The sequence below is a fragment of the Podarcis tiliguerta genome (genome assembly GCF_965153285.1).
Source record: "Podarcis tiliguerta genome assembly, chromosome: 5".
NCBI lineage: Eukaryota > Metazoa > Chordata > Lepidosauria > Squamata > Lacertidae > Podarcis > Podarcis tiliguerta.
The window spans coordinates 71834907-71906995 of NC_139538.1; the positions used below are offsets into that span (position 1 = coordinate 71834907).

General features: G+C 42.5%; 1 protein-coding gene across 1 annotated transcript; it reads left to right on the plus strand.

The window, feature by feature from the left end:
* Positions 1-23300: 23300 nt before the first annotated feature.
* Positions 23301-44133, plus strand: TMEM26 (transmembrane protein 26). The gene is made up of 6 exons (XM_083441187.1): positions 23301-23658; positions 29035-29113; positions 36364-36456; positions 39179-39399; positions 41703-41779; positions 42589-44133. Exons 1-6 carry the CDS (start codon positions 23468-23470, stop codon positions 43005-43007), a joined length of 1080 nt encoding a protein of 359 aa, XP_083297313.1. The 5' UTR covers positions 23301-23467; the 3' UTR covers positions 43008-44133.
* The last annotated feature ends 27956 nt before the right edge of the window (positions 44134-72089 follow it).

Below are 72089 nucleotides of genomic sequence, written 5' to 3' on the forward strand. Positions count from 1 at the left end.
CTCTGTCTCAGTCAGAACCATCCCATTGTTCTCCACAGCTCTCATCTGGTAGCCAGTGAGAAATGGACAGAATAACTTCCTCTTTTGGCTTGTCTAAACAGTGCTCAGAGCCCACAGTCTGGCCTGAAAGGAAGTTTACAGAGGGAAGTGTTGGTGACGCATTTGAGGGATGGCAAAAGGGAAAGGGCTGCAGCATCCTGTTCTTCTGCGACCCTCACTCATAGGGATGGAAACATCTCAATTCCAGCTTCTGGTTTTATTGATCCAATGTGAAATTACAATGCCGTTGTAACTTGTGGATTGGCCCAAAGTGAATATTTGAATTTGGGTTTCCCTACTCAGACTCTAGGATTTTACCCAATGCATCTCACTGGCTCTCCTGTCAAATCTAGACAGATTCCAAATCTATTTTGCCCTAATGGTACTATCTCACAAGCACAATGTCACCTTGGAATTTCTCATTATTGTGTTCTTGTCACTTTCTTTTCCTGTTTCTGTACACTGTTTCTTCTAGAACCAATCAGCCCAGCCCAGTGTACTATTTAGATAATGTTGAGCATATGAAGTAGAGAAATTATAATGATTATTGGGCTTAGTAGGTTGATGAAAATGTATCAGTTTCAGTATCTGAGCTTTAAAAGGATTGCTTGATCCAATTCCTTCAGACGTTTGTCATAGATGCAGAAATGCTTCAGTCAGGCTATGTGTTTCACTGTGTTCTCTACATCTTTTGCAGGCATTCCTTTCTTTCTGAAGGAACTTGATGTATCATTTTTTAAAATGCGATACAATACAGACAATCCTGCATCTGAGGGAATGTTTCTACAGGGGACGTGAGCTGAAACTGTGCAAAAATCAACAGCAAGGATTTTTCTTGCTCAGGGATACATATTCTAGCTCTACCGTTATGTTGGTGGGTGATAAATTAATCATATTCACAAAGAAAAAAGAGGTCAGACCTTTTCCTGTTAGAAAGAGTCCCAAGCTAGTTCGCTGTAAAAAGGAAAGATAAAAAATGTACCTCTGTGATGCTGCAGGCTGTGTGATATTCTCTCTTTTTAAAAAGTGGTCCATGTTTTTTAATTTTACCCTATGAAATGAGGAATGGTGACCAGACACAGCTGGTTTTGTTATTACTGTTATTAATGGTTTATTGTGCAAAAACAATTCTTTCCCTGCACCCTTTCTTTGGCTCACATAACTGACACTTAGCTTAACACAATAAATATCAACTTAAGAAAAGGGGTTTCAAAGCAAATCCACTAGCGATGAGTTTGGTGATCTGAAACAGCCATGTATTAATTAATTTGGGAGGAGGGGAAGGGGACCAGATTAGCCAAGGCCAAAGGAATCATAACTGATTTAATGAGCCATTTGGAGTTTCGCTGTAATGTTTGTGTATATTTAGATACGCATGACTAAATATTTGAGACAAACATATGCTGCTGGCAGAATCAACCAGGTAGGAGGCACTAAGAGATTACCTAAGATGATGGCTGCAAGATGTTCAAAATACCATCTCTTTGCGGATCTGCTGAACATTTGTAGCAGCACCTAGGCTTGCCAATGATGACCTAAGAAAAGCCTCCTGGACCAGGCCAGCATCCAGTTCAGCATCCTGTTCTCACAGTGGCCAACCAGATGCCTATAGGGAGCCTGAAGGCAGGATCTGGGGGGAAGAGCTCTCTTCCTGACCTGCAATTCCCAGCATTGGACATTCAGAGACATACAGCCTCTGACAGTGGAAGCAGAACCTAGACATATGGTGGCCAGTAGCCACTGATAGCATCTACCCCAATTAATTTCCCTAATCCTCTTTAAAAGCCATCCGAGCTGGTGGCAAACACTTTCTCTTGCGTGAGCGAACATCATAGCTTACCTATGTCCTGTGTGAAGACATACTCCCCCCCTTTTTTCTTTTTGGCAAAAAGTACATAACTATAGGAAGTGAGAGATTTTACTTTCTTGGGCTCCATGATCACTGCAGATGGTGACAGCAGCCACGGATTAAAAGATGCCTGCTTCTTGGGAGAAAAGCAATGACAAACCTAAGGCAAAGGTAAAGGTACCCCTGCCCGTACGGGCCAGTCTTGACAGACTCTGGGGTTGTGTGCCCATCTCACTCAAAGAGGCCGGGGGCCAGCGCTGTCCGAAGACACTTCCGGGTCACGTGGCCAGCGTGAAAACACTGCTCTGGCGAGCCAGAACCGCACATGGAAACGCCGTTTACCTTCCCGCTAGTAAGCGGTCCCTATTTATCTACTTGCACCCGAGAGTGCTTTCAAACTGCTAGGTTGGCAGACGCTGGGACCGAACAACGGGAGCGCACCCCGCCGCGGGGATTTGAACCGCCGACCTTTCGATCAGCAAGCCCTAGGTGCTGAGGCTTTAACCCACAGCGCCACCCGCGTCCCTAGACAAACCTAGACAGCATCTTAAAAAGCAAAGACATCACCTTGCTGACAAAGGTCCGTATAGTTAAAGCTATGGTTTTCCGAGTAGTGTTGTATGGAAGTGAGAGCTGGACCATAAAGAAGGCTGATCGCCAAAGAATTGGTGCTTTTGAATTCTGGTGCTGGAGGAGACTCTTGAGAGTCCCATGGACAGCAAGAAGATCAAACCTATCCATTCTTAAGGAAATCAGCCCTGAGTGCTCACTGGAAGGACAGATCGTGAAGCCGAGGCTCCAATGCTTTGGCCACCTCATGAGAAGAGAAGACTCCCTGGGAAAGACCCTGATGTTGGGAAAGATGGAGGGCACAAGGAGAAGGGGACGACAGAGGACAAGATGGTTCGACAGTGTTCCCGAAGCTACCAGCATGAGTTTGACCAAACTGCGAGAGGCAGTGGAAGACAGGAGTGCCTGGCGTGCTCTGGTCCATGGGGTCACAAAGAGTCAGACATGACTAAATGACTAAACAACAACACATAACTATATTCATACCAAACATGGTAAGATGCATACAAAAAAGAGAAAGAGAAAAAGAGAAACACAACCCGTGCAGAAGGGAAAACAAAGGAGGGAGGGGGAAAACCCCAAACTGTATATTTTACAAGGTTGTTATTGTATTTCACCATACCTTAAAAGCCACCCGAGCTTTTTTACAGTATTTGAAAGAATGGATTCCAAATATCATTGAAATTGTCCATGGCAAGTCTGCATTTATATGCAAGTTGTCCATATGTTGCGAGTTTGTATAAATCTTCAATCCAATCGTAGAAGGGAGCCACATTATTATTTTTCCAATTCATCAGTATCAGTCTTTTTGCTGTGGTAAAGGCACTCATATTGTCCTTTCTGTACGGTTCCATGTGCTGAGTATATAATAAAAGAGGATATTGTGCTCTGTAAATGTCAGGTTGTTCCATACAGTTCTATTGATGGTTTCAGTTACCTTCTGCCAAAAATCTTTCAATATAGAACAATGAAAAAACATATGTTTTAGAGAAGCATTATCCCTATTGCATCTCCAACAGTTAGATGCCTTAGATAGCCCTTTTTTAAAACAAACACAATGGGGTCCAGTATATTCTACTTTCTTTTATTCTAAACATGCCAACATTCAGCTTCATCAGAAACCCTCAGGTTCCAGTGTTATTGAGAGGGAGAAAAATGTTTCTCTATCAACCTTCTACACATAATGCCTAATTTTATACACTCCTGCCATGTCTCATTTTACTTTCTTTTTCTTCAAACGAAAAATCCCCAAATGTTGTCACCTGTCCTCATAGGGGACTTGCTCCACCCCCTGATCATTTACGGTTGTTGTTTTCTGAACCTTTTCCAGCTCTAAAATAACCTTGCTGAAGTGAGGTGACAAAGAACTGTACACGTCCAGTTGTATCATAGATTTGTGTCCTGGCCTTTTGAAGTCTGTAGTTTTATTTTCCAATTCCTTACCACAGGGTGGAATGCAGGCCAATGGAGGTGGCAAGGAGAGAGAGAAAATTGATTTTAGGCCTGTTAAGAATTATTTTATATTTCTAAGAAGAAGATGCTGAGCCTATGCTTTGACAAGCATATGTCTTATGGAACCATTTGGATGTATTGAGTTTTTGTTTTCGTACCTGTTTTGAAGAAGTTCTGATTACTAAACTTTGGATAATATTTATAGGAGCTGGGGGCACTGTCATACAGTAGTTCTGCTCCTTCCTCCTGGGCCGTGTTCAGAAGGTAGTGGTGGGGGATGAGTGTTCAGACCCCTGGGCTCTCACTTGTGGGGTGCTTCAGGGTTCTGTCCTCTCCCCCATGCTTTTCAACATCTACATGCAGCCGCTGGGAGAGATCATCAGGGGGGTTGGGCTGGGTGTTCATCAGTGTGCGGATGATACCCAGCTCTATCTCTCTTTCAAATCAGAACCAGTGAAGGCGGTGAAGGTCCTGTGTGAGTGTCTGGAGGCGGTTGGAGGATGGATGGCGGCTAACAGATTGAGGTTGAATCCTGACAAGACAGAAGTACTGTTTTTGGGGGACAGGAAGCGGGCAGGTGTGGAGGATTCCGTGGTCCTGAATGGGGTAACTGTGCCCCTGAAGGACCAGCTGCACAGCCTGGGAGTCATTTTGGACTCACAGCTGTCCATGGAGGCACAGGTCAAATCTGTGTCCAGGGCAGCTGTTTACCAACTCCATCTGGTACATAGGCTGAGATCCTATCTGCCTGCGGACTGCCTCGCCAGAGTGGTGCATGCTCTGGTTATCTGCCGCTTGGAGTACTGGAATGCGCTCTACATGTTGGCTACCTTTGAAGGTGACCCGGAAACTACAACTAATCCAGAACGCGGCAGCTAGACTGGTGACTGGGAGCGGCCACCGAGACCATATAACACCGGTCTTGAAAGACCTACATTGGCTCCCAGTACGTTTCCGAGCACAATTCAAAGTGTTGGTGCTGACCTTTAAAGCCCTAAACGGCCTCGGTCCAGTATATCTGAAGGAGCGTCTCCACCCCCATCATTCTACCCGGACACTGAGGTCCAGCACCGATGGCCTTCTGGCAGTTCCCACACTGCGAGAAGCCAAGTTACAGGAAACCAGGCAGAGGGCCTTCTCAGTAGTGGTGCCCTCCCTGTGGAACGCCCTCCCACCAGATGTCAGAGAACAACAACTACCAGACTTTTAGAAGACATCTTAAAGCAGCCCTGTTTAGGGAATCTTTTAATGTTTGATGCATTACAGTATTTTAATATTTTTTTGGAAGCCGCCCAGAGTGGCTGGGGAAGCCCAGCCACATGGGTGGGGTATAAATAATAAATATTTATTATTATTATTATCATCATCATCATCATCATCATCATCATCATCATCATGGGTCTGGACAATGTTTTATTCCAAGACGAGTAAGTTTTTATGCATCCAACTGCGTCAAACTGCACAATACCTGCAATATAACTACCCTAAACTATTTTGTATGATCAGCAAACTTGATAAGAACACACTTAGGGTGAACTCTGAGGCCTTCCCCACCACCATTCCTACTTGTGGTAGGGGAGGCACCAGACACAGTCTCTTCAATGCTGCAAAGGATGGGTGCAGGAGGTGTCTAGGACTCAAGTGCCAAGGAAGAGCAAGGGCTGCTGGGTCAGCTGTAGTAGCTCATCCAAGCAAGGAAGCAAGCAAAAGAAAACCAACCAACAACAGAAGAAGAGCCTGGACCTGAATGGATATGCACACCTCCTGATTCACCCCATTGTTGTGGCATTGTCAAACCGACCTCTTTCTGCCTCCCTTCCCTCTGCACCCCCTTTCCTCCTTGTAAGTTTGGTCTTTGTAACTTGTAAGCCTGAGGACAGGACCCCTCTCTTTCTTAAAAAGAGAGAAAAGAAGAAAAAATCTCTCTGATGGGAGATTTTGGAAACAACATTTGTCTGAAAGGATGGATTAAAACCCTTAAAAAAAATCACCCACCACCCTCATATCTCTTCTTTATATAAAAGGTTTTGATCGTATTGAATTCATCGCTCCCAGGTCTTTGCTACCGTGCAATATACTTCACAGAAAATGGAGAGTTCCATTCTGTGAGGGAAGGCCTTGGGCACTGTGATAAAGTGGATCGAAGATGACAGGTAAACAATTTCCTTTTTATATATATATAAAACTTTTGTTAATGAAGGGCCTGCTTCATTCCCTATTTCAGTTAACAGGATGGTGGTTGTATTCAGCAGAGAATTATATCAGACATTTAATGAAAGGCTCCAATACAGCAGGGCTGTTTTGCACTAAAGAAAGCAATATGATAAAGTTCTGTGGGAACACCTGGGGGGTGACTCGGTTTGAAACTCTCCTTTGTGTTCGGGGAATTGGTCCCAGGGCACATATGTGAGTGTTCTTGACACAGCAGTGACCCTTGACCAATTGCCAGAACTGCTTGTGCCAAAGTTAGAAATTTGGACACTTGGTGCATCTTTCGAAACGAGATGTTGTTGGATTCCAACTTCCATCAACCCAAGCCAGCAAGGACAATTGCCAAGGATGAGGGAAGAGGGAGTTTAGCAATATTTGAAGGACCACAGGGTTTCCCACCCTTATTAGAAAGTATGAGCAGATGTTGGTGTAGGAGAGAGACTGTGTGTGTGAGAGAGAAACCACCAGTTTGAGGCCAGGTACAAAGGAATGAGGGAGTGCAGAGCATCTCTCAGTATACCATTTCACATTCTGAGTGCAGCACCTAAGTGTGTCGTTCCTCTGTAGTTTGGCCACACAGGCTCTGTAGAGTTTGTAGCTAAGCTCCAGAAGGAAAAGGGAAATGGTGGGAGCAGAGCAAGCTGCTTTCCTACAGAACAGTCCAAACTTTTTAGAATAGGATCTCAAGAGCCAGTTCACTCCCCAAATGCCATTCCCATGTCCACAAAGGCCTTATCAAGATGAACTCTGTATATACCTGGCCCCCAGCCATGCATTTCAGTGGTTAGCTGCTTATAGAATGCAGCAGTTCATTAGCCTGGTCAGGAGCCAGTGATATGCATTAGTCATCCAGAAACATCTGCTCAGCTTTGCAGATGTCTCTAAAACATGTTGCAAGGAGCATCACAACCTCAGTTTTGAGCTCTTGCTTAGCCTAAGGCCGAGGACCGAAGCAAGCAAATTTGTTCAGTGCATCAGACCATATTTTAGTGAGCCTTCTAGATTTCTCAGTGTCTGTGTCTGCCACCACTATGAATGAAAGGATGCCCTTTCTCTTGTTTCCGATGTTTCTGAGCACAATTCAAAGTGTTGGTGCTGACCTTTAAAGCCCTAAACAGCCTCAGTCCACTATATCTGAAGGAGCGTCTCCACCCCCATCATTCTACCCAGACACTGAGGTCCAGCGCTGAGGGCCTTCTGGAGGTTCCCTCGCTGTGAGAAGCCAAGTTACAGGGAACCAGGCAGAGGGCCTTCTCAGTAGTGGCACCCGCCCTGTGGAACGCCCTCCAACCAGATGTCAAAGAGAACAACAACTACCAGACTTTTAGAAGACATCTGAAGGCAGCCCTGTTTAGGGAAGCTTTTAATGTTTGATGCATTACTGTACAGTGGTACCTCGGGTTACATACGCTTCAGGTTACATACGCTTCAGGTTACAGACTCAGTTAACCCAGAAATAGTACCTCGGGTTAAGAACTTTGCTTCAGGATGAGAACAGAAATCGTGTGGCAGTGGCGCGGCAGCAGCAGGAGGCCCCACTAGCTAAAGTGGTGCTTCAGGTTAAGAATAGTTTCAGGTTAAGAACGGACCTCCAGAACGAATTAAGCACGTAACCAGAGGTACCACTGTATTTTAATATTTTGTTGGAAGCAGCCCAGAGTGGCTGGGGAAGCCCAGCCAGATGGGTGGGGTATAAATAATAAATTGTTGTTGTTGTTTGGATGAAAATGGTCCTCAACACATCAAGCTCCACCCTTCCCTAGCTCTATACCCAGCTCCATCAAGCAGACCTTACAAAAAACCTGAGGGAAAAAGGCCCACATGCCCCTCCCCCCCACTGTAAAACATGCAACAATAGTACATTAAATAAGTAGAAACTTGCTGCCATTTCATAACCCCCCAAAACCAGCTGCCTGTGGTGGCTGCCTCAATTTGCCTAATGTTATGGCCCGGCCGTAAGGAGATGGAGCATTAGACTATTCCAAGAAACAAAGCAGCTAAGAGAACAGTCCCAAGTTTCAAGTGTACTAATGCTTAGCATTTATATATACTACACTTAACAGTGTTCAGAGCACTTTGTGGGGGGGAAACCTCAAAACGTGGCTTTACAGAGTTGTTGAGCTTGTATTATTCTCATGTTTGAATCAGGGAATGAATCTTTAGGCCTCTTTGTGAAGTGCAAATGTGAAAGTCGTAAAATAATTTCTGTCGCGGTTTGCTGAAAGTACACATTTCTTCGCTTTATCAAATCCTCTGATTCACATTCCATTTCATTAAGCAGACATTCTGTACTTGATGTGTTACTTGAGGAAGCTATTAATGGCTCTCTCACTGCTTGGTGTTACACAAGTTACCTCTTCTTTAAAGATTGCTGAGCATCTCCCGGTCCTAAGCATTAACTGGTCCATGCATCATTCGTATGAGGTTCACCTGCTTCCAGTCTAAGCTTCTGATGAAATAATATAATTTCAATGAAACGTCTTGTAATTGTCTTATGTGCTGTAATTTGAAGGCATGTATACTGTAATGGAAAAAGCCATGTGTTGTATGCTAGTGTTACATAAGCACTCAATGAATCATTTGAAGAATCAATTTTGTGTGTGTGTGTGTAGGAAGAAACTCTTTAGCACGGTGGCTACCCTCTGAGGTATTTTCAGACACTGAAGTGCATCACGGATGGCAATAACATGTCTGTTTTTATATCACACCATAATAGAAGAACAGAACTGAGGAAGTAGGTTAGGCAGAAATAATGTTATCCGTGGGAACAGGTTTAGTTCAAGCTTTCGTTTGGCTCACATGGGGTTAAGTTAAAAGCTGGGATTCTTGTGCAAATGAGATTAAATAAAAATAGCTGCAGTTTGTGAAAATCATCCCCTTCCTTTGTGGGTGTGAGTAAGTTTGAAACAGGGGTGAAAACGTCCACACATTCTGAGAGGGCAGAAAGCAAAATGAAATGAAATAAATTGACACAGTTTAGCCATGGTGAAATGGGAACACCCTCAAACTTAGTGTGGGGACAGGGTTAAGCAGGAGGGGAATTTGATATAGGTAGGCCAACGACAATGTGAAAGGCAAAGCATGTGAGTTTGGTTGGAATTCGCTGTTGACGCCGCTTTCAGTCCACTAATGAAACATAATTGATTATTCCCTCCATATTTGCATTATGGTTTCTTTGCCCTGGAATGAATGGAGTGGAATACTGTGGTGACAACCTAACTGACGTAATAATTACATAAATTGCATAAGATACATAATTTCACCACAAGACGAATAACACAGTTTTTGGTGTAAGATGAACTGTAGTGGAATAGAAGTGGTGCTGCGTGCAAAGAGAAAATGGCAGAACAGAAAACGATGCCTTCCTACATTCCTCCTCAGAAGTATCATTTATTGTATATATGTTGCATACAACATATTCAGCGTTTCCCTTGGTTCGAAAAGAAATTGCAAATTTTAAAGTTCTTACGGTAATGCACTAGGGGTATTAGTTTCGATATAATAACTTTTCCAAACAATGACATCATTGGTAACTTTTCCAGAAAGTACGGAGACACCTGGCCTCCTGTCTCCGCCTTTCACGGCAGTTTTCAAGCTTCCCCCTCTTTTGTTATGTTGCCTCAGAAACATTCATTTTTCTTGGGTAAATTGCCGTCATTCCATATGTGTTTGTTTCTGGAGTGAATAGCTGAGAGAGAGAGAGAGAGAGAGAGAGAGAGAGAGAGTGCTGAAGAAATTTGACTTCCTGATGGAGTCCACGTTTTGAAGGACCACTGCTATTCTGGTGAATCCTTTGGGGGAAGCCTAAGGCTGTGAAGCTGCACTCAGAGGCACACTTATTTGAGAGCTGAGCGTTTAGTTCAGGTGGGGCTTGCTTGCAAGTACATGAGGGAGAGGTTGGTGCTATGGAGGTGGGGGCTCCAGATCATAGCTGTCAACTTTTCCCTTTTCTTGCGAGGAATCCTATTCGGAATAAGGGAATTTCCCTTTAAAAAAAGGGAAACGTTGACAACTATGCTCCAGATAGGCTGCTCTGAGATTGCTGCAGAAATGTGGACAACCACATTTGAGATTGGAAGAACGAGAACCTGAGAAAAAGGAAACAAACTGATCCATCTGCATCGCTTGACAGTATGAACTGCTTTGCAGTGGGGTAGATTGCCAAAACCACCGGTGGTTGGTTTTTAAGCTGGTTCAAAGGGCTCACACTGCACATCACTGCCAACTTGGCTGCACTGATGCAAAGACCAAAAGCAAATAAGCAGATTTTTTGGGGGTGTGTGTTTTTTAACATCTTCGTAAAATAATATTCACTTCTGACTAGTTCATACATTGTCTGGATTCCTACGTAACTGAAGTCTGAAGAAAGGAATCCTTGAACAGGGAATAAGAGCCATCGACAGCCAGTGCATTAGTATAATTTATGCATTCATAAAAACTTATAATAGACACTTATTTCTAAAAAGTAATGGTAATAATGGAGCAAGTCAGCTCTTTGTCACTCCTAATAAATCACTCTTCTCAGATTCACAACATTCAATTTTTGTTCTGGCTATTTGAGGCATAGTGATTCTTTGGCAGAAGTTTCACAAGTCCACTAATCACGGCCATCTCCTAATTGCAAAGTCCTAGAAATCATTCTATCTCCACTACTTTATGGTAATTTGTAAAGCATTAGTCATAATGCTTCGATTTTATTTCTAAAAGCTACTACCACGATCTAATTAAGAATTTTAACTAGAGATGAAGAATGCCAGGAAGCTGCTAATTTGGTACTCTAAGGTTGAGAATCATATTACCACTTCCCAGGAAGTTCTGTTGGACTCAATTACTTGCTTCTGAGTAGACATGTATAAGACTGCACTGTGACAGTGCAATCCTACTTAGAAGCCTCTTTCTTCTAATGGGCTAAGGCTGCAATCCTAGACACACATACCTAAAGAATGAGCCCATTTGGACTCAATGGGACTTACTTCTGAGTAGATGTGCACTGAGCTAAAATGTTATTTTCTAATATTTGTGTTTAGGATTGCATAATCCTTTGCAATCCTTCTTTGCATAGAGGTTTCCCCCCCTCCCCTTAATGGCATTTAAAAGCACATTTGAGCTCATTAAAAGTATCCATCTCATATGGATGGCTTGTTAACTGATTCTGGGTATATCACTACGACAGACGCAGATTATTGCCTTGAAGAATTATAAAAGCTTCATTGGTTCTCAGGCCCATTCCACTAATACTGTATCTCCTCCAGCTATTTCTTGTAACTATTAAGCTTTCATTTACAATTAAACAGTAAGCTCATGCCTAATTTTAGGACATTCTCCAAATAGTACAGAGATGAGGATCAACATTGTAGGCCGAATCAATGAGAACACATTGTTTTCATGCTCTTTTCCTCAGTTTGTGGTCTCTGGAGCCTCTCCACTCCATGCATCCTTTGCAGCGCATGAAATTAGCTGAAGCTGAGTCCCTGTCGTGAAAGAAGGCTAATGGAGAAATCTTGTCTGCCAATTAGAACTGGCAAAGAAGATGCACATTATGGAATCTGAACCATTTAAAAGGAAGCGCTACCAAATGTCATTGGTTTAATTTGTTCAATTAATCAATTTAAGCTTAGTTTAGTTCTGCTGCAAGGGGAGGCAATTTTAATCAGTGAGGATGAGAGCTAAAGGCATGCTTATTTATTTTGGGGGACCCTTTTGTCCTGGTGGGTGGGTGTCACAGGGACAAACTACACACTGCACTTTTATTTTGAAGATGGGCCCCATATTCAGAACATGCTCCCAATCCTGGTTGGGACTCCGTGCTGGTTTTCAGCTGAAGAGTGCCCTTTGCTGGCTCCTGTTTGGCCCTCAATGTGTGTTTCTACAATTAGAGGGCAAATGGAAGACAGGAGGGGGGCTATTTTCAGCAGAAAGCAGGCACAAGCTCCTGCTAGAGAAGGGAAGTATATTTCTGATCAGGGCTCCAAGACTGTTTTTTTCTTGGGAATAAAAGCAGCCAAGCTAAGCATGCTTTTTAAGAAGCCACATATAGTTGGACATACTAAAAAATAAAAATTGGTATTTCATTTGAACAGTCGAAACTGGCAAAGCCCTCTGCAGGTATGCTCAGAAGACCAATGTGTTCAATGGGGCCTCTAATACGTATTGCGGTCCAACAGAGCACCACTAAGGGAGGCTGCAGAGGAGCTGAGTGGTGAATCCACTGCAGTATCTCAAGCCCTGTTTGGCCAGGGCAGAAGAGGAGGTGGGTTATGAGCCCCTTCCACTATGCCAACTATAAGCTGGTATAACAGAGGACTCTGAGGATCAAGATCCATGGAGGATCTGCTGGGCTTTGGAACCAGTGGGTCTGAACCCTCCAGCACCCCATCTCAACAACACCTTCTTTGGGTTTCCCCCCATCTGCTACTGCCTAGGAGGAGTTGGGGTCTCTCTGGCGTGGTGGAGACCCCTTAATGGCACTGCTTCCCTCTGCCACTGGGGGCACCAAAACACCATCAGAACCTCCAAAAGTCATCAAAATTGGGTGGGTGTTGTGCCCCATGTTACCTTGTTTTTAAACATTTTTAGCAAAAAGGCACAGCGAGGTTTTCGTAATACATATATAAAATCAGTAGCATAGTGGGTCACAGGTTTGAGGCAGGACACCTCTGGTTTAAATGTCACCCGAAGCCTCTATCTCTGACGTGGCAATAATAATGTTGAGCTACCCTTACTACGGTAATTTCAGAGATAATATGATCCCAGCACTTGGAACATTTAAAAACCTGCTACATTCTAAGTCCTAAGCATTGTTGTTGTTATAAGAATAGCAATGGCTCGAGGGAGGAATTGTGGGGAGGAGAGACACCTAAACTGAGTCTCTGGTTGAAGACGTTTGCCAATGCTGCAGCTATTTTCTCCCTGTCCTAGAGGATGGAGATAAGGGCTATTGTGCATACAATTGCAGGAAGAAGGCTCAAACATTAAGCACGTCGTGTTTGGATTATTTATCATGACCTTTCTGGCTATGAATCCTGACTAGCCTCCTTCCAGCCTCTTTGATTTGTACGCCTTTCACTGACATTTAGAAAGTGGTGTCAGATAAGACCCAAAACACTGTGTACCCCAAAACAGTGCTTTGCATCCCACACTTCCCTGAGCAGGGAGATATAACAGGGGAAGTGTGAGCTGGGTTTGGTTTCCTTTTCAGGAGGGAGAGCACTGGAGCACTTGCCATGTTTTTTTGGAACATGTGCTCTGTGTACACATATATAAGTCAAATCTAAGATGTGTGCCTCTCAGGCAGTAGATCTGCTGCCCAACATTAGATCCTCAGCCCCACTGCCACAAGGTCCTCCAGCCTCTCTCAGGCTCAGCATTTATTACACCCATAAGGTGGTGTAGTGGTTAAGAGCGGTAGTCTCGTAATCTGGGGAACCGGGTTCGCGTCTCCGCTCCTCCACATGCAGCTGCTGGGTGACCTTGGGCTAGTCACACTTCTTTGAAGTCTCTCAGCCCCACTCACCTCACAGAGTGTTTGTTGTGGGGGAGGAAGGGAAAGGAGAATGTTAGCCGCTTTGAGACTCCTGAAGGGGAGTGAAAGGCGGGATATCAAATCCAAACTCTTCCAGGGTGGGTTGCAACAATGTCAAAATTTGTCTCTGTTAGCATCTGTCTGTCTCAAGAGACAATGGAGTATGCCTCTGGGCATGAAGTCAAACTGCTGGAGAATCACACCTGCCCCCACCCCATGTTGTTTTTTCTGCATTAGCAGCCCTGAAGTGACCTCTCTGGGGGGCAAGCCAGGGCAGTGGGTAACACAAATCACAAAACCTCCCCAGAGATCCAGCAGCTAAGTAAGCCATATTTCAGATTCTGTTAGAGGACAAAGTGGACTCCACAAGAAACAGGGCCTTCTTAGTTGCTGCCCCAGATCTGTGCAATGCCTGTTTCTTTGGCTGGCCATACTTCTTTGCAAGAGAGGAAGGCCATTTAATAAGGATTTTACTAGCCTGTAACCACTGTGCTTTCTGTAATTATTTTTTACAAATAGCTCTGTCACTAATGAAACTTCCCCATAATGCAGTAATAACGTATAATTTTACAGACTGAAAGACATTTGTGAAATGTGCTAATACGTCACTCCAAAATCTGTGCTCATTTATTGTATCTATCCACCAGCAAAGCAGAAAGCCCATCAACTGTGGAAATGCCAGCATAATCTTTAACTCTGACATATAAATGGAGCAACATAAACAAATGATAAATAATAGATAAATGTTATAATCGCTTATAATACAGTTTCTTTCAGTTCCCTCACTCTAATCATTGCCGTTCTGGGAAGCTGGCAGGTTTTATACTCTGCCCTTTCATTTTGTACATGACATCTACCGAATTACTATTTTATCTCAGGCAAAATACGTAGAAGACAAATAAAGGCAGGAGGAAAGGTTACAGGGAATCAAGGCAAGATTGAAATACATGGGCAAACAAGCTACAGAGATACAGATCAGATTCAAAAACTGTTTCCCTGACACCATCCACCAAAACAGCAATAGCAATATGTCAAAGTTTTTTTGGTGGTTTTTTTTGGTACCCGATATTTCTCACAGTATCAAATTTGTTTTGTTTGGTAAGTTAGATGCCGGTTTCATTTCTCTTTCTTTCACACCTAGTCCTTTCTATGGCATTGATTTATATCTCCAGTTCCTTAAAGTGTTCATTCTGCACTCAAAAATAGGCAACTAATATTTCTAGCATTATGCATATGCAGGACTGATATTGGAGGAAAAACTCTTGCCCACTGGGACATAGCATTTCGTTTTATTGATATGCACGCTGTGTCTCCCTATCATATTATTTTTAAAGGGACACACCTCTCTCAATGAATTTGAAGTTCTAAATTGGAAATTATGCAGCAAAATGAATTTATTTCTCTCTTCCTCCTCTCTTTCCCCGTAACTGATTTATCTCCTTGGTAACAAAGCAAATATTCTTGTAGTAAACGTTCTTTGGGTTGTTGTTGTTTTTTGTAAAAAAAAAACCCCAACCCATGGAAGTAATTTTGATGTTATCATTCCATCAAATTCTAGTCTTCGTCTGTCTCAGAGGAAATTGGATGCTTCCTGAAATGACACATAATTCAATAATGGTAATTAGGCACCTCTTTCCTTACCTCAGAATTAGCAATCACTTTAGATAATTAATTGTTTCATGATCTGCTTTACCTTATGCCTCTTTTTATGCCTCCCTCCCTTCCTTCTCTCCCCCTCCCCTTTTATGAAGATTACCCGCTCTGGGATCCCGCAGCTAATTCTCCCCTGGTCTCCTCGCTGGCCCAAATAGGACTAATTTAGCCAGCTAGCCCTGGTGATCATCTAATGTTTATTGGATGGATTCCCCCCCCCCACACACACACATTGATTTTTGAATTCTGAATTTATTGTTATTCACGTTTTACACTGTATTTTATGCTGATTTTTGTTGCATCAATTAAGTGTTTTAAATTTGTTGTTAGCCGCCCTGAGCCGGGTTTTCTGAACTGGGAAGGGCGGGGTATAAATAAAAATGTATTATTATTATTATTACCCACCATCGAGGAAGCACAATTTATACGCTCATCACAAGAATATTTGGATCCCACTCTTCCCTCAAGGAGCTTAGGGATTGTTGAAGGACAAAGGAAGGTCCCATCAGTCTTCACTTGGCGTCCCCTCAAAAGGAAAAGCTGAATGTGAGACTGAAACAATATATAAACTGGAACACAGAAAACATTCAAAATTTGCACTTGTCTCGAATTTTACAATGCAAAAACTGAAATTGACTGATTCACCCATCCCTATGCTACCGATAGTGGGAGGCGGTGATGTCATATGATCCGGCATTTATTTATTTATTTATGCAAACTAACTAACTAACTAACTTTCCCCACATATAAAGAGCAAGCATGTTATTGGAAAGGTTAAACTGGAATCCTTCTCCCCAATATGGTAGTTTTCTACACTGAGGGAAAATTGCTTGTATGGGTGAGCTTTCACCTATAATAGTCCCACCTGGTGCAGTCCAGAAACAGGTTTGTCACCGTATCTTTGTGTGTATGAATGAGGCTATAATCATGACTAACCTTGTCTGGTTTGCTCCCATGATATTTAAGAGTACAGTGGTACCTCGGGTTAAGTACTTAATTCGTTCCGGAGGTCCGTTCTTATCCTGAAACTGTTCTTAACCTGAGGTACCACTTTAGCTAATGGGGCCTCCCACTGTTGCCACACCGCCAGCATGCGATTTCTGTTCTCATCCTGAAGCAAAGTTCTTAACCCGAGGTACTATTTCTGGGTTAGTGGAGTCTGTAACCTGAAGCGTATGTAACCCGAGGTACGACTGTACAGCATCCAAAGGTGTTTTTCTCCTTAATGTGCTATATAACTGCCAGTAACAGGGGAAAACTAGTGTACCACATTAATACATTTGTTGAAATATTTTCAATATGCTGGTTGTTGGGGCTGCCTTTTTTTAAAAAAATGCACACAGTTATTTCCATTGTATTCAGTCACTGGAAGCAAAGTGAACCAAAGGTCAGTTCCAAGCAGTATCCTGTATCCCAGATCTCCTGTGTGAGGAAGTGCATAGGATACAGGATTTGTGGGCTGTTGGTGTTGCAGCTGATAATTTACAGCTCACAGTGGAGATTTCAAAAGTAATCAGCATATATAATGGTCTTGGACTGACTCATAGCAATTGTGGCATCTGCGATCAGCATGGATAAGAGACGCGGCCTTATCAGTACTGATCAAACTGAGCTCATAGTGAACCAATTCGACATTGTATCTCTACGTGAGCAGCAAAAAGCTGCAGAATTATGCAGTTGTCTTTTGCCACAACTACATTTGCTTGTCCTTGACTCTTAGAATCACAGGACCCTGAGGATCATGGAGCCCAACCCCATGCAATGCAGGAATATGCAGCTGTCCCATAAGGGGATTGAATCTGCAGCCTTGCGTGTCGAGGTCCCCCAAGCCACCCGTAAATAATTCACAATTCACACATAATTTTTGTTTAATGTTTTTGGCATAATTGTGGCCACAACTTTATTAAAATACATAAATGTGAGTGGTTGCTTAGGCATTGGTTATGGCTATCTGTCCCCCACGCCCAGGGACAGAACTGACTTCCAGATCCCAGCGAAATCCAGTAAGGGAAAACAATATTGAGGAGAGCATGGAGCTGGGCACCAGACCCTCATCCCCCCCCCATGCTCCCGGGGGCTTGTGCGTCCCTAAGCCCCATTCAGGGGTACGGACGAAAGAATGGCAAGCCCCTGGATTCCTTTAACGGAATTCCCTTTCCGCAGCAGCACTGGAGGGGCAGGCACCACCAATCCTTACCCCTCCACCAACCAATTCCCAAACCAATGCCTAACCGTAACCTTACAAGTTGTGACGATTTGCTACGCAGTAGGCAAAAACCAAATGGCACCAGCCAATCAGCCAAATCGACAAAATTCTTACCAGGCCCCTGCCCCCAAAGCAGGCGACCCCATGACAGGCATAGCAAGGTCAACGCAATAGCCCTAGATTAGGGAGGGTGGGCGGGTGAGCCGATGCATGCAGCAAAAGAGTCCAGTCAGTGCTGCGTGACTTGATTTTATAACCTTTGGTCCGTCCCCCTAAATGGCAACACCAAAATTTGCCCAGTAACCCAACCGCCCAATCACTGCGGATGGTCATCCATACTAACCTGCCCAGCAACAGAGGGGTGGCCTGTCAGACCCCACTGCAACATGTGCTCTCTATGAAAGAGAACACGCTTTATCAGCACCACACTCTAACCAACTGAGCTATCCAGGCTGTCATGCTCACTGTTGGTTTTCATGTAAGACCGCAAGGGGCAGGCTGGTGGCTGCAGGTGCCACTGAGAGGCCTAAGTGGCAGTGTGTGCTGTGGATGAGGCTGTGTCAAGATTTGGGTTCTGCTGTCTATCTGACCCATTTCCACGTGGCCTGGGAGAGAAGGACTGCCACTGTCGTTGACTTCAGCTACTCCTGCTGCTTCAAGCTTTCAGAATCTATTTCCTATGTAGCGTTAGTACGAGTGCTTTTGTTTCTCTAAAATACTATGGGTGGGATTCAACTGAGTTGCTGCATGTGCAGAATGAGGTTTGCTCATGCAGCAAGATTCTCCCCCCCCCCCGCCCCTTCCACCACCCTCAAGAGGTGTCTATCCAGATTTCATGGGAAGCCGGTTTAAAGGCTCCTCATCAAATTGCATTTGCAACCATGTGTGCTGTAGGTTTATGAATTCAATCACATTCTGATGTGAGTTGCACTTTGAGAGAAAGCATCTTAGCACCATCAGGTTACATGCTGTGCACCCCTCCCCCCTCTAAAAAAAGCGCTATTGGCCTTTTAAAAACATGATGGCAGTAGCTATGAGCCACAAAGTTCTCCTAATAATTGAATCCAAACTCCTAATTTTAAGCATTAACATCACATCTCGACAAATCTTTGCAAAGAGCTATTCAACAGTTACTTTCAAAAGATACACACACACACACACTGCTCTTGGTATGAGCCATATGACCAGGGTTTATGCATCTAGTGTTAAATCAGGCACCTTTCTGTCCAGCCCAAGCTGGCAGATATAGATAGACAGGGATCTGTTAAGCACAGAGGTAATCTGGCATAGTTTGAGGGCTGCCCTCAGAGACGAGTTCCCCAGAGTACAGGGGTCCAGCAGATCCAAAAGCTTTATAGTAGGCAGTGATAAAGGGGATGTCTTTTCACTGTTGCCTGATTCACAGTGTGGGGATTTTGCAATGTGGTGTTGGCATCCTGTAATAGCTGCCCTGGTGGAAATAAGGGTCTTAACTAGAAATGGGCCATGCAAGTTTCATATGTGTTTCATGTGCTATTTCTGGTGGCCCGTGTCAGTTCAGGTCCCAGTCAGGTTAACACGAACTCATTGATAAATCCATCACATTCCTGTGATTTAAAGGCATGGGGCTGAGGGAGAAACATGTACATTCATATTAAAATATGCAGCCAAATACACATTTCTGAACGTATTTTCTCACATCCTGTATATTTCTAAATACATTTTCTCATAAATTGTTGTTGTTGTTTAGTCGTTTAGTCATGTCTGACTCTTCGTGTCCTCATGGACCAGAGCATGCCAGGCACTCCTGTCTTCCCCTGCCTCCCGCAGTTTGGTCAAACTCATGCTGGTAGCTTTGAGAACACTATCCAACCATCTCATCCTCTGTCGTCCCCTTCCCCTTGTGCCCTCCATCTTTCCCAACATCAGGGTCTTTTCCAGGGAGTCTTCTCTTCTCATGAGGTGGCCAAAGTATTGGAGCCTGCTTCAGGATCTGTCCTTCCAGTGAGCACTCAGGGCTGATTTCCTTCAGAAGGGATAGGTTTGATCTTCTTGCAGTCCATGGGACTCTCAAGAGTCTCCTCCAGCACCATAACTCAAAAGCATCAATTCTTAAGCGATCAGCCTTCTTTATGGTCCAGCTCTCACTTCCATACATCACTACTGGGAAAAACATGGCTTTAACTATACGGACTTTTGTTGGCAAGGTGATGTCTCTCTTTTTAAGATGCTGTCTAGGTTTGTCATTGCTTTTCTCCCAAGAAGCAGGTGCCTTTTCATTTCGTGATCTGCAGTGATCATGGAGCCCAAGAAAGTAAAATCTCTCACTGCCTCCATTTCTTCCCCTTCTATTTGCCAGGAGGTGATGGGACCAGTGGCCATGATCTTCATTTTTTTGATGTTGAGCTTCAAACCATATTTTGCACTCTCCTCTTTCACCCTCATTAAAAGGTTCTTTAATTCCTCCTCACTTTCTACCATCAAGGTTGTGTCATCTGCATATCTGAGGTTGTTGATATTTCTTCCGGCAATCTTAATTCCGGCTAGGGATTCATTCAGCCCAGCCTTTCGCATGATGAATTCTTAACCACTTATAATTTATTTTATCCTAAATAAACATCCGTATATGCATTTTGGTACTTTGTATTGCTTTGTTTCTCGCAAACCACATTGCGCGAAACCCAAAGGACAGCTGCATTCTTATCTGTACATTAGCCGAGGATCTGTGGATTAGGTCAGCTCAAAAATCAGCAAAGATCTGGTACCTCAAGCATCCCCGCTCTTGGCACTTTCTGATTCTGGTGAGCATCCGCTGGAAAAAGGGCCAGCCAGCTGGAAGCTCAGCGGTGGCCCTTGCTGTTCCTAACTCACCTGAGGACTGTTGAAATGCCCAGAACAAGCCAAACAAATATATATTAATGTTTGTTCCACTTGCATTCTATGGGGAAGAAATCTGAGAGTGAAAAAGAAAAAGAAGTTAGCAGACTGACAAACGAACAGCGTGTTCTAGCGGTCACGGAAAACGAGGCCACAATTAAAGGAGATTAGAGGCGAAGGAAACAGAGCAGCAGCGTCTTATTGCAATAAGTGTTTGCTGCAAAATTCCTCTCAAGTGGCTTATGACATATTGAGCATTGGGAATGGGAACAGCCCCCCGACCTAGAATGCTGAGCCTCCTTCATCAGATAGTTCATGTTGAGCCAATCGAGTTGATGAACGTGCCTCTCAAACTAGCAAATATAAATGACTTATGGGGATAATATTTCAATATGTAATGACACAATTACTGTGAGGATTCTTTGAAGAACCAGCTTATTAAATATTAAATATCAAAGCTGTAAATTATTGTAGCAGCTTTATATAACTAAATTAAATTCAAACAAAACCTAATTTTCTTAATCGTTGACTGTAATCCTCCAGGAACATATGTTATTAACTCGGCTGCAAATGGCAGAGAAACGGTAGGACTTCAAACAAGTTATTTGATATTAAAATTTAATCCTCAGGAAAAAACTTCCAACACTGATGTCCCCCTCCACCACCTGCAGTGGGTACTTAAGACAGCGTTTCCCAGACTTTATACAGCCATGGTACACACCCCAAAATTAAATCTAGAGGCACATGGGAGAGGTTTGTTTTGGAGTCTGAAAGAGGAAGAATTCTCTGTCCTCAGAGGAGCCCACATCCTGTGTTTCTGTATGAATCCCTCCCAAGGATGGCCCCAAATAATTTGTGGCAAGGGCACTCCCTTTCCATGCACAGACCATTTCATACACAAAAGCTTATCAGTCTGGCAGCTGAATCTGACTGGAGCTGTGGCAGCAAAACAGCATCCTGAATGCGGCAGCTAGACTGGTGACTGGGAGTGACTGCCGAGACCATATAACACCTGTCCTGAAAGACCTACATTGAATTCTGAGCAGAATTCAAAGCTTTTCTTTTAGGAATTGTAGGTACCAGCATTACAAAGGAGCAGAAAAGACTTTTCGTGTATATGGTAATAGCCACACAGATGCTATTAGCCCAAAGATGGAAAGAAGACAAAGTCCCCACAAGAGACAAATGTCAAATTAAGCTGCTAGAATATGCCGAAATGGCAAAACTGACTAGAAAGCTCAGGAACCAAGAAAACAACAACTTCAAGAAAGAATGAGGAAAAATTATAATGTATTTAGGAGACCACTGTAAGCAGATGAAAACATTAGGAGGATTTTAGCAACACTTGTAATGTAACAAATGCAATGGATAACATGGAAAGATATAAAATATGGATTAGGTAATGATATGCAGGTGAAAATGCTGACAACAAGACCCATGGATGGGAAGGCGGGAAGTCGAAGGATTCGGAGAAATCTCTACATGTGGTTATGTATTTGGTAATGTGATAACTTGTAAAATCAAATAAAATTTATTTCAAAAAAGAAAAAGAAAAAAGATTAAGCTATCAAGGATAGATCCAAGCTTAAACCACAGTAATGGTAAAGAAAAAACCACTCCAGTTGCCCAAGAAATAAAATTGCTCATCTTCAGTTCAAAGGTTCTAATGCTCCAGAATTGTCAGCAACCAGCTCTAATCACTTGCCATTGCCATGCTTTTGATCGTGCTGGCCCTATACTATCGTCTGGTTTCCACAGATATGCACAGATCACATGGTTTCTCCTGAGAACCCATAGATTAATCTGTGAAGTGACTCCACTGGAAAGCAGTGTATTTGAGGCAATTGGAAAGATTCATGGGATCCATCACACACCTACAGTAAATCCCGCCACCTGATGCAGTGGCTATAAAGTAATGGGCAGGCATGTGTGAATTGGCCCAAAGTAGTGTACTGCCTAGAATGGTAGCCTTGGCTATGTGAAAAATTGCTTAGAAGTTACACAGCACCTTGAAGACTGACACATTTGTTACGGCAGCAGCTTTCATGGACCAGAATCCATCTGAGATGTGTAGAATGCTCTCCTAAGATGCCCCAAGAGTCTTTGTTGCACACCCATATGTACTGGCAAACATAGGATAATATTCCATGCAGGTGATGAATTGGACTCTAGTTTACAAAAGTTTTTGCGGTAATCATTTGTTAGTCTTTAAGAAGCCCCAATACTTTGTTCTCTTTGCTGACACAGAGTAATACAGTTATCCTTCTGGAAATTGTTAGCCGTAGAGGTGACTGCATTGAGCAAGGCAACACCCTACCTCTTATCCCAAAATCTATCTCATAGGCTTGTTGTGAGAATAAAATTCCTCTCCGAGGATTGCGTTTAGCTAAATCTTACTCAGAGAAGACCCACTGAAGTTAATGGACCAAAGTTAGTCATGTCCATTAACTTCAGTGGTCTTACTCTGAAGTGGGATATGACCCTGAGATACTTGGGGCGAAAGGGAGAATGCAAATATAAGAGATACATTTGTTATCAATAAATGAATGAAATCCTGCATCTACAAGTAGGGCTGGCAAGTAGGCTCCTCCATTAAGATCTATTAAGATCCATTAAGAGGACCAGTCTTTTAAAATAAGACCTCCTGGGTAACGGATAGGCAATTTTTCTCGCTTCTTCTCTCTGTTGAACTCAAGAGCAATTGGCAAAATGTGGTCCTGCTATAAAGGCAGCAGAAAAGATAGCCCATTTATAAATTAAAAAATGCACATTTGTGGCCAGGTTCCTGGTGAAGTTAGCCAGCCACAGTTCCTGAGAGGTCCGTCTCTCCGGGTCCTGCATTAACACTGCAAATCTTGCCGTCTGGTTTTGATTCCCTCCCCCCCCCCTTCTCTCAGAGAGTTTTCAGGAAGTCTGGGGGAGGGACAAGGCTGTTTCTTTTTGTTATAATGGGCCCCTTTGTGGAGATGGAACAAGAGGAAAGTTCTGCCCGTCACATAGAGCATCCAGTGTGACTCTCCCCCTTTTGCTACTCCCAGGCACCAAGGTCCCTTTTGGTGCTGGAGGAGAGGAGGAGGAGGCGGGGAAAGAGAGGGAAGCTCAACTCAGGATGGAACTGCTGGTGCTGCTCAATGCCCTGGCGACTCGGCTGCTTTTTGCCTTGCACTCCCTGCTTGGAGTCTGGAGAGTGACCAAAGTTATGAAGGAGCCCAAATACTGGCTGCTGGCATTGCTCAATCTCCCGCTCTGCATAGAAACAGTGCTCACACTCAAGTTTAAGCAAGGCAGAGGCTACAAATGGTAAGCAATTCTCTCCTGGTCTCTCTCTGCCTGCCTGCCTGTTTCTTTACATCTGCTTCCTATCAGCATCTATGAACCGGGCTCTTATTAGAGCTTACAGCCTTTGTCTTTTGCAACAGTTTATCGTCCCCTCCCCCAGACTCCATCCCCAGCCCTCCAGCTTGTCCCATTCTAGTTCAGTAGAGTTTCCTTCCTTCCTTCTTTCCTTCTGTTCTCTTTCTCTCTTTCTCTTCTTTTGAATAAGGTTTTTCTGAATCAAACTTTCTCCTGGAAATGCAACGGAAATGCTGCAGCACTTTCTGACTCAGGTTCAGAAGCACTTGCTTGTCTTTATTGCTGGTTGGGAAGGCTAAGCAACTAAGGGGACACCGCAGCTATTTGCATTTCGCCACAGGGAGCAAGAAGGGTGGCAGATCAGGATGACACAAAGCGTGAGGCAGAGGAGAAGCACCAATGCCTGTGCTGCAGGGGGATGGGGGGGGGGCTTGCAGAAGAAGCAACAAGTCCAGCAAAAAAAAAAAAGTGTGTGCAGACAGAAGGCTTGAGTTCATTTCAGCAATAGCTTATCAGGTGGCAAGTTTATATGGGGGGGTCAAAATTTTAGCAACACAGTGGATTTGTAGAATTCAGTATAAATCAGACTGTGGCTAAAATGATCCCCTCCTCCTGCTGTGACATATGACTGGTATTGATCCACAGTTCCCATAGGAGTTGATTTCTTTATGTATTATAAGACACTGTGCCCCGTTGCAACAAAGGCAAGTGAGAGCCAACGGGGAAATGTAGAGTCAGCAAAATCAAGAAACGTACGGATTGCCTCCCCAGCCTTCTGTGCAACTCCAGACTTTTTCAACCAAGACACTTCCCTTGCTTTGGAAACCGTGAAGTGATTAAACTGAAGCGTCGCCTTAGTGTACAATTTTGCTTGGAGCACTGTGGAGGATCCAGTGCAATTGCACCGAGCATCCTCTGTTCATTTCACAACTCAGAAAATGCAAGGAAGGCGGTCTTTTCAGAGAAGCAATTATTTGGCAATGCTGCGTAGTCTAGAGAAATGGTTACATGCATTACGACATGTATGGAATGCAACTTCCAGCAGCAGATCCTTTCAGGCAGTTTAATGAACGATGGCATGGTTAAAAGAGAAAAAGGCAGTAAGATTTACTAACAAATCTTGGCTCAGCCAAACCACACACCTAAAGCTAGCTTGTGCCAAACTGCTAACAGTGTAGCAGCCTACCTTTGTGAAGGCTGGTTCTTCTTTCTTACCATGGTGAAAAGTATGGCATCTTTGCTCTCCTCTGACTTCACTGGATTTCATCTAGCAGGTCATAAGCCACAACAAGCACCAATCTGACCTAAGGGGGAATCACACAATCACCAGTTGCTTTGTTTAAGGAAATAAGCAAAAGACGGAGAGGGGCCCATTTCACACAAGCTTCCTCATCTCTTGATTTCTCAACAACTAACTATGTGAACTGGCTCATTTAAACATCTCCCTGATTTCTTGAGGCAAGCCAATATGAGAATACTACCTTTGGGTAGGGTTGCAAGAGAAATCTGGTTCACATTTACAACCAAATCTATCAAATTTCTACTTTCTGAAAGAAGGTGAGAACTGAAACATAGCCATCCTTAAAAATTTACAATCATCTGTATTTTGTGATGCAGCTCTACAATGTTTCACAAAGTGTGCCTATTAGTGGGAAATGTGCTTTAAAAGGAACATATTAATGAACACAGTATACAAACATGCATTGTTATTATTGGAATTCGCTTGTAAAAATGTTCATGTTAGTTAAAACAGCCCACAAAATGTTTTTATTAGTAGAAATTCGCAATATAGTACTGAAGAACTTTGTAAGGAGTTCATGCAGAAATATGGAGAACTGAATTTCAGACTGGGAAAAAATGAGAAATGGATAGAACTACAATGGACAGATTCTTCCATCCCTACTTGGAGGTTTTCTTTTTTGACTATGTGATTCCTAGTCCAGTTTGCTTTTTTCCTAAGCAAAGTTTTTTGTTTTCTCATTCACGCCAAAGGGGGAAACCTAGAGCTTGTGAGCCCATTAAACTGTCCTTTTCCAAGCCACAGTGAAATGTGTACAGAAGTACTTGCCAGTGATGCATATGTCATGTCATCAGCTGATGCTTTGGCTCTCTGACTTCATTCCCCAAAAATGAAAAGAGTTTCCTATTACTTGGGTGTATCTTTGGAAACTAGCCCTGTGTTGGTTTATCAAATCCGCATGACATACAATTGTTTGTCTGATAGAAGATGCAGATCTCTCTGTCCACTTCTGTGCACCCACGATATGGTCCTGTGATGAATTTAAGCAGAGGTGAGGAGCTGGACTGCTACTTGTGATGAGGCAGTCCCAGCCGTGAAGGCTTCACCTTGGAACTTCATAGGTCTTCTGCAGACCCTTCTCAGGATCCAAGGAGGAAACTCCTATGGGGAAGGGGAAGTTTCTGCAGCGTCTTTATTATGCCAAGTTACCATTCCTATGAGCTGGGTATGCAATCGAAGGCACAAATCTCTTTGCTCACAAAAGAAAAAGGGAGACTTTCCAGTGCTATAATTTATGCTCATTAGTGTACAGATTTTCTGCAGTTTAATCTTGAAAATATTCAGGGGTGGCTTTGAGAATCTTCATCTACCACACAACTCAGAAAAAATCTGGAATGGCACTGCAGGACGATATCAAGGAGCTGCCTGAGCTCCTGGCAAAGGTGGGCAGGATTTGGAAGAGAACATGACCCCCAAACAGAGAAAGAGAGCAGAGTCAGTCTTGGGGAGAAGGGTATGTGCTTCATTACCTATGAACCCCAAAATCTGGGATCCCCTTGAAACTGGTGCCAAAGTTTTGTAATTGTTTTGTAGCAAAAACCCCGCTATTTGTAGCACCCCACATACGTTTTACCTTTACCATACCATAGACATGCAGGCCAACTGGAGCCCACGAAACTGTCCTTCTTCAAGCCAGTTGACCTGTATGTCTATGGTATGGTAAAGGTAAAGGTAAAGCCAATTGGCCTAAGCCAACAAGAGGCTTACGACCATCACCTCTTTCCTAGTGAGCCCCACCTGGGATGTTGGTTCTTGCCTGCCTTAGCTTCCTAGAGCATACCTCCCACTGCTCCCTCTGCCTCAGAGCCCAACTTATTCTGGCCTGAAACCAGTGGCTGTCAGTCCTGGTATACCACAGCTACAACGTCCTGAAAAAGAAAGCTTTGAGGAAGACCCTGCTGTCTCTAAGAAACTGGAGAACAAAAGACAACAGATGGGTGTAACCCTCAATCCAACAGTCTTTCTTTGAATGCCTTTTAAAGAATCTGCCATATAAATGAATGGGTACCATTCACTCATATGGGGGGGAAATAACATGCTGCACTTCAGGTACTATTTTGCTAGCAACAAAACCAGCCTGTTACAACCGAAAAGGATGCAGTATCCCTCTTTACTCTGGGTCTTCCCTCTGACATATGGGCCCCCTCTTCACCTCCACATGCAGCATCATGACTGACCTTTTGCTAATTGCAAATAAAGATATATGCCTTTCTTATTACTTAACGAAAAAGCTGGAGAGATGGTGATGAATTAGTTCTTAATGACAGACACTGGGAGGAAAGAATATAGTGCGGCTGGCCAAGAATGTTTTCTCAAGATGTCTTCTTTTGAAGAGATAGCTTGAGCCAAAGTCAGTTGGCTGAAGACAACTTCATTAGATCAGCATCAGTCCCTGGCCAGCTGGAAGAATTTTTCATACACTGACCTAGTGGGGAAGCCGTCATCCAGTGCAGAGTGAGTTCCCCGCCACAATCGCTTCTCAGCTTGGACACCTGCTTTATATTGCTGCAATCAGATGGAAACAAGTTGCATGGCTTCCTTATTGAAAGGCTGGAGAGAAAATCCATTCGTAGGAACAATGATATAGTAAGTGATCAAAAAGAAAGAAAGAACAGGAATGTTACAGCAATTTGGAAGTTTAAAAAAAGAGCAACAGCCTTGATCATGATAGCAAACACAGTACAGTGGTACCTAGATTTACAACCATAATCCATTCCGGAGGTCTGTTTGTAATAAAAAAGGGTTGTAATCCAAAAAAAGGTTGCAAACCGGGACACGCACTTCTGGGTTTGACGTGTTTGTAATCCAAAACGTATGCAAACCAAGATGTATGCAAACCAAGGTACCACTGTATTTTATTATTTAAGCTACCTATATACTGCTGAATTACTGTAGTTTCTATGCAGTGGTAGAGAAGTAGCATAAAGAACTTACAGTGTTGGCAATTCCGTTTGACTGGGACTTTTCCTTTGTGTATGCTAAATTGAAGATATTTTGCACGTGCTGATTCAAGACTATTTATTATGCTTCCAAAATTTGGCTGAAAAGGTTTAGCGAGGGCTGGGGTGGTGACAGAGGGCATTGACAATGGAGGTAATATGGAGGTAATATGGAGGTAATATACCACAGAGAGCGGGTCTGGCTGACTTGTGGGAGCAAGGGCTAGTTCATTCATTCATAAACTGTTTTCTAAAAGACTGCGTACATCCAAACATTCAAATTGCATGGCTTCCCCAGAGAATCTTGGGAACTGTAATTTACCCATCACAATTTCCAGCACCCTTAACAAACTACAGTTCCCATATGTCCGGGGGACAGGACGGGGGGGGGGGGAGAGTCGTGTGCTTTAAATGTACAGTCAGTACATAGCCTAAGACCAGGGCAGCTCATATAGTAAATGTAAATCGAACTTGGAAAAGCATTGGGTAAACCATCAGTGCTAAAGATTACATCAGAGCAGTTAAACCCAAAATAAAACCACATCCCAAGAAAAGATTGAACCAGAAGTGCATACCAGAATTATTGTCACAGGTTTCCTGTCATATTTCTGTGTGTCAGATGATCAGTGTGGGTTGCTCTGTGGCAATACCAGTGATCCCTTTCCAATGAAAAAGAAACTCAAGTTGGTTCTGTATTCCTGGAACTCCTCACTGCTCAGAAAAGTGGGGGTAAGCAGAGCAATAATGTGTTGTTGTTGTTGTTGTTGTTGTTGTTTTATGAGCCTCAGAATTTCTGCTGTTGTTGTTGTCTGAAGATGCAGCCCCAGCCACCACTTCAAAAAGTAGGGGAGTATTCGGCATGCAAAACCCTCCTGAAAATCAGAGTTTCAACAAATATTTAGGGGGGGGGGGTAATATCATTGAGTATTGTTCAAAACAGAATCCCCGTGTTTCTTTTTATTCCATATGGTGTCACATAATATTTATCCAACCCATCTCTTCATTGTTTTGACAGAAGAAAATGATAGACTGTGCAATTCTGGCTAAGCTTGGTAAATCCAGTTTCTTTTTATTCCTTCCCAGGTTTTCCCCAGCAATATTCATCTACCTGATTAGCATAGTGCCTTCACTGTGGCTTCTGGAGCTTCATTTTGGGAGTCAGGTATTGTTCTTTCCTACAGCATATGATGGTGATGGGTGGGTGTACAGGTGGTGAGCCAAGCTGCTTCAGGCAGCTAAATTTCGGGACCATTAAAGGGTGTGATTTGGATTTTCTACCTGAGGTATTGAAACGTCAGCCCCCAACACAGAACACTTGTATTTATATATTTAAATACCCAACAAATAGCTGCGCTCGACAAGAGAGGGCGTCATGCAGATACCATCTTACCAGGAAGTCCATTCTGTATGATTTTGGGATCAGGCCTTTACTGTGGTGGCCCCTGTTGTTTCCAATTGCCTCCCATCACATATCAGACTCAGACCACCTCTGTTGTCATTTCTGGCATCTCTTGAAGACTTTCCTCATTCAACAAGCCTTGTAGGAAGCAATTAATAAGTGAAGCGAATAATTTATTGATACACCATTAAGAAACCCCATAATAAATCATGGAAATAATTAAGCTTGGATTCAGTAATACAGCCAAATAAGACTCAACAATCCTATATGCCATTGATGGGGATCCCATAATCCAGAAGTCAGAGTCTGCATCTGCCGGGCAACAGGCTGCCCACTTACCTGGAAGTAAGTCCCATTGATCTGCATAGGGATTACTTTGACTGAGCAGACATCCACAGAATTGCACTGTAAGTGATGCAAAGTAAGAGAAATTGTGCAAACTGGCTCATGTTGCATTTCTTACACAGGCAACAAAAGCCAGCTTTTATTAGTTTCGTTACAGAATCTGGATTACAGAATTTTTCATTTTCCATCTGTTATACGCAATCAAAGTTATAAGATGGAGCTATACGTGTAGCAAAGGGGAAATTGGAAATATTTGCTAGTGTTATAGGCAGTGCATGAGAAGAAATAACTTCAGTCCCTGGTTGCAGGAGTTAACCTCCTGCTGCATGTGGAATTAATTAAGAGGGTTACCAACCCAAAAAGACATCTGTGCATAAGTGTTATGATGTCACTGAAATCACAGTCCATCTCTTGGTAGTATGTTAGACATCGCTGAGAGATTTTCATGCACTATCACGACTTAGAATCCCATTAAACATTGCAATTTGTGCTCCATTTACATTTCTCCTTTTCTTGCTTTATTACACATGACCAACTACGATTATATTAATGTCATTTTCCTTGCTCATTGCCACGGCTCATTTACACTTGACATTCAGTACTTCAGTAAATCGCAGTATACACAGTTGCGTGGCATTATATCAGTGATCAGACCAGTACATCAAGGTCACACAAACAGGAAAATTCAAGCACAACCCAACAACTGTGGATTCAGAAATAAGCTCCACCGTGTTGAATGAGGCTTATCCCTAGGCATGTGTGCACAGAATTGCAGTCTAAGACAACAAACTTATGCACACTTACTGGGGAGCAAGCTCTACAGAACTCAGTGGGACTTATGTCCAGGTTGTGTACACACAATGCCTTTAAAACACATTTCAAGCCCATGGCTCCTTCCAAAGAATCCTTACAACAGTAGTTTACTCTTTGCAAAGCTACAATTCCCAGCAGTCTCAAGAAACTGCAGATCCCAGTTTTCTTTGGAGGAAGTCGCATGCTTTAAATGTATGGTGTTTACATAGCCATTCTTCTGTATAAATATCCATCGGGTTATGCTGTAAGTCATGCATGACTGAATGATATATTATAAAGCACTATTTTAGCATATACAGTGGTACCTCGGGTTACATATGCTTCAGGTTACATACGCTTCAGGTTACAGACTCCGCTAACCCAGAAAAACGTGCTTCAGGTTAAGAACTTTGCTTCAGGATGAGAACAGAAATCGTGCTCCGGTGGCACGGCAGCAGCAGGGGGCCCCATTAGCTAAAGTGGTGCTTCAGGTGAAGAACAGTTTCAGGTTAAGTACGGACCTCCAGAACAAATTAAGTACTTAACCCGATGTACCACTTTATTATATATTACAGTTTGTCCAGAGACCCGAAGAACACAAGTAGAGAGTTGTTCAACTCTGTCCACAGGAGATCTACAGCAGAGGCAGATTTAGGGAAGTGTGGCCTAGGGGGTGCTGCAGGGCGTTGCAACTATGACGTAATAAATTGAACAGAAAGGAAGAGGTGGGAGAGGGAGCCACCGACTTTGGGCCTCGCACGGGGAGCTGCTGAAATTTGAAATACCGAAGTCGGCCCCTGTCTACAGTCATATCACAGGCATGGTTCCTTTGAAACCTGTCCCCATGCATTCAACGGCATTTAGTTCCAAATAAGCTTGCTTAGAATCGCAGACCTAGCTATATAATATATTTCTTTATGGAATGTTTTCAAGTTCAGCTAGTCTTCTCTTTTGGAAATTGTTCAGGAACCTAACATGATTAAGAAACTTGAGGAATTAAGAAATATGTTAATTCAGCAAACCTGAAGTGCATGCATCAACTGACTTCTACGAATATGTGATGTAATGAATAGGTTGAACAGAAGAAAACAGCCAGCTATCAAAGGCATCTGAGCAAGCATCTTGTGGTCCAAGGGTGGGGGCAGGCCAGATGTGCCTGCAGCTAGATTTCATCCAGCCCTTTGGGTGACCTCCATCGATCAGCTGTTCAGTGGGGAGTGCCAAGGTCCAGCGATCTACTCTTTAGATGCATGGTTAATTTACCCAAGCCTGTTCTGAATGAAATTCTGAATTATTGTCCAGTATCTCTTATACTTAATTTTAATTTCCTGTACACCCCTCTGATATGTTATAAAGACACAGGATGCTGCAGATTTTTAAAAAAGTTTTTTACAAACTTGTTTTTTTCTGGAGAAAATGGAAGGTGAAACTTGAGTGGAGGTACTAAGAATTAAACTTATGCCTCTGTTTCCATGGGAAACAGCTTTGTTTTTGTGATTTTATATGGGTATGTGATTGTGTATGAGTCTGTGTACATCTTAAGGATGTAGGATTGTGAATAGGTCTGCTGACCCCTGAAAGCTGTCCCACCATGACAATGCAGTTGTTGACCTGAAAAGAGTTACCCACCACTGTTCTAGACATTAGTGCCCAGCCTTCACAAATGTGTGACCTCCAAGATCCCACTGATCAAAATCAGGATGCTTGTTTTTTGATCCTGAGGTCTCACAGGAGCTAACTGACTCGTGTGAGAACACAAGCCCAAAAGATGAGCATCTTCTGGTCAGTTGTCACGAGCCAGCTGTCTTATGCCAGAACACTGGACTACAAAATGGGACATTCCAGGATCCAATCAGAAGCTGGGATGGCTTCTTTAATTCCAGGATGTGCTGCTCAATTTAGGACAATTGAGGGGTATGCAACTGGGCTGCTTTTAGTACCTATGGGCCACCAGTTATCAAAGTCAATAGAGCAAGCATCTTCTAAGACATCATGCACCTATTGAGTAACATCTTTGGAAATCAAGGCAAAAATACAGTATTGTAATAGCATGCAATATTGCATGGTTGTTATTCTTGGACACTTTTCATGCTACTTTCCCCTACAAAGCCTTCTGGAAATGTATGCAGTAGAGGGGCCAAAATTGGCCAGAAAATGCTACACCTGTTGGAAAGGAAAAACAGAATTCTGTACAACACATATTAGCGGAAGCTTATATATATATATATATATATAAATATATATATATCCAGATTCTGAAAGTCTCCAGTGATGCCAGATGTTAGAAACAGGCTAAAATGGTCTTCATTTGTTTTTGATAAGGGATTGGTTTTTCATGCATTACTGCAGGTGAGGGGGGAGTTTGGTTTATTGTAAAAATTGTGGTTTGGGATATTTCCATTGTGCATGCAAAGTCCATTTATTGTACGTTTAAAAATTCATCTGTCATATTATTAATAATAAAAAAGAAAAGGCCACGTTTTTATAACCTCATGAATGAATCAAGTCGACTGCATAACTGGGAGAGAGAACAAGAGAGATGAATAATAAGCATCTCATTTCAATAAAATAAAGCAGTTACTTTAAGTTCTCTTAAAGTATGGAAGGCTCTCCCATGTTGGAGTGGGTCTGTGCTGGCGAGGCTGCAGGTTTGAGCTAGCCCCATGCCACACACAACTCTTCTTGTACATAGAGGTTTCTCTTCAGATGTTCCCACTCAGCACAGGAACTTCCTGGGGCAGGCTAACTTGGCAGCACAACCTCACTCCTTCTATCTACGAGAATTCTCCTCCCTGAGTAACATCTGAAGAGGGCCAAACAGTTCAGTATTATCTTGCAGTGCACTTTGTTAAGGGTAGCCAGGCTTGCACACCACACTAACCCAAACCATGGTTTAACATCAACATGTGAGTGTGCGGACTCCGAAAGATGAATCTGCAACCTCTTTGGTCCTTTTTTTGCTGCCACGTTGCGCTGAGCAAAGCCATGGTTTTGCAGGCTATCCAAATGGGACTTGTGGTTAAGCTCTCTCCTCAGCAGCAGTTGGCAGGGCTGAGCAGGATGGTTAGTAAGGCGAGAGCTTAACCATATCTTCAGATGACACAGTGAGGCAAAAATTGGCTTAGCTCAGTGCGACACAGCAGTCAAAAGGCCAGAGAGGAGCAAAGTGGTTGCAAACGTCTCCCAGAGCCCACATGCTTACACATTCTCTATAAGCTGAGATTCACTTAGGGTGATGTGCAAACCAGGCCATTATGTACACAGCTGCGATAGATATATATATTCTCACATTGTAAAACATGTTCCAAGAGGTAACTAGCAATTATAGGACTGCTTTGTTTCTGGTAAAGCAATTGCAGTCTTGACTTCATTCCAAGTGTTTCGTTGCATAGCTATGGGAGAACTGCATGGCATTAAATGTGTGTGTATCTGTGCAAGTAAGATGCAGGTTTTTTAAACAGCCAGATTGCATCAATAGGTTTTTAAGAATGCAAATCCTCACCAATGGGGAATTTTCTTCCAAGGTGAACACTAGCTTTAAAGGAAGAATTTTCCTCACGACTGTAACAGGAGATGAATTGGTTAATTTCTTTCTTCATGTTCTGATACTGTTAATTGTCAGTTTTTTTCCTTTTTAAAAATGTACTTAAAATGCAAAGACACATTTAATGCCATAACTAGTTTGAGGTCCGCAATGACTACAACTTTTCTTATTTGTGGCTAAAACAAAAGGCAGTTCCAGGGAACCGGAGACTCGTTATCTCTGGAGTTTACAAGCAAAGCAAATATAAAACATGTATTGCAATTCCCTCTTGACATGAGAATGTGCACTGAAATTGCAGCTTACCTTTGACCCTGTCGTAGCAGAAAATCTCAGTCTGCTGGCAGCAGTTCTAAATATATAAGGAAATAAAGGGGAGATTAAATTAAACGTTGCTTTGTTAAAAAACTAACAATGGCACATTTTTGAGGATACAAGGAGAGACAGACCTTCATGCCTCAAAATGCCTGTTTTGACTTGAAAACGAAGTCTGAGTGCAGAGAGAGAGAGAGAAATCAAATAATCTTCTTCCTGAAGCAAGATCAAAATGTCTATATATGGTCAGGTGTACTTTCACAAACCTGTTTGAAGCTGACCAGCAGATGCTGGTCTCAAAGTATTTGAGAATCACAGAATTACATTCATTCAGAGATGATAGATAGATAGATAGATAGATAGATAGATAGATAGATATAGATGATAGATGATAGATAGATGAGAGAGAGAGAGGCAGGCAGGCAAGCAGAGAGACAGACAGGCAGATAGGAGAGTACATTTGCTCAACCCAAGGCGGTATAGCAGGTGTCATGCCTGCCCAATCCTAGTCCCTGGCTCCCCTTAAAGCTCTGACTGTTATCAGGAGTACCAATTTGAATAAAATATTGTGTGGTGGGGAGGTAAGCCATGCCCCACATAATCAATCACAAGACATGGCACATGCACACCATTTAAATAGCAATGTCCATCAACTTTTGGGGAGGGGCCCCTCAAATATTTTATGGGGGTGGGGCTGAAGGGACCTCAGCCCCTGGAGTTGGCTCCTATGTCTGAGAGGATTCACAGTCTTTTAATATACAAAATATGGGGCCCCCAGTGCCCTAACTTCACTCATCCATTGCGTTCAGTTTACAATCTAATCTGTGTTTACTAAAGTGGTGTGATGTACGCCTATGAGTAGCTGAATGAAATTTCAGGTTTCCAGCTGAAAGCCAACGGATACTTTGGTGAAATAAAACAACTCAGTATGCAGCATTCAGAGAGTTCATAATGCTGTGCATATATTACATCATTAATCTTTACAACCACCTTGTAAATTTGATCAGTATTTATTATCCCGTTATTGCAAATGAGGAGTAGAGACTGAGGCTTGCTTAAGGTTATCCTAATGACAGAAGGGAGATCTGAACCGGAAACTTCTTGGTCACAGCTTAACAGCCCAAAGTTCTGCACGTTTAATCAGAAGCAAAGGCCTCCAATACTCAATGGGCCTTACTTCTAGAAAAGTGTGCATAGGATTGCAGCCTCGGTCTCTCAGTTTTTGACATCTGCCTTACTTCCGAAGCATACTGCATGCAAATGTGAAAGGGTGAGAGAGATAAGAGACATACATCTGCTCTTCCTTGGAAGAAATGTGAGAGGAACAAAATATTCTGTTGCTTGCAACTCAGTCAAAAATTCCAGAATGAGCTTCTTATTGGTCTGAAATGAGAGATTGTTAGGAAGATAGGTTATAATAATAATAATTTATTATTTCTACCCCGCCCATCTGGCTTGGTTTCTCCAGCCACTCTTTAAAAAACCTCATCCAGTTTTCCACTTTAGATGTTTTTAATGGTCTCCTCCAGTTAAATAATGAACAAGTCAATGAGAGTCAAATTCAGTTTTCAACCACACATCCTTTTTTTTTGGTGCAGAAGGATTGCTGCCCTGCATTCAAATGATTTTTAAGGTTTACCTCCCTTGCCTTTCCTCACAATCTTTATGCAGTAAAAAATATTGTTTGTCAGTTGCTGTTCTGAAGATATTCACAGGGGCCCTTCTTACATCATGTGTGTGCCAAATGAACTCCTTCCTGCCTGTAATCTGAGAAGCCTGGAGGGAGGAGGAGCCTATGCTGTTGCTCCTCCCACCCCAGTGTGGATCATTTCGAAACTGGGACAATGCTGCCATTTGGACTCTTTCCACATGTTCCACATGTTCTGGGGTTTCTCATGTTACCTGAACAGTGTAGGAGGGTCCACACATTACAGCAGTGTTAAGCAATATAGGTTATTTTAATTAATGTCTATACAGAATTAGAGACTGATTTATCTCCTGAATTGAATTTTTATTGCAGGCTTGCCATAATGAATCGGATATGCGGCCATTCACTCCAAAATATGAACCCGCTTATCAAAGCAAGGCCATAGATGGTCCCATAATAGGAACGGTAAGCAGGGTCTCATGAAATGACAGCATCTACTTAATTCTTGAAATGTTGGTGTCTGAACTATCTTGAATTCTACTACTGCGAACTGTGTTGTATTATCAGTTGTGAGGTCTTCTAAGACACCTACTTTTAAAAGAGTGTCCTTAAGTTGTGCAATGACGCTGTGGCAGATAATGTCACACAAATGCAATATCTCAAGGGTTTAGTATTACAAGAATGAGCCAAACCTCCCCTTGAAGTCACATGCTCATCCTCTGGTACAACCCTAAAGAGACCATGCTTCCACTTCTTTTTAGATTAATCACAGTTTATTCAACTATGGTTAATCTTAACTCCGGTTAGTGAAAACAAGCCAGCTTCATAAACAATGGTTTGAAGTACTGTATGCTTGTTTCCACTAATTATTGTCCAGATGTTTTGGGACTACAATTCCCATCATCCCTGACCACTGGTCCTGTTAGCTAGGGATGATGGGAGTTGTAGTCCCAAAACATCTGGAGGGCTAAGTTTGGCCATGGCTGGTCTAGGGTTTTCCCCCTTCAACATTTGTGGCAATAACAATACAGCTTCCTCTCATTATTAATCCATTTCTATGTTTAGCAAATTACTTCCTTGGCATTATCAAGGCACTATCTATAATATGTATTATAAAATGGAATAAAGTGTGTATCAAAGTTGGCTAGGCCGGGTCTTATATCTGTCCTTATATCCCTCTTTAGCCAAGATGATTGTAATTAGAAATGCTGTTGGCTTCTTTGCCCCCCCCTTCCCCCAGCATGAAGAAGTAAATTCTTTACTTTGTGGCGAGGTGAAAGCAAATATCTCTTTCCATTCAAGCCATATTACGCCGAAAGCATTTGGTCCAGAAAACTGGGTCATTTCAAGGATCTGTGAACCACAAACCTCTGGCACCAAGTCAAGAAGTGCTGCCAGGATGCATATCCCTTTATAGCCCTCAAATGTCCACAAATGCAGTGAATGAGCCAAAAGTGGCTAGGAGCAGATTCTGCCCCTGCACACTAAAAAGCATGTTTCCTATGCGTATCTTCCTTTGTGTATCTTCCTATCTGGGAGCGGCCACTGAACTGGAAGCGGCTGTCAAGAACACATAACACCGGTCTTGAAAGACCTACATTGGCTCCCAGTACGTTTCCGAGCACAATTCAAAGTGTTGGTGCTGACCTTTAAAGCCCTAAAGGGCCTCGGTCCAGTATACCGGTCCAGGATACCTGAAGTATACCTCCATCTTTCTGCCCAGACACTGAGATCCAGCGCCGAGGGCATTCTGGTGGTTTCCTCGCTGCGAGAAGCCAAGTTACAGAGAACCAGGCAGAGGGCCTTCTCAGTAGTGTCACCCGCCCTGTGGAACGCCCTCCCACCAGATGTCAAAGAGAAAAGCAACTACCAGACTTTTAGAAGACATCTGAAGGCAGCCCTGTTTAGGGAAGCTTTTAATGTTTAACAGATTATTGTATTTTAATATTTTGTTGGAAGCTGCCCAGAGTGGCTGGGGAAACCCAGCCAGATGGACAGGGTCTAAATAATAATAATAATAATAATAATAATAATAATAATAATAATAATAATTTAGGCAGAGCTCCACACGATCAGGAACCCTGAAAAAGCAGGATTAGGAATATAGGAAGCTGCTTTGTACTAAGGCAGGTCACTGGTCCTTGGGAAGATAGGAGCTGTAGTCCTAAAATTTCTGGAGGGCTACTCTTAGTGATGGAGCAAATGTCAAGTTCTATTCCTGGGATTTCAGCATCACTGAGAAAGACCCCCAAACTGAGACCTTAAGCAGCCATTCTTGGTCAGAGCAGATGATACTGGGGTAGCTGGGCCTATGGACTCAGTACAAGGCACCTTCGTGCACTGTCAGGCTTCATGCAACTGTCAAAAGCCAATCCATCTTACATTCAGATTGTCATGAGGCCAGGGCGACATGAACTGACCTCATCTTCCACACCTACCATGCACTGAACAGTCATGTGAATTGGCCTCTAGTGGCAGAAGACCACCAAGCTTCCTTTGGGTAGCTTTTGCTGAATGTTCAGATGAGTCCAACATACTGGGTTTTTTAGAAGTGCTGAAAACCATCTGTCCTGCTTCAGGTATAGGGATGAGGAAGAAATCTGATCCAGTTCACATTTAAAGGCAAACCTACCTAATTGGCACAATATTGGAAATGAAACACAGCCGTCCTTCAAAATTTGCACTTCATCGAATTTTGCAAGTTCCTGAGCCAAGTAATTTGCACATACTCCCCAAGGAACCCAGGGTGGCAAAAAGACTCACAATTTACAAACAGAAATATTCTAAATGAGTTAAAACTTTCTAAAAGCAATTACGGTTGAAAACATTCTTGAAGCAGTTACAACCAAAAACCTTGTTCCATCCAGTGATATCAGGGTTAGTTGTGCATCTAAATGCATCTATGAATAAAAATAGCATATTAAAGGCATCATTATTTGGGGAAATTTCTTTACAAAAATGTATATTTTAGGCAAAATTGCATACAAAAGTATGTATTCACACTAAAATACTAGTATTTGGGGGGAGGATTTAAAATGTGGAGATGTGGAGAATTGTAATTAAGATTGGACTAATGAGAAATGGAGAGAGACAGGATTTGACCGAATCACGCATCCCTACTCCTGTATCTGTTCATATTCCCCACAGTTCCTATGTTGATTCTTGTTTTTATGGCTCTTTGCAACAGGCCATAGAATTTGTCAACACAATCTCCGCTGTGTGTGAGTCAGTTTGGATGCTTGGTCTCCACCAGACCTTTCTACTGCTGCTTATCATTGGGAGATGGCTTCTTCCCATTGGGGGTGAAATCACCCGGGACCAGTTGTCGCAGCTCCTTCTTATGTTTGTGGGTACTGCAGCAGACATACTTGAATTCACTAGTGAGACCATGGAAATTGAGAACGTAAGGTAGGTAATTTGCTAGAACACCCATTATTTTGGAGGCCTTGGTCATGTCAGTCCCTGAAGAACTTCACCAGAAAAGTCTAGATGTTCTTCGGATAAATAGGAAGATGCAATTTTTGCCCAAGTAGGATTGTGAATTTAAGAACTGCAGTGTTCGGTATCACTTTGCAAATGAAAGGCATCCAGCTAAATAACAATAAAAGAAAGTTAGGCATTCCTGAGTTCTACTGAACAGCAGTGCTACAAAAGCTAATCTCAACTGACTTGTTCCTTTGCTTTCCATGGGATTTAGCTGTAGCTCATTTATTGCGGTGTGAGATTTCAGAGGCAATGCCTACATTACTAGGTGCATGGAGTGATAACGCAGATAGTGTATTTCTCTATCTCGCTGCCCATTTACCTATGTTAGACTAATGCAACATCTGCATTACATAGAGATTCAGTCATTAGCTTCTGATCAGTACCTGCAGACAGCAGAAGTGGGAACAGGTGAATATTGTAGCACACAAAAATGACATCTGCAAAGGGTAATGGAACAAACTTGTTTCCTGTTGATTATATATGAAAGGCTCCTAGACTTCTGCCTTTTTCAGCAGTACTGCTTCTAAGCAAAATGTCTCATTCCAGAATTGCTGAATTACAATGGTTTACAGCATTCTGGATTCAGCAAATATCTGAAATTATGCAAATGAAAACGTTCACATGTGAATGCTGTCAATCCCAGAGAAATGTTACAAAAATAAGGAATCTCAGGGGTGCCCCCGTCATAGACAGGGAATGTTGATAGCCACCTATTGTCAGCACTCACTCACGGATTTCCCAAAGCAGGAATCAATTTTTAGGCATACACAAAACATATTTGGATTTGGCAATATTTGCATGCAGTAATTCTCCTGATTTTGAACATTCACTGTAACATGCATAATAGCACTTCCAAGCAATAATCAGCTGCTACATCATTGTCTAATGTGTAGGCTGGCTCAAAGACATATTCAAGACAGGGAGAGTTTGGGGCACTAGTTAAAAACACTATTTCACAGTTGGGTATTTGATACTACGTATTTGAAACTGCTGCTAGTATCTATCTAAGATAGCTACTGAACTAATTCAATGGCTGTTATATCATTGTTTCATTTGTTATTTGATTGTTGTCTCTATTGTCCTTTCGGTTTTGCACTTCATTGCATTTTTGTTGCTTGATAAAAGGGGAGGGGTGCAAATATTTTAATAAATTGCAACAGACACTACATGTGCCTCTAGGACTGAGATGTCCCAGTGTAAGGGGAAATGCAAAACAGAGCAGCTCCCAAGAGTTGCTGATAGCTCAATCCTACGCAAGTCTATTCAGAAGCAAGCCCTGTTTAATTCAACGAAACTTACTTCTGAGCAGACATGCATAGGAGTCTGCTATAAGAGACCATTAGGGGAATTATACCTTTGTTCAGGAATCCCAGGCCCTGACCTATATAGAACATCATTTGTCCCCTGCACATGCCACTGACTGCCTTATCACCACCTCATAAGTTCCCCATATCTAATTAGTTTCTGAGCTATATTTTCACATTGCACTAGGCAGGAGGATACACGTCAGAAGCTGGATGCTGCACATAGGATATTATTTGGTCACTCCTCATCCTGAGATTCTGAGCACAAGTGTCTGGGAGACAGTACTGTAACCATGCCAGAATGCCAGAATAAATTCACAAATGCCAATCAAACTCTTGGGCTGCCGTTTTGCTAATGGGTCCTGCCAACACACACGGAAGCTTGGATTTATTTATTTTTTTAAAAACCCTTAATTGGATATCTTGTTTTCAGGCTGGATTGTTTTATAGTATGTTTTGGTTAATAACTGGGAAAATTGGGTCTTTGGTCTTGTAAAATATCCTTAACATTATTTCTATACCTGGATTGGATTCCATGAATTTTCTCACTACAGTGGTAGCTCGGGTTACAGACTCTTCAGGTTACAGTCGCTTCAGGTTACAGACTCTGCTAACCCAGAAATAGTGCCTCAGGTTAAGAACTTTGCTTCAGGATGAGAACAGAAATCATGCTCCGACAGCGTGGCAGCAACAGGAGGCCCCATTAGCTAAAGTGGTGCCTCAGGTTAAGAACAGTTTCAGGTTAAGAATGGACCTCCAGAACAAATTAAGTTCTTAACCCGAGGTACCACTGTATTGAGGGGTCCTAAGAAGTTCCCAGCCCCATGAGCTGGACTTGGTTGCATTTTAATATGATGGCATTCCATATGCTTTGGAGGGATTGCTTTTTAAATATATGTCATTCATTTTTGTTAATTTTAGGACCAACCGCGCTGTCGTGTATGCAATCCTAGCCGTATGGACTTGGAGCATGCTGCAGTTCCCCCTAGATCTTGCAGGTGAGGGACAGTAACAAATTCCAAGGATTTAACTCAAGAGTTTAAGGAGGGGGTTATCCTACACACCACCAAATAAAGAAAAAACCCTCTCCATTGAAACCTTGATTAGCAAGGACTAACTTCCCCCACCAGAAGCTTATGCCACTCTGACTGCCTTAAAAGTAACATAAGCCAATGGGAACAACTGCCTTCTTGTCTCGTGAAAAGTGCTGGGTTGCTGGCATCTGTCTAAAGCCCTTTACAAGAAGCAGTCACTTAGCTGATATGGCAAAGTTCACATGTGACACTAAAGTGGATTTCTGCAGATCCCAGAAGTAGTCTCTACACTGGCATTCACATGTGAAATGTAACATGGGAGTGAAAGCATGCCTGTAGTTCTACACTGTAGATAGCAAATTACGGAAGTTGCCACACCTGAGATCATAAACTGCTGGCTCATGTAATCTCACTTCTGTGAATGAAAGCTTTGGATGCAGGAGAAAGTCAATTCAGTTCTCATTTAAAGGTGAACCAACCTAATTCACACTTCCAAAACAATACACTAGTTGTAACTCTGCCACCCTTAAAAATTCACACTTCTCTGAATTTTCCAATCAGTTCTCCAGTTTTGAAAAATAATAACAATATATTAGTGAAAACAAAATACTAAAAATCATTTTAGCTTTGCAAAAATGTGTATATTAAGCAAAATTGCATGCAAGCTTAGTCAGAAAATTTGCATGAAAATGCCGGTGAATGTTCATGAGGACTTCATATGATGCTTCACTTGATGTTACTGTAATAATAACAATGGTCTTCCTTGTTTGTAGTGCAACATGTTGGCTGCGGTCGCCCAGGCTCATCAAAGAGGGTCTTCAGTTTGCTTCTTTGCAGACACAGTGCAGACCTATGGAACATTGGGATCAGCTTGTTCATACAAGACGGCCCTTTCCTCGTGGTGCGCTTGATACTGATGGGCTATTTCCAAGTCATTAACCAGATGCTGGTCTTTTTCACAGCTAAGAATATCTTAATTGTGATGCTACAACTATACCGTCTAATAGTGTTATCATTAGACTTCCACGCCTCCCTTCGGAATCGGCCCAACAGCCGGAAAGGAGGAGTTGGCTGTTGCCCATGTGAGCCCAACACTATCAGCCTTCCACCCAGCAACTGTGATACCGATGAAAGGGAGCGTCCTTCAGCTGCTCTGGAGGATTCTTCATCAGTCACTGTTGACGGCCTGTGAGCTCAGATCTCTTTTTCATGATGTTCAGTCATTTCCTCCCTTGGCTACATAGAAAGGGGACTGGCATATCAGAGGCAGTCTGATATATTTCCTGTCCGCTTCAAGATGAATATTTGATTCTAGGAAGCAAGAGGAAGTGTTGGAGCAGCAAACTTGCTTAAATGGAAATGTTGCAATCCTACTGATTTAAGTAGGCAGGCACTAAATCCACAGTATATTTATTTAATGGGATTTAAATAGAGGTAGTTTTTCAGAACTTAAAAAAATGTGATGCGTTGGAGTACTTCGCTATTGACTCTTAAAGACACTGAGCTATCAGAATATTTGCCTATAGTATGGTAGAGAAACTTTTTACCTCTCTGGGGAATCACTTCAACTGTGACAACGGCATGCAAGTGTTTATGAATGAAATAACACATTCCTTCCGCTCATCTGATGTAAGAACATTATACAGTCAATGAATACAAGAACTGCTTTAGTATTAAGCCTCTCTTGACTAGATCGATAATAATGGTGGTGTTTACCCCATGTAGGAATGTGAAAAGAGCATGCAGTTCTTTCTTTCAGATACAGCCAAGCAAGACATTTTCCCCAAAATCTTGCTCAGCATTTCATCAACATTATGCCTGGTTTAACCCCACAGCAAATTCACTTCCTTGAAGGATTTTATAGCAGTTGTTTTATACAAAGGTACTGGTATTTGTCCTTTTCACAATATCAGGTCATTTTAGGAGACCACCAATCTGTGATAGCTTTTACCTTCTCAATGTGGTTCCAACTGCTGGGGAATCAATAAGAGTCAATTATTTTTTTATGGACAGTCTGCATGAAAACTGATGATAGAAATGCCAGATGTTAAAGTTATCTAGCGCATATCTGGTTCTCTGTGAGCATTGTGTGAATTTCCCTCAGGATCTGGTCAACAAATGAAACTGTGAAAAGTTGTTTTCACATATCCTCAGACTTTGAAAAGAAATGCTGAATTAGCAAATGGATTATATGAATGAAGTGGGGTGGAATATTCAGTACTGTAATCACTGTTGTAAAGGTTGCATGCTTACATATTTTTATTTTTTTGACAAATGTTTGCAAAGAAAAAAATAAATAAATGTCCAGATAACACAGACATTTCCCCCTGCTCAAGGTACTCCCACATCCACATTTGTCTAGATATTGTGAAGTGGGGGAGGGGGGCTTGCAAAGGGTCATCAGCTGATAGAAGGGAGTGGTGTTTCGCTTCACCCATGCTGCGTTATTGTTTTTTGCAAAGCCCCTTCCACAGCTGAGTTTGCTTCTGGTTTGGTGCCACAGGTTCCCCATCTCTGCTATACAGGATGGTTGTAAAAAATGAAATTTTGTGCTGAGTCATGTTAGGCTTATTTGAGTGAGATTCTGGAATTGCTTCCTTCCAGTTAGCCGCCTCAGAGGGAAGGTAGCTCTGTGGTGTCTCTGGAATTATTAACAACAGCAATTTTGAGGGTTGCATTTCCTCCAGTCACTGGATAATGCTATCCCATTTGGCTTGAATTGACTTCTTTACCTAGTACACGACCTAAAATTATACCTCCAGCTTTGCTCATATAAAAACGCCAGTGTTTGTCATTACTTCTGCTCTTTACCTAACAAGGACCCTGTGTTTTTCACTTAAGGAAAGGCTGGAGACAGAGTAACTGCTGGATTTTTACATTTACAAAAATGGGGGGGGGGGTGTCAGCCACTGAGTGCTTCTTGGAGCCTAAAAGTAAACCCTTTGTGGTTTAAAAGCAGACCAGCTTCCGTGTTAAGTTAGAAAAATAAAGAACAACACTATTGCAAAGGTTTGCTGAGATGATTGTTTAAAACACTTTGAACATTCAAATAGAAAAGGTTATTAAAACACGTTTATCCTGATTTTCACCATGTTGGTATCAGTGGCTTACAACAATAAAGTAGACAATATGCAAAATTTAAAACATAAATTAAACCCCCATAATTTAAAACCTCAAGACTTTTTAACTTTTTTTTTTTAAAAAAGTGAAACATCTGAGAAGCATTTGGAGTGCAATGGCCTCCTGAAATAAATAAGTTTTGACCAGGTGTTTGAAACTCTGTGGGGACTAAGTATATACAATGATTCCTACATGCACAGGAAAAAACCATGCTGCTGTTTCTTCACAGTCATGAAGGCAATGGTCATGAGATGGTTAATGCTTGGGCATTCTCATTTTCAATATACTTTGGAGCCAAGAGGAACCTGGGGGACTTTAAAGGGCTAGCATGCAATGAACACAATGAAGTGTCTGCTTCTGATATTTTATCCTCTGGCTCAAAAAAGACAGAGCTCTTAAGCCTTTAAATTTTTTGACTATGGTATAATGCCTGCTTTTTAGCTCTTTTTTGTTTGTTAAGAATTCCATAGAGCTAGTATGCAGAAGAGATTTGGCAATAATTTTTAACACTTTCCCACAGATCTTTTGCGAATAAGGCACAGATACTTCTGTTTACTACCCTACAAACCACATTATTAGCCCATTTCATAGACAGGTCCACACAATAAGTAGCACATGGCCAGAACTGGACTTGGGGCATTCTAGTGCAAATATAAAATAATTGCCTTTAAGTCAATATTTTTGTTTAAACACAGGACAAATTTGGACTGTAAATTTGCTCTACAGAAATGAATGTGGAAAGATTTCATGTTCATCAAATACTGAGGACTCAAGAGAAACTGCATAAAATGGTCTGGAATGCAAAAAATGAACTCTGGGACCTGGGGCTAACTGGCCTAGGCCAACTGGTAAGGTAAAGGAACCCCTGACCATTGCGGCCGACTCTGGGGTTGTGAGCTCATCTCGCTCTATAGGCCGAGGGAGCTGGCATTTGTCCACAGACAGCTTCCCGGTCATGTGGCCAGCAGGACTAAGCCACTTCTGGTGAACAAGAGCAGTGCACGGAAACGCCGTTTACCTTCCCGCCGGAGAAGTATCTATTTATCTACTTGCACTTTGACGTGCTTTCGAACTGCTAGGTTGGCAGGAGCAGGGACCGAGCAATGGGAGCTCACCCCGCCGCGGGGATTTGAACCACTGGCTTCTGATCGGCAAGCCCTAGGCTCTGTGGTTTAGACCACAGCGCCACCCATGTCCCTTAGGCCAACTGGTAGGACGTCCCTATTTTCATCGGATAAATGTTGGAGGGTATGGAATTATGTGACCCCCAAGCCAAGAAGTTAAGTAATTATACAGCCTTTAGAAGATATCTGAAGGCAGCCCTGTATAGGGAAGTTTTAAAACGTTCAGTGTTTTATTATATTTTTATCTGTGTTAAAAGCCACCCAGTGCAGCTGGGGCAACCCATTGGGATGGGTGGGGTATAATAATAATAATAATAATAATAATAATAATAATAGAATAGTATGTCCCTATTTTCATTGGAGAAATGTTGGAGGATATGGGAGTGTACTGACATCTCAGAGCCCTCTATAGTCACATAAAGCACCACATGCGAGTAATGCTAGACCCTTGCATTTCACAGGCTGGTATCCTTAAACCTTTTACTCCTTACATAACCAACTTCTGCCAAAAGTAACACTTTGAAAACTGAGGGGATTGAGGTGGGATTAAGCTGTCCTTTTCCTTGAACATGCACACTTGGTATTCCTGCATGCACACACCCAACATGACCTTTCCTTTGGGACTATTTCATAACACTCTGCCAAGGGCTTTAAAGTAATATTTCAATGGAAAGCACAAGAATCAATAAAGCCTTTGGTTTTGCCTCACTTAAAAATAGTCTTGATGGAGGAAGCATGTATGAAAGGTTGCAGTTAAGGGGGTGATTGTCTTCCAAGCTGCCTTTTTCTGACACGGCTGTAAGATTAGCTGCTGCGTCTCTGCAGATCTGCTCAGAGATAGCTTGTGTTTTTACAGCACAGTTTGTACAAAAGAAGACCCAATGCATGCTGCAAGCTGCAGCTTCAGAAAGGACAGACAGAACCACAGGCGCAAGTAAATATGCTGCGACTCAATGGAAAATCCTAAACATCTCATATTTAATTGAGAAAAGTTACTGGAAGGGGAAAGGTGGTAGGGAGGTTGGCGTGGAGCAAATGCACCAGCGGACCCAATCCCGCACTCCTGTTAGTGCATTTGCACCACACCTGCCTGCCCACCACCTTGCCCCTCCTAGTAAGCAGCACTCAATGGACAGAAAGGCAAGATTTATTAATAAATACACCAAGCAGCTTGAAGACTTCCTTTTCTGTTTCATCAGCCATTCAAGTGCAAAATTAGGAGGCAATACACTCAACAAGCCCACACACATATTGGGAAAGGGAGAGGGGGAGGCTGCCGGGAGTAAAAGGTGCCATGGGCTAGCCTGTAGCTATATGCCAGAATGTTACTGTGTATGTATGTTGTGTGGATTTTTATCCCCCTAGTCAACATGAAATGAGCCGTTACTATGGCAATTTTTGACATTATAAGGTGGTTGTGTTACAGTGCAGTACATCCATAAAAGAAAGCTATGCTCCCAGTCCTGTCAAGTTATCCTCTGCAGCTAAGGTGCTACATGGTCTTAGAAAAAAGCAAGGTGTTGGTATAGGAATTTGTGCGGTCATAAAGGCAGGCTGGGTAAAGCAAAGGTGCTGTGGCTTCCACAGGTCACAATTTAATCAAAGAGCTGTTTCAATGTCACACTGTTAATATGTCAACTTGTGATTTTGAAAAGCATATTTACATTTCGCCAGTTGCTCCAGACAGGCCCCCTTCAGCTATTGCAGCTTCCCCAGTGTTTGATGTGGGGTGGATACCGCCACAGAATTAGCCTCATTTCACATTTTCTCGGGGGAACTGAATAGCTCACTATCCAGTCAAACCAGAGTAGTTGGGTTCAAGTCACTTTAATTGGGATTGTTTTTGATGAATCAATAAGCAAGTTGCAACTTGACACTGGCCCTGGATCTCACAACATTGTGTGGCTACTGTGGCATCTATACTATACATATCAACTGGTTCAACAGCATTTCCTCTTTCTAGGGAACTCTGGAAATTGTAGATCCACTATGAGAATTCTCTGTTATCTTTGCCAGACCACGATTCTTTCAGAGGAGGCCTGAAGGCAAATGAGCTTCCATATGAAACCAAATAATTTCATCAAGTAGATAAACTGCAGGTGCAGAATATATTGCTTTCCAATAGTTATTGATTGGATTACAACTCCCATTGTCACTGACCATTGGCCATACTGGCTGGGGCTAATAAGAGCTGGAATCCAACAACATTTGAAGGCCACAGGTTCCTCATCCCTGAAATAAAGACTTTCAGTAACCTAATCAAATTACGTTTTGACAGAAAAGTCCAATTCTTTCTTTGTTAAATGTTGGTGTGTGTGTTATCTGTAGGCTTGCCACTTTCAGTCAGATGCTGTGGCAGTAGCATCTTCATTTGCAGGTAGTAATTTTTTGCCTCTGTGCTGTAAAAAGCTTGACTTTCTGATTTTTTGTAGATCAATCTGCAGTTAAAGGCACAAGAACAGGCTCAACTGTGGTGTTTTTTTCTGGTCAGTTGGCAATCCTGGTTATCTGTGAGATATATTCTTCCTAAAAAACATGCTGTGAAGAAAATGTTTTTCGGAGAGGAAAGCTCTGTGAGGTAGCAAGTCCAGACAGTAATAAAATTATATTTCCTAAAACTCAGGGGGAAGGTGGATCCTTTGAAATGATAACAAAGAAAATAACTACGCTCGAGTTCAAAAGGATTCTTTGAAATAGACCCAATGGCTTTGAAATACTCACAGAACTAGAGGTTAAAAAGGGTAGAAATAGGTATCAAAAGGAAATTGATGTAGTCAAATATTTTGGTGGACTGGGAAATAAAGCAGTAATTGTGCAGCTTGGTTAAAAAGAACAAGCATACAATAACTAAACATGCAACATCTAAAGCTGTGGAAAGCAAGGATTTGAAAAGCATGCAGTTACATTGACAAAGGTTACTGACATACCGTACTAAGTTAACAAAACAGCTACAAAGAAAGAGTTTTGGATGATCAGGGAATTCTGGGAACTCAAACTGTGAGAATTTATACCTGAGATTTTATTTTATTTTTTAAAAAAATGTTCCATAAATTAATTTAGCAGTTTTAGTCCTTTCCATCTTTGATGTGCTAGACTGAGGGAAGCCATTTTTATTGTAGTTTAGTGTATATTTTAGCTTTAATATGGTGTTCACCACTTGGGGGGCCTTTGAGCCAAACGGGGATATCACCACCATCTGGAACAACAAAGCACTTTCTACAGAAGTCCTTGTTCAAGGGCTTGCAGTCATGAAAAATGTAGAGGACACACCTGCCAGGGAACTAGACCATAACTTTAGTTCTCTTAAGTAAGAATAGAAGACGCTCAGGAAACTCCTGACTCTGCCCAGGCGCAACTAAGCCCACTGCCGTCTAGTGGCTAATCTATATAATGACACTATCCACATACTAAGTAAGCAGAAGACACAAGAGATGGGGAGCCTGTGGCCCTCCCAAGATTGTGGACAACCACTTCCTGACCACCTGCTGTGCTGACTGGGAGGGCCACAGGTCCCTCTTGAATCTCTAATTTGACCCAAATAGAAATAGTTAAAATTACTTTATTTACTGCTCTTGTTAGTCGCTTGTTACCCAAACGTCTTCAAGTTACATACAACACTTTTAAAAACATAAAGACAAATACATCATACCATTTTTAAAAAATTTACAAAACACCTATCATTTATATATAAATATACTAGGGGCTGCCACCTATTAACTCCACCAACCCCTTTGCCAACCTCCCTTTCTTCACATCCATTCCCTCACAGATCCCCTCACAGCTCACCCAAACCTGCCGCCTCTCCTCACAGCTTACCCCAGACCCCTCCCCTCACAGCTCAACTGAAGCCCCACCTGCATTTCAAGGAGGGGGATACATGTCAGAGAGCAGTTTGGCAAACCGTTCTCTGAAGTGCCCCCCCCTTAAGCAGCTTGCTTGGGCCACCTGCCCCCCCCCCGTTTACTTGCTTGCCTGCATTTCTGTCATCGCACTGTAGTTGGTGTGGCCTCCTATTGGCAGCCACATGAACTACAGCATGATGATAGCCTTACATTTTTTATAATATAGGAAGATATTATTCAGGTTGCATAATTAAAGCTGATGTGGAAGTGTTGAACAACAAACACACTTCCCCCTAAGAGTGGACTATTTGAAGAACAGCTTTTTGAAGAAGTGATGGGGAAATTGTAAGTGCAATTTATCACACAACTGCTCAATGCAGCAGCATCTAACCTCTCCACTAACAAATCAGATAGCATTGTCTAATCTCCCTGCAAAAAAAAGTCAGGATGAGTGCTCAATAAACAGGTCATCTGGAAGCAACATTTGGCTACAGTCCTGTAAGTACTGACCTAGAAGTAGGTGTCACTAAACTGAACAGGACTTATTTCTGAGTGGACAAGTGTAGCGTTACATTGCTGTGGTGCAATTCTATGCGTTTTTACTCAGATGTGGGGCCTACTTTGTTCAACAGTGTTCACTCCCAGGTTATTGTGCACAGGCTTGCAGCTTTACAATGAATATGCAATAAAATAATACTAAAACAAAAATTATTTAACAGATGAAAGGCAATAATCCATCAGCAAAGGCAACACATTTACCATGCCATGCACAGAGTAATCTGAGCCTATTACTTTTGAAATGGAAAAATATGGTTTGCTGTACCAAAAATTGCTTTGCTTTACACCAGGGGTGGGGGGAATACACAGCTGGCTGTCAATCATTCTTCCATCCATAGTGCCTCCTCTATTTAGATGCAATAGCCTAAAGTGATCCCTGTGTCTTATATAAGTCCTTTTTATTAAGATATGCTTTCCCACATCAACCTCTCATTGTGGAGTTTGGATGAATTGTCCGTCTGCGTAGAGCCTTCAGGCTCCTTGCCAAGCCTCATCATCACTGCCAATAGCTTGGAAAACATTTTGTCTTCCTTTGGATTTTAAAAATCATCTTCACAGTAGGCTGAAGAATCAAGAAAAATAGATATTGCAAGTAGCTTTTCTGACCTCTGTGGCTCTAGGGAAACAGCAGCCGGGGTACTGACTGGATGGATATTAATGGAGGGACTCTCCATTTCATAATGGACTGCTGTGGACTGCAACCAGGTTTTCGGGTCATACTTTCCTTCACTTCAAAAAACTACAGCAATGCTAGTCTAAATTACCTGAATTAAGGAGTGATATTAACTTGGGATGATGTTCTCACTGTGCACCAGAACACTTGCTGGTTCATACTAAGCCACAGTTTGGCCTAGCATTCCATTTGAATGAGACCACTATAGTATGTTATTTATCAATTAACAGTTGAGTGTTTCTTGCAAGTCACTATAGCCATAGTACTGAAGTATGAGTGGTACTCAAACCCAGCTGATCTTCCATCATTGTCACCGACACTTAGTCTAAGAATCCTTGTGGCTCATTCAGAGATGGTAGCTACAAACCCAGAAGTGATACAGGAAACACCTCATTGATGAGTGCAGTATGGATGTCCTCTACCTCCCCACTCCAGTCCACCCTTGGAGTAATAGTTAACACACCTAGCTGAGGAGGTGGGATATTAAAGAAGAGAGTGAGTGCTGCTGGTTGAAAAGGTTGGAAGTAGAGGCAAAATAACAGCATGCATGGAAAATTAAAAAAATCCTTCCAGTAGCACCTTAGAGACCAACTAAGTTTGTTATTAGGGACGCGGGTGGTGCTGTGGGTTAAACCACAGAGCCTAGGACTTGCCGATCAGAAGGTCGGTGGTTCAAATCCCCACGACGGGGTGAGCTCCCGTTGCTCAGTCCCTGCTCCTGCCAACCTAGCAGTTTGAAAGCAAGTCAAAGTGCAAGTAGATAAATAGGTACCGCTCCGACGGGAAGGTAAACGGCATTTCCGTGCGCTGCTCTGGTTCTGGATCCTCCAACATTTCTCTGATGAAAAGCAGGATGTTCTGGGATCGAATCAGAAACTGGGACAGCTTCTGTAAATCTGAAACTATCCCTTGAAAACAGGGGCACTTGGAGGATCTGGAGGGGAGCTCCAGTGACCGGGGGGGGGGGGAGAGAGTGAGAGAGGATGAGTGGAAGTTTGTGTGGTCCATTGGAGGAGTAGAGCAGGAGCAAGCTATCACATGACACGGGCAGAGGGTGGGGTGGGTCCAGGAGGAGGCATTTGAGAGAGAGTTTTTGTGGGGGCACAGGGTGGGTCATGGAGAGCGAGAGCAGGAATCTGCACAGGCCAGCTCCTGTGATGAGCGGCAGTGGGACAGCTTGTACAGGCACAGCCTCAGGGTGGGTCAGAGTTTGACTCTTCTCCCCCCCCCCCTAAATTGTTTAAACTTAATTACTTTTCATAAGAAAAGGGCCTTTAAAACTACACGTTTGTATGGTAAGCTTCTTCATATTACATTAAGCAAACAAAACATTTAAAAGGGCCTCACATCCCCTCCAACATTTTTCCGATTAATAATAATAATAATAATAATAATAATAATAATAATAAATCCCACCCATCTGACTGAGTTTTCCCCAGCCACTCTGGGCAGCTTCCAACATATATAAAAGCATAATAAGACATTAAGCATTTAAAAAAACTTCCCTATACAGGGATGCCTTCTACAGGTTGTATACTTATCTCCTTGGCTCAGGTGTTGCATACCTCCATACCCTCCAACATTTATAGGGATGTCCTAAAGAAAAGTGGGACATTCTGGGATCAAATCAGAAACCAGAGTGGCTTCTGTAAATCCAGGACTGTCCCTGGAAAACAGGGACACTTGGAGGGTCTGCTTCAATTAAGCAAGGTTTAATGCATCCAATGGGCATGTCATGTGCTTGATGACCTCTCTGGTTTGTGAAGTAAAATCTATAGGTTTATCAGTGCCCTGCATGGCTCTGTGCGCAGTTTACTGGGCCACAATTCTGCAAGCCTAGGTTAGGTGCAACTCACGGACTAAACATTGGAGTTGCAAAATCTTACGCAGATACAAAAAGTACCTCTGTTGCCCAGATATTGCTGTTGGTTACAAAATCCCACAAGGTTGGCCATTCAGGTGTGATGTCAGCCTCCCCCTTTAAATAAAATTTTGTTAAACGGTTTCAGAAAATTATTTTTCAGCACATATAGCTGTGGTCTGACAAGAAGCTCATCAAAATTAAGGGGGAAGGAATTCAAGCAGCGCAGTTTGATTAATACATTTGTTCCAGAAAGTTTGCCATTTTCCTACCTCCATTTCCACATTTTGGACTAGTATCTAAGTGTGTGCAACACACATGACTTTTTCTTACAAGTACAAAAATATCCAAGGCTTGTACTGGCCACTGTTCCACTGTCAGGTAGCTATGGCAACATCAACAGGTTCTGAGCTGCAGAGCGCAGAGAGCAAAAGAGGCCCACTTTCTAATAGAACTGTAAATATAAAAATTCAGAATCCCAACGGGGCTGGCGCAATGCTCTTTGAGGTTCAGCATAATAGTTAATCTGGCCCTGCTTAGATTCCTTAATTGACATTTGTACCTGCTGTACTCTTTCATCATTTAACACAATGTGATCCAAAATAAAATAATATCTGAGAATAAGAATGTACTAAACCGTTCTGTAGGATTCCACCCCCTCCTTGCTATGTTGCAAAGTAAAATGAATTCTATCACAATGAAGTAAATGGAGTCACACTAGCTATTAATTCACATTCCCAGTGTCCAGCAATGTCTTTTTTAGGAGTGTAAAATACTGTTCTGTTAAATAGCATGACCTGATGTTGCAGCAGCTGGTCACAAAGTGTGTTTTTTGAGGTTTCCTGCATCTTTCTTTTTTCCGTTTTCTTTGTGGAAATGTCTCTGCTCAGATTGTATCAGTGATAGAGGTGAAATAACTTTGCCATTTTAAAAAAATAATAGCTCTGAGATTCTCTGAAGAAAGTCTGTGTACATGAATTAATTGAATAGGGCCACAATACTAATGTGGACTAGATGACTCAAGTTAAACATGCATGGCTCCCTCGTGCAGAAATTCCACTTAATATCCCATCTTGAGTTGGTATTTCCAATCCCTGAAGTGTATGATTAAGTGCCATATCTTTAAGAATTATGGTGCTTCCTGGTCTTGGTTTCCTGGAACAAACTGCTTTGGCTTTGGCGGGTGACTATCTGGAACATTTATAAGACAGACATCAGCTGGGTGAGTCCCCATAATGACCACTGCTAAGTGAAAGCCGTACACGCAGCGGTGCGGCAGGTGGCGGTGCTGCGGTGCTGTGTGTGGCAGTCAGCTCAGTGGGATCCCATCCTCGTCGCCAGTGAAATATACTCAGAGTCGCAAAGTGATTTCATGATCTTTATGCAGCTCATAGTGGTGAGGAGGAATGAATCCAAGTCCCCTCAAAGTATCTGCTTTATATACATTATTTACACAATGGGCTGCACATGATTGGCTAATTCTGGAATTCTACTGTAAGCCAATCAGGTTGTGGATTCACTTATATCTGGAGCATGATTGGGTGGTTCCTGTCAACCAATCATACTGCTGCATTGTTCTAGGACCAATCAGACTGCTGCACGCAGGATCAGTCTATGTGTGTGAATGGAGGTGGAATGGGGACACCAGCCGTTTTACAAAACCACCTGCAACTGTTGTTTCAGCCCCTTGTGATGACAACGTGTTTATTTGTGAAAGGGGAGGAGTCAAAGGAACAATAAATGAATAAAAGCTCTCAAGCACAGAGAGAAAATCGGAGCAATGTGACAGAACTGACTCAGTGGTGACTCGGGAAATCTGGTGGGAAGGCCCTCATCCGCCCTAGTCCAGCAAAGCAATGCTCTGAAGTTCTCTGTTCAGAGGAGGTTTGTAAAAGGCAGTTTCTCAATTCCACATCTCTACACACTTACCTTTCCTAGATGTGAGGCATCTGATCAAAGATCTGTATTTTAAATAAGCTTAAAAATATATCTGTAGATGCTTGCTTCAGATGTTTAGCCTTGGCAGATATTTATTTTTCTGAACAGGGCCCCTCATTGATTTGTTGCAGTACTTCAAAGTTGTAAAAAGGAACAAAAGCTGGGAACAAAGGTCATACAAATTACAGAATACAATCCAAGCTGCAAAAACATTAATTAGAGTTGGTAATTACTCAAACTCAGCCTTATCTTCCCAAGGTTTAAGATATCCTGAGAAGGTTAAAAGGCAAAGAGCTAATATCAACAACAGTTGGTGGGGGGGTGTAAATTGAAGGGGTTTGCTTTAGAAACTGCTTTTTTATTAAGTTCTTTTTCTTCTAAAAATCTATGTGTGATATATGTACTGACTTTAATGTAACTATACAAAGAACAAAGAGATGTTAGATTCTTATGTTAGATTCTTATTTCATTGATGGTGTGTGAGAAGGTGAACCCAAGACCTCTGTTTATATGACAAGATTTAAAACCATGAGCCATCTGTTTTAGCCATTTGTCCCTGTTGCCAAGGGCAGAAGAGCCAAGAGCAGAAGAGCAAAGGGCATAGGGTGATCTGATAATTAAGATGCCTTGTCAAGGCAAATGTAAGATATATGATAGAAGGAAATATAGCTCTTTGTCTCCCATAAAAGGTAATAGGAAATGGGTGTATCTTTTATGATTGGTTCTAGCAAACAGCCAATAGGAATTTCAACCAGGCTGACTGGACAGAGGCAGCCAAAGGAGGAGTAAGGAGGCTGGGCTGAGGGAATATAAGTGCTGGCCACCAGGGCTGGGGTGTGCAGAGCTTTTGGTAAATATACCACTGTGCCAATCATTTATTTGTCTGACAAATAAATTATTATATTAATTTCTCTATTGCTGCGTTGAATATTTCATTCCAGCTAAGCGTTAACCACAAGCAGGGTGCTACAGATGTGAATTACACCCACCTGCTGTCATTACTTCTCTTCCCTTGTTCACTCAATTTCATCATTCTTCCTCACCCTTTGCATGCTAGTTACAGGTAGGTAGCTGTGTTGGTCTGCCGTAGTCGAAACAAAATAAAAAATTCCTTCCAGTAGCACCTTAGAGACCAACTAAGTTTGTTATTGGTATGAGCTTTCATGTGCATGCACACTTATTCAGAAGTATCTGAAGAAGTGTGCATGCACACAAAAGCTCATACCAAAAACAAACTTAAAAAGGTAAAGGGACCTCTGACCATTAGGTCCAGTCATGGCCGACTCTGGGGTTGCGGCTCTCATCTCACTTTATTGGCCAAGGGAGCCAGCATACAGCTTCCGGGTCATGTCTTCAGATGGAGGAGGTTTCTGGTTTCTGATGGAAGCAGATGTCTGGACAGCAGGTAAAATCTAATGTTATGGCTCCACTGATTTCTGAAACAACTTTTGAAAGAGCGGAGGTGTCCATTTATGTAAGAGAAGGTGTGTGAGAGAGATATTTGTTGAGTCACCAGTTCAGCAGCAGCCACTCCTGTACATCCCCCAAATGTGTTTCAGGGTTGGCAGGGGGAACCATACAGAATGGCATGGAAAGTCTCCCCATTTCTTACATTAGCAGAGGCCTTTGCTAGATCAAAAGCTGTTCTGCAAATGGGACGTCAGCATTAGATTTGCAAATTGCACTATATGCATGTTTTAATTGTTCCTGTTATTATAGAATTGAGATAGATGACACTGCAAAGCATTATGAACTTCAGCAGCGCTTTTAGATTTTAGAAAGTGTCTTAATTAAGCAGACGTTAAGTATTGCACATGTGAATATTATTCTCAGCCAAATTTAGCTATATATATATATATATATATATATATATATATATATATATATATATAAAATTACACAGCATGCTGAGTGGGCCCTTCTGCTCAGTGCCGGATTTATGTACAGTGGTGCCCCGCAAGACGAATGCCTCGGAAGACGAAAAACTCGCAAGACGAAAGAGTTTTCCGTTTTCTGAGTTGCTTCGCAAGACGGATTTCCCTATGGGCTTGCTTCGCAAGACAAAACGTCTTGCGCCTTTTTTTTTTAAACTGCCAATGCATTCCTAAGGGAAACCGTCAATACACATTGGTGCTTCGCAAGACGAAAAAACTCGTAGAACGAAAAAACTCGCAGAACGAATTAATTTCGTCTTGCGGGGCACCACTGTATAGGCTACGTAGGCTGAAGCCTAGGGCCTCTAAATCTAGGGGGCCTCCCCAACAGGCAATGTCCCCTCTCCCAAAATTGCAAACCCAAGACTTCATGCGAGGGCAGGGCAACTTGGGCCTCTAAATCTAGGGGGCCTTAAGACCATAAGAAGGGAGAGCAGGGGCCTTGAAGTTCCCAACAGCTGTTAAGCAAACAAGCAAGCAAGCAAGCAAGCAAGCAAGCAAGCAAGCACACAGGTCACCTTTGTCACAGGACGCCTATGTCCTGGCCAGGCCTGCACCCAATCTTGTTTTTGTACAATCTTCTTTGTTCTCAGTAACCAAAATTACATTATCAACATATACAAGCAGAAAAGTTGTTTTCCTTCATTTGCAAGGAATCGTACAAAACAAAGTGGCACTAATAAAGAAAAGTTCCAGGGTGGCAACAGAAAGCAAACTAAAAATGCTTTTGCAACTCATCAGAACTATCCAGCAATATCAAGTTAGAGGAAAACTGGTGCTATTAACAGTAACCTTTCTAGTTGCTTAAATGATTTGGCAACTTCCATGAACATGATGTCTGATGCTAATTCCCCCCCAAAGAGTTAAATGATAACTCATCAGAGGCAGCTACAGTTGCAAATGGAAATAAAATATCTGTGAAAGGAAGAGGAACAGGTTTGCTCAAGTGTGTTGCCAGGTAGAAATACCGGCACTATTTGTAATGAAGTGAGAGCAGTCGTTGCTGGAATTAAAAATATGAAAGTTTTGAGAATTTACATGCTAGATTAAAATTGATTAATTCATTGAGAAGGGGACTGTAAAAAAAATGCAATCTCCTCCTTTATTTCCACACTGTGGCTGCAGACCAAATCACCTGAGAGGAGAGCTATGAGATTCAGGGGAGGGTCATATGCCTTGTCAATCCCACCAGGTATATAAGAGGATGACACGGCCTACCCAGGCCTATATTTTCCTACTACAGTGGTGCCTCGCAAGACAAAAAGAATCCGTTCCGCGAGTCTCTTCATCTTGCGGTTTTTTTTCGTCTTGCGAAGCAAGCCCATTAGCGGCTTAGCGGATTAGCGCTATTAGAGGCTTAGCGGGCTTAGCGGATCAGCTGTTAAGCGGTTTAGCGGATCAGCTGTTAAGCGGCTTAGCGGCTTGGGGAAAAGGGGGGGGAGGAAAAAACCCCCGCAGGAACTTGCAAGACATTTTCGTCTTGCGAAGCAAGCCCATAGGAAATTCGTTTTGCGAAGCACCTCCAAAACGGAAAACCCTTTCGTCTAGCGGGTTTTCCATCTTGCGAGGCATTCGTCTTGCGGGGCACCACTGTACTTCTAAGCATATTTTTTTTAATGCCTCAGGTTTCAATCTTTGGCAGAGGATAATGAACTACAACAGCTGCAACCCACCTGGGGGCAGGTTCTCCTGGTGTTTCTTGTGGAAAAATGACTCTCCGAGTGTCCCTATTTTCCAGGGACAGCCCTGGATTTCCAGACGCTGTGATTTGATCCCAGAATGTCCCACTTTTCCTTAACACGTCCCTATTTTAATCAGGGAAATGTTGGACGGTATGGTAGGATATCCCTACTTTCATCAAATAAATGTTGGAGGATAATTGATTGTGTTTGTGAGTGTGTGATTTTTAATGCTGTTTACAAAAGCAGGCTTTTATCTTCAAGGAGTATGGGATACTTCTAACAGCTCAGTGTAGGCCTGGGATCAGATCTGCAGAGGACAGGGTGGCCAAGGAGGTTTTGGGGCACAGAAAATCCAGTTGATGGACCTGGGCACTTCTAATTGGCTCCCCACCCACCCCCTCTTCGCAGGGGTGCTTTCGTAGGGCCATTCCCAGGCAAGGGGAGCCCACCACCTGGAAAAGAACATTAGCAGCCCATATGTAATTTGTCGTGAAACTGAAGCCTTGCTCAGCCATAGAATTTGTGGTCAATATTTGTTAAAGTTTATTGCTTGATAAAGAGGAGGAGTGTTGAGGAAGAGATGGCCATCTGCCATTGTTACAGGATATCATTGCAGGAAAGCACCCAGTTTTATATCATAAACATATGGTACTGACAGCATTTCTGTTTCTCTGGAACTCTCTTCCCGGTTTTTAATAGACCCCCTGCTGGATTAGACTAATACACTTTCTTACCATTCTGTCACATGAGCTGTTGCACATATCTGTTAGTTGGCTTAACAACGGCAAAACTTTGCTTAAACAATAAACGGAGAGTCTCACGAGGCGGCCACAGGAATGCAGTTTCTGCAGTTTATTTGTGTCCTGGGTTTTTAAAAAAATCTCCACAGGCTTTATCTATATTTTCTGTGCAGAAAATAAGCATGGTATCCAAATGTGATATGACTGGAAAGTCGAAATATCAAATAAAGCCAAAATGAATTGGTTCAGTGGTTCAGTATGTCCGTCACTTCCAGATGCCAGCATCAAATAGTGACTTGCAGGTTATGAGATATCATGTTCATATGACCTTACATCCCTTCAGACACAATAGTCACAAAATTCAGCTGCAGGTCATCATAAGAGCGTTCAGTTGAGCCCCCAACCCATGCAATGCATTTTTGTAAAAAAATTAATATTAATAAGTTCTCAGTTATACACTCATGTCATTTTCCACCCTTATACAGTAGTTCTTTTGGACTTCCCATCTAGCATTCCATGACAGTTCTTTGTATATCTTAATTAGCTGTATATACAATAATATCTTCACCTTATTTTCCACCTTACAATATTGTTTATATTGTCAAGAGCTGGCCAAGAAGTAACCCCTACCTGGAATTTATATTTAAGATCATTTTTTTGGGGGGGGGGTAAATATTCCCCTAAATACTCCCACTCAATCCTTGTCTGTTTACCGTCTACATTTCTTATTTTAGATGTCATACTTGCAAGCTCAGCATATTCGATTAGTTTATTTAAGCATTGTTCTTTCCCTGGGATCTCTTTCTGTTTCCAGTACCTTGCGTACACTATCCTTGCAGCTGTTGTTGCAAATAAGAAAAAATTATGGGCTTTTTTTGGTAACTCATTTCCAATTATGCCAAGAAGGAATGCTTCTGGTCTCTTGGGAAATGTAAATTTAAAGATTTTTTTTAAACTCCTTGTACACCATTTCCCAAAATTCCTTTGCCCAATTACATCTCCATCATAAGTGAATAAATGTACCCTCAGCTTCTAGACCAGGCATAGGCAAATGTCCCAGATGTTTGGGACTACAATTCCCATCATCCCTAGCTAACAGGACCAGTGGTCAGGGATGATGGGAATTGTAGTCCCAAACATCTGGAGAGCCGGAGTTTGCCTATGCCACTTCTAGAAATTTCCAACAGATTTTTGAGTCTTTTCTATACATTTTGGCCAATTTGACCGGTGTCAAATAAACACCATAGGTATTGCATTTTTAGAGCATTTTCTCTTATTTGATATCAAGCAGAGAAACTCGTTGTTTGGTTCCATAGCTTTTTCCACTTGTCAATTTTCAATATTATACCCAGTGTTGATGGCCCACTTAATCATTGCTTCCTTTGTAAGTTCAATAGCTTTTTTATTGGACCCCCAAATCCCTTTTTCAAATTCTGAACCTTCTTGAATAAATCCCAATGCAATGCATTTTTATGGTTGCACCTTCCACATGACTCCCCAGTATTGCACACTGCAGTAGATTCACCCCAAACACTGAAGTGCATGCCAGGCTTTCCCAGTCATTTGGAGGAGCCCCTAAAGCGTGTGCATGTATATAGGCGCCTTCAGACTGATGCCACATGTACAGACTCATGGTGTGTTGCTGGCATGCATGAGGCAGAGCTAGCAGGCATGATCCTGCTGCCCCTCAATTCTTCATGAATGCATAAGGGTGTTTGGGTGGACAGTCCTCAAGGGACTCCACTCTGGATTTGTGTAGGGTTTACTCCTTAGCCTTTTCTTTTTCTGAAGATATCCCACAAGGCACCAGAGGTTTAGGATTGGAGTTTACCTTCTCCTAGATAGGCTACCTTCCCAAGTTTGGATTTGGATTTGATATCCTGCTTTATCACTACCCGAAGGAGTCTCAAAGAGGCTAACATTCTCCTTTGCCTTCCTCCCCCTCAACAAACACTCTGTGATGTGAGTGGGGCTGAGAGACTTCAGAGAAGTGTGACTGGCCCAAGGTCACCCAGCAGCTGCATGTGGAGGAGCGGAGACGTGAAGCCGGTTCCCCAGATTACGAGACTACCGCTCTTAACCACTACACCACACTGGCTCTCTTGACAAGTCCAACCTGCCCCTCACTTCCCTCTACAGCATGTTCAGATACCGCCTTCTTGACTGCTAGACCCACTATTGGTCTCGTCTGCTCAACCTACTGGAGCCTGTCTTCTCATGCAAGGGAAGTCCCTAACTCACCAAGGGTTTGAGACCCATCAGCTACTCTCACCTGGCTTAGCCAGCCAGTCAAAGCTATTCTGGGAGTGTAGCCATCATTGCATGCTGGCAACTTCTAGGAGTCACAGGTGAGAGCTGAGTGCAGGGGGTGGGGACCAAAGGTGGACAAACTACCCCAGAAGGAGCAAGCTGTGTCCCCCACCAGAGGTACTACCCCTCCCCTAACACCACATACACCCCAAAATAAAATACAATATATAAAAGAAGCAATACAAATACATTTTAAAATCAGTATGAACAAAGGCTGCAATAATACATGGGATGTATTTGAACTTAGGTCCCATTAAAATCAATCACTTAAGTTAAAAATAATTAATCAACGGAAGCTAAGTGCAACTATTCTAGTCTTGATCCAAACTAACATACAGGTGTATGATGTGGCTACATTTGCAATATTGTTATGTTTTCCTATGACTTACTCAGTGAATGACTGCACATAATTGTCTGGAATAAAAGGTGACAGCTAGATTTGGCCTTCCAAGATTGGGCCAAAACAAAACCATTTCGCAATCAGTCTTGCGAATGAATATTTTACGTTTCCACACAACTGGTGTTTGTTTTTTGTTCAAGCTGAATTTCACCTCATGAATGCTGGAGCACAGTACAAATGTTATTGATGGATGTGGCTCTCTTAGGTCATGTTCTTCCGAATGCATGAAATAGTTATGTACCTTTTCTCTCCAGCATTGAAATGTAATTTGTGGCACAGGCATAACTGTGCTCTTACAGAGGGAGTGGTGGAGACAACCAAGGCAATGCACACACTCTCTTTTCTGATGCAGCCAATAATCTAAGATGTAACCATGGAAAAGCCAAATAAGGGACATTTCAGTGGCTCACGGAGTTTGGCTACATTGTGGAATGAATTCCCAATGGATCTCTTTAAAGCTATGTAACTTGTCAACAAGAGGATTCAATGATGTGATTCAATAAAGCTTGCATAGGTCACATTTGCACTTCTTAGAACAGAACTTTTATTGAATTACCCAGATCCATATTCCAGTCAGGCAAAAGCACTGGAGAATAATGCAGAGCTGACACAGTAGGGTATGTGGCCTAGGAAGGGGAGAGGTGGTCTGGGTAGAGTTCCAAGGGGCGAGAGAGAGAGAGAGAGAGAGAGAGAGAGAGAGAGAGCAGGATACAAACCATACCCTCCAACATGCTGAGGTGAAGAACCAAGATGCACGTTTTCTGGGGCCCCGTGTGAATCACATAACCAGTGTAAGAGTGTGTCCTTCCCCAAAAGCAGGATCCCAGGAGATCCCAGTGCCCCTAAACATGTGTTTTAGGGTACTCTATTCTCACGTGAAAAAATAGGGATGTCCCAGAACAGTTGAATATGACACACACACACAGGTGCTATATTGCTATAGCTATATGAAGCCTTAGCCCCCTTCTAATTCCTTGAATAGCCAAACTAGCTTCCTGGTGAGGTGATTGGCCATTAAGGGGAATAAAGGAAGTGGCTCTGAATGAGTTGGCAAATGGGTGGGGACCTTCCCTCAGCTTGCGGGTAGTTAGAAAGACAAAGGCAGAGTTTAAAGGAGAGAGTAGGGAGTGATGTGAGAAGCTGGAAGAAAAGTTGAGGGCTGGGAAGCAGGCAGAGAGAGGCATGATTGATCTCTGTTTGAAGCCAAGGCTGCAGATAGGAGAAGCAAAGTCCTCTTGGGGGGTTAATGCTGTGAAACCCTCCACTGTAGGCTCAGGTTGTATATATGTCCAGATAAACCATATATCATAAAGACACCACAGTCTCCAATGTGCCTCATTCCAAAGTATAGCTGAAACCTGAGTAAGTGCCTGGAGCCCCTGGCTTCTCGCACCGCTCTGAGATTGGCGTGGTGTGCAACAATATGAGTAGACTATGCTTCCTGGAACTATTCTGAATGCAAGCTGATTTTTCCTGTGTATTTATTACGTTCACAGTCCTATTTGCTCCAAAGAAAACTACGTTTTGGACTTTAAGAGAATATTCAACTAGAGTCTTCCGTGTGTCACAGCATTTAGTCCTTTCAACACTTCTTAAAAGCAAGGAATAAAAATGATCCCCCAAGGACCTATTGAAATTTCTCAACTCTCTGGGCATGCATTATGCATTCACCAAATTTGCTGCCGGTGTTGTAAGTTTGCAACTCTCCCGCTAGTTTTCATTACAGCTGCATAGCCTCCGATTTGAACAGCAGTAGACAATTGCTCTGCAGAGCCTCCATATGTGCGCGCGCGCCTGTCTGTGTGTGTGTGCGTGCATGTAGCCTTGTTTCTTATCACATCAACTTTCAGCTGGGGTTACTTCAAAGTAAATTCCTGGTTCCTTCAGATTTCCTCCACTTATCATTTTAACAATTAGCCAAATGCATTTCCTCCCACAAAGCGGAGCCATTTGCATATTAAAAGGTCGGTGCGCAGGTTAAAGTTATTTAACTATGAAAGAGATGATAATTTTGCAATCTTCCTGGCATCCAGATAAAGCACAAAAATTACCTCTGGGTTTTAATTTACACATTTGCCAGTGCACAATGAAAAGCATTCTAGGAGAATGGATTAAGCATTATAATGAACTTTCAATTAGAATGAGGCATGTATTTACGGAGAATCGTTGTGTTTATCACATTCACTTATGACAAATTGGGAAAACTTCATTCAGAATTTCCAGCAATTTCTAAACATGGAATAACCACTCTGGACCCTCGCTCCTCCACAGAGCTACCCTCCTGGCACTGCCATCACTGTGGCTTACCTGGGTGGGGATGGGCAGCTGCAAGGTCAGGATTGCACAGGTGGAGCAACAGGACCACCAGCCACATCCCAGACCTCCCACCTGTGCAACTGGACCTCTTCCAGCTCTACCAAACCCTTTGGGAGGTGGGGTGACCAAAAGTGGACACAGTATTCCAACTGTGGCCTCACCATAGATTTGTATAATGGTATTATGATACTGGCAGTTTTATTTTCAACCCGCTTCCTGATAATCCCTAACATGTAATTTGCCTTTTCCGCATCTGCCACAAAGAAAGACAACATTGTTACGGAGCTGTCCATTATGCCCACAAAGTCTCGTTCCTGGTCAGCCATTGCCTGTTCAGACCCACCCCCATTAGAGTATATGTGAAACTGGGGTTGTTTTGTAAACACTGTGAACTGCATTTGCCATGTTAGTGCCCAGCGTAGCAGCCAACTCCTAGGGGTGAGGTAGGCTTATGCGTGCTCCGCCATTGCACACGATGACCCGGAATGTAACCCCCACACAAACTGGGTGTTGCCTGTACTGAAAACAAATTCCTAATGGTTTGAATTCCAAGTGCAAGTCTTTTGCACCAATATCCAGTTGGTGGATCTCAGGATTCCATTGCAGACACTTACGGGCAGCAGCACCAATCTTGAAGTGATACAGTGCCTTTGCCATGTGTTTATTTTCATTCCCCAACGCCCACTGTCATCGCCATTATTCACTTGTAGAGCTTTGTGTTAATGTGATTGGAAAATCACGGCTGCATTGAGAAGCTTTGCTTGTAATTTTCCATTCCATTTCGGTCTCTCCATGTACAAGCAATTTTATAACCTGGCTATGCATTAATTCCTGCCAAGGTTTTTATATAGTTCCAGGGGGGGAAATGGAAGCTGGCAATCTTCCTTTGCAGTATCTTTCATTATTTATATTCATAGACAGCAATTGTTATGATCAGAGATGTACTCAGCGAGACCTTCGGTGTTCTAGCTACTTTCCTGCTTTTGCAAAGGGGAGAAGTTTCTGGGAAGCCACGGGGAATATGCTGTTTTATGTGCTTAAATTTTGTCACATGCACCCCGGTGCATCTCCACACAAACCTATTTTGCTTTCAGGGGAGAACAGTACAAGATAAATAACCTCAGGCCATAATAAATTGCATTGCCTTGTCTTCCAGGTGGTGGGACAACCACCTTTGGGCAGTAGTTGGGATAACTGTAAAAACAATTGACACTGAGATGCATCCTGCCCATGTATTCCTTCTACCGTCATTAAGTTCCTAGAGAGACAGGAATCAATTTAAGTCAACAGAATGACAGTTGAATGGTGTGGTGCATATTTGTGGATTCAGGAGTTGAAGGCAGGTTTTCTGTAGCAAAGGTAGAACAACTCACCCCCTTTTTCTCCCAACACTGGGGAAATTCCTGAGAGACGCTGCAAATTAAAACTCATGGGACTCCCCTTCCCTGGCTTGTGAAATCAGAATGTTGTGATCTGTGTAATTTGAGTCCCATGCCCTCATCTCTTAGCTGCCTCTTTAAAATGGCAACATAGTAAACTTTCTATTCATTTTTCAAAATTCCCATTCCCTGCTGAAGTTTTCTTTATAGGCACAAGACAGGATGTCTTGCACACCAAATTCTGGAAGGCAGGATAGAACTCTAACGATAAAAAATGTTGGATTTTGTCCACAATGAGGGCTGTTTCAGAATGCCCTCCCTGGAGAGTAACAGTTGTAGTCTGAGAACTATAACCAAACATGAACAAAATATTCACAACCGTCTGAAATTCACCAACACACCCAGTTTTGCACCTCCAGTTTTGCATTTGGAGTTCTGAATTTGAAATGCTGAATTTGCATTTTGAATGTAAAGCTTTCCCTCAAAACGCCAAGTGCTGAAGTAGGGCTTGACAGCATGTGAAACCATATGTGAAATTTCATGTGTGGTCAAAGAGTTAATGCAGTTGCACGTTGATCAAATTCCATCAGATATTAAAGGACATTGCATGCCAACTCTCAGATTCTGATGAATACTGAATAACAAATTTAAAATTATCAGCTGCTAAATATCCAGTACCAGACTGGAATAGCATGGGGTATCAAGTATTGTGGCAATCTGGAGAACATTAGACAGCAAAGTTTTCAGAGACCTTTTGGGAGCAAATTTGTTCCAGTTGTAGAAAGCAACATGTATAACGAAATGAGTGACATGAAGAAAAGTCATGTCAACAAAAGGTGTTGATATATTGGTGGATTTATCATTTTCGGGGGAGCATTCCCTGTTAGCCAACTTTCTGAAGGCTCCATACCACTGCTGGGTGTGGCCAAAGTAAAAGTGGGCATGAGCATCATTCCCTCCCTCCCTCCCTCCCTCCCTCCCTCCCTCCCTCTCTCACACACACCTGATTGGGAAACAAATGGTTCAGCAGCAGGGAAGAGGGGGCTGCAGAAGTAGTGCATGCACATACATGCACCCAAATTGTAATTGGTTTCCCTCACCATTCCAGTCCTTGATCAAGGTGCTCCTAGATGTGGACCTTTCCAGCTAGGGAGCTGCTCAGAGTCTTCTGGAAGATCTGGGTTTTTGTTTCCCCCACCCGCCTACTTTCACTAGCTTCATATCTACTTTCCCCAGCTGAATAGATCCACTAAAACAACAGCCATGAAGCATGAGAAATGTATGCATGTATGTATGAACAGAGAAGTACTGACATGCTGAAACACTGGATGTCTTGAGGCAGGTTTTCTATTTGATTTATGAAACCATTCAAATAACTGAAATAGGATCACTTTCAGTACAGGGATGAAGATCTTTTAGTCTGTGGGATGGGCTGGATAGGCTGAAGAAATCTATCACTTATCACATTCCTATTACATAACAGGTCACAGGGCAACAGTTTAGGATGAATTAGCAATTTTCTAGTCTCCACGTTTAAGTCAACAATTTTATATTGTAAAAAACCCAACAACCTCTTTTCTGCTTTCTGGATTTCTCCATATCCAGTCCAATACTAACAACCACAAGATGGCACTGATGTCTGTTGACTTCAGCAATTGTAGTTCTCTCACTTAAGTTGTTTGGCTCTACTCCTGCTATCACAAAATGAAAAAAATATACTACTTCAGTAACCTGCTACACTGATCTGAACTCTCTTTTATTTGCTTGCATCTTTTACTTTGTGACAATATTATCTCCAATTATTAATAAGGTAATTATGGTAATGAAACATTGATTCTCTTGCTTTTGGTTTGTGCCTGTACATTTTTGGGTGTGTGCGCACAGCGCATTAATAACTTAATGATAGGCCTATGGAATGATGTTGAAACCTGAAGAATAGCAATGCTAGCAACTCATAAGAACTGAGTTTTCCTATCCCCAGAATCCCTACTATCCCCACAAATCTTCCAAAAAGGCAAAACAGGGACATTGTTTTAACAGGAATCACTATCAGAAAATTGAATCTGCCCTGGTCAATAAGGACAGTTTGTACAGACTGTGGGATAACCAGTCTCATATAACCAACATGCTTAAGTCTAATTGATGCATGAAGGAGTTAATACCATAGAGTAAGCTGCCCTGCTATGCTTAGCTATGTCACTTCCCCTTACATTGGGAGGAAATAGGTAATCAAGCCTATTGTTTTCTCCAGTCTACCTGAGATGCCCAGAGTGTGAAAAAGTTTGAGATTGTTGCTTGAGCTCAACCACATGGCTCTCACCAGCCACTCTTGAGTTCCTATAGTAATAAACCAGGAACTTTTACCACATTACTGCCTGTGCAACTTTTCTGAAGCACATGTACCTGACCTTCAAAGAGTTTGGTAAATAAACCAATTTTTAACTTACCAAACAAGTCTTTTCCTATGCTGGGGGAAGAGGGAAATTTTGGTACTCATTTAGGTTGCCATATTTTAAAGGTCTAACAGCCTATATTTCCACACATTACTATGCTGCACATTTTGTGACTTCAATCTCTGTTGGGGTTCTCTCACAAAAGAGTACTTGCCCCAATACTGACCACTCAGTGTGAGACACAGGTAGAGAATAGCTCTAGCTAGCTGGGGGAGAGAGAGAGAGAGGAGATGCTTAGGCTGCAGTTTATATGACATTATATTCCCGAGGATGGAGGTGGGAGAACAAGCTGCTTGTAAATTATGCTTAATACTGCTGAGTATTTTTGCAGAATAAACATTTACTGTGTAATAACTGGTTGGCTGGGGATTTGTTGAGTTATCTGCAAGGTTGGTGGAAAGGAATGGAAGAAGCTTGACTGATTGGGACAGGAGCAATTGTCTTCTCAGTATCCACATCTAAATTGTGCCCACTCCTAAGCTGAGGCTCAGCTGGCCCCCACTTTTGCTATCTTTCACCAGATGGTAAAGGCATTTGCATTCTGGCAGACCTGTGTTTTACTGGGGAGTTAATGTTCTTGATATGATGATTCTGGCTCTGTATTATGCTGGCTCTGTTTTATTCTGTATTGTTTTAATGGAATGTTATTGTATTCTGTAGCTAGCTTTAATTGTTCCAAACTACCCTGACTGATGTGCATGCATTATTTGGACATGATATAAATCCGACAAGAGCAGCTATAAATTTCTATCGCCTTCCAGCTTCCAAGAGTGAAAGCAATTGGTAGTATAGCAACAAAATGCATTATTATTAAGGGATTGTTTGAAATCTCTTTTGCAACACAAAACTCTGTGTAAAGAAAAGAACTGAAAGAATTATGTTTTTTCCTATAACCTCTCCTGCTTTGATTGCAATATTAATCCTTTGAAAATGATTCTCTTTTTACATGCACTTCAGCAGCTGGGACAATACCAAAAAAAAAAAAGCGAAAAAGAGAGAAGAAGAAGATCTATTTCCACTCCACACAAGCAAGCAAGCAAAAAATTGTCACAAAAATTGTTCTACCCCCATATTGTACAGCTACAAGCCTACCTTTATTCACTTGGGAAATAGCATGTTTTATACTAGTTAATGGATTATGAATTCTTTCAACCACATTCTTCAAATGATTATTCAATGGCTCGCATGAAATGGGTTGCAAAATAAGCATCATTCCTTTTGTCACAGTGGGGGAAACATCCATTTAGTGAGCAGACTGGGGGAAGCTACTATTAATGTACAAATATATACAAACAAAGGGGAAGCAACCATAGCTGAGCGGCAGAGCACTTCTTTTCCATTCAAAGAATCCCAAGTTTGATCCTTGACACCTCCTGTTTAAGCAGTCAGGTAACCAGCGATGTGAAATAGCCTTTGCACAAAAACCAAGAAGGCTGCTGCCAGCCAGAACAGGTAAATGGGCTTTCTTTCCATTTTGGGGGGCCCTTTAAACCTGTCACTGGGTGCAAATGTTTGCTCATTCTTCCTGCTGACCGTGGTCCACTGCCTATTCCAGCTGATGACCCTCCCTCTGTATACATCACCATTAGTATCAGTTTCCTTTGTAGGGTGGTAAAAGCAAACCCATGGATAAAAACATGTGTTTCCTCTTTCTCTCTGGCAGGGAATGAGCTGAGAAAGGAAACAGTGGTGGCGGCAGCACCGGAAATCTCTGAACTTATCTGGCCAAAGAATTCTTGACATAGAGAGCATTCTCTCTCTTTCTGCAAAAATATAGATACACCACTTTAATTTTCACTGATAAGTTGGAAAGCAACTTACACAACCCACTGACCAAACAGGCAGATTTATGTACTGTACAGTTTTATTGTTCTTTAAAAGAGAATAGTTGGCTTTTCCATAGATTACTGAAACACGGCGGCCAATTTTTCTTACAGTTTAGGTACAGATGGTTTTAATATCAAGGCATTAACACTCTGCTTCTCTAATTGAAACGACATAGCCTCTTACATCATGTAGAAAATGCCATAAACCCCAAGCAGTAAATCTCAGCCAAAGCATTTAATTCAAAATAGATGGAATACTACTTTTGGAAATTACTCTTCAAAAATCCGCAGGCATTAGCGAGGCTCATAATTTCCCAGAAGGTCTCCCGATTATGGATTTGTTGCTTTCAGAAACTGTTAAAACTACAAGGTAGAACAGTCCACCCCACTGCAAACTCTCAACACTCTGAGTAGTCAGAGTATACTTGGGGTATTGAGATGAACATACAGAATCTACTCGCAGAGAGCTGGCAATGTCAGCCTCGTTTTTACACTGTAAGTGTGTGTGTTGGGGGGGGGGGCTAAGTTTCACCGAGGAATGTCAATGGAGGCAGAGAACTATATCCAGTGTTCTCTGTCCACTCGCGCAAGGGCTATTGTGTTGGTGGACAGGTTAGTTTTGATGTTGAGCTGCAGGATCCAATGCAAGAGTCAATGCAACAGTTGCACTCGTGGAAACTTGTGCAACGCGTGTGGGGTTTTTTTTTTGCCCCAGAGCTTTCATCAAGAAAACCTGCTCTTTAGTGCTCAATTGGAGCAAATGTTGATCTGGGTTTTTCAAGTGTTGCCACTTGCTCCAATTGAGCTTTTAAGAGTGGGTTTTCTCAGGGAAGCTTCCAGAGCAAAATAAAATGGGGCTTGGAAATAACACAGGAAAAGTAAATGTGGATAAGCCTTTTGTGCTACCCTGATACAACCCAGAGTCTTGAGTCCACCCCACTTTTCATACAACTTTCCCCTGAAGCACCTGAGTCTCTGGTTCTCATGGGACATACAAAGTAACCACAACAAAAACTCTTAAATCTGAAGGGCTGTCACACAGAAGGAGGTTTGTGCCCTGTTGCTTCATGGGACAGGACTAGAACCCCTGGGTGGAAGTTGCAAGGAATCAGGTATCATTGAAACATTTGGAGAAATTTCCAAGTAGTAAGAACTGCTTAGCAGTGGAAGAGATTGCCTAGGTCTTCTTCCCTGGAATTATTTAAGCAGAGGGTGGATGGCCATGTCAGGAATGCTGGAGCTGCAAGACTCATTGAAGAGGCTACTGAGATAAACACAGCCTCTTAGCACAACCCCTCTTCCATCACCCATGCCTTCTTTCAGATCAGCAATTAGAAATCACAGGAGTGGCTTGACCAGTGCATTCACAAGAAAACTTCACGATCCCTGCTGGATCAGAATCAGAATCCATCCCAGTGTCCAGTTTCTAACACTGGCTGGCCAGATACTTCTGGAAAGCTCACAAGCAGGGCACAAGAGCAACATTGCTGTCTTCCCTCTTTTGCTGTCACCCAGCAATTTCAGAACTGTTGACTTCAAAAGAAGAAACTTCTCCAAAATCAGGGGACTGGACAAGAAAGAGGAGGTTGAAAAGGAAAAGAGGAAGGGAACAATTATGTGAAGCAGAATTAATAAGAACTTGTCTCCTCTCATATGACCGTGATGACATCTGACCTTCACTTGCTCAGAGAAGGCTTTCACACCATTGGCTTACTAAGCTGGAATTCTCCTGAAAACTCTGATTCTCTCATCTTAGCTGTCTTAATACTATTTTGCACTGCACAACCTTTGGTCCACCAAGCTAAGCATAGGCAACCAGTCACATCCCATTGTCCTTTTTACCTTTTGCTGACTGTCTGGGTCACAGCGGTTGTCAACGTCTTTCAGTCCAGAGTGAAAACTTACTCCCACTCTTCGACATCAAAATCACACTCTTTAGAGTAGGTGTGAGGAACCTGTGGCTCTTCCAGATGTTGCTTGACTCTATCCCTGCCTTAGGCATGTGGGTTCTTTAATGCACAGTGATGGCAGCTTGGTAGCCCACTTCCAAGAGTTCCATCATTTACTGCCTTCTATGACTTGGTCTTCCTTGATTATTCCAAATCATCCAAGATATTT

What these genes read in the sequence shown, in the direction of transcription:
- TMEM26 (XM_083441187.1), top strand. Translation starts at nt 23,468, where the DNA reads ATGGAACTGCTGGTGCTGCTCAATGCCCTGGCGACTCGGCTGCTTTTT. An exon ending in AGCTTCATTTTGGGAGTCAG is followed by an intron (nt 29,114 to 36,363) that starts GTATTGTTCTTT and finishes TTTTTATTGCAG; the next exon opens with GCTTGCCATAATGAATCGGA. An exon ending in ATGGAAATTGAGAACGTAAG is followed by an intron (nt 39,400 to 41,702) that starts GTAGGTAATTTG and finishes TGTTAATTTTAG; the next exon opens with GACCAACCGCGCTGTCGTGT.